Source organism: Coffea arabica, chromosome 5c (genome assembly GCF_036785885.1).
Source record: "Coffea arabica cultivar ET-39 chromosome 5c, Coffea Arabica ET-39 HiFi, whole genome shotgun sequence".
NCBI lineage: Eukaryota > Viridiplantae > Streptophyta > Magnoliopsida > Gentianales > Rubiaceae > Coffea > Coffea arabica.
Genome location: NC_092319.1, coordinates 46,941,967 through 47,011,097, shown reverse-complemented (window position 1 = coordinate 47,011,097; position 69,131 = coordinate 46,941,967). Strand labels below are relative to the sequence as shown.

Below are 69,131 nucleotides of genomic sequence, written 5' to 3'. Positions count from 1 at the left end.
AGAATCTCTAATCGGTTTAAGCATTTTTTTTTGGGGGCGAATAATCAGTCCAAGCATTTGATTTACAGCCAGGATGCTAAAATCTCTGAGTAGAACTGCCAGATAAAATGTCCTATAGTTCAACGTACACAAAGCTTCAACTGTTCATAGAGATACTAACATGAAGGAATGCCCCACTGAATAGGGAAGACTTAATTTGGATAAGCATCAATAGAACTTTTCTTCAATTTCCAACTTTTATCTTCCAGTAAGAACATCAAATGATCTTACATTCTGCTTCATCAAGCAGTACAGTGTAGTAATAAGTACTTTTAAGTGCCCAAATGCATTACCAAGAAAAGTATCAAGCCAAGACATTCCAACCCCTCCATAAAAATAATGCAGCAATAGCAGTGCAGCATAACCAAGAAGATAAACTTAGTGTTATCTAAAAGCACAAACTGTTAGTTTCAAAAATATGTCCAAATTCCAAATTACACGTAATTATTTTACACGAGATTCCAGTCAGAAATTTCTCAGTCATCAGTTAAGCCAGACAGTTACAAGTGCTTGACAAAAACTTCTTTGGCAATTAATGTGCACCAGTTGTGCTACAATAGAGTTATAATTCACTAGTTGCTCCAGATGCTCTCCAAATCTGAAAAACAAAAACCAGAAGTTATTTGTATTCCATGGAAACCTCTGCCCACATCACCATTCGATATTTCTTGGCCCATTATTGGCCAAACCACCTGGGCACCAGGCCCAATGTGAGTTGGATCACTTAGCCACGCTTCATAATTGGAAAAAAGAGCACTGTAGAAATACATGCTGCTCTGCCAAAGAAAGATGATGGAGAGTTGGCCGAAATGGGCACTAAAAACTTTTCAAGAAATCTCCTTAAGAAACTTGCACTTATGAGGTAAAATTTGCTTCCTGACTAGTTACAGATTCCTTCAACAATAAGGGCACTCCTACCAAGATAAAGCTATTAATGTTTCAAGGTCCATCAACATGTGTGTCTAATAAATTTACATTATCTGACACTAGAGGATAAATCTTTATAAGCATATTTTTATGTACTGTAGCCTCCTGTAATATCATATTCTGTATCATAGCGACAAAAAAGTCGACAATCCTTTGGATATAAATGTTGGGCGGCTTCCTTTGATATTTCTTCCTTCACTGTTTACATTCAGGAATAAATGCAGTAAATGAACACTGCATCATGTGTGATGTCTTTTTGAAGATAAAAAAGACGTGAAAGAGAGACCAAAACAAAAGCAAAGGCGTACCTTTGGGCAATGCATTCTCAAGACCTATACTGAACAAAGTTGCAGCTCTTGATTTTGGAGAAATGGTGAGTGGAAAGAAGGCAGAAGTTGGTCTCCTATCACCTTTGCCAATATGAGTAAAGCCATCTTGAAGATCCAGCCAAGCATCATAGACAGTCAATGAAGCTTTCACTTGTGAATGAAGTATCACCTAGGCAAGACATGGACTTAGTCACAACTTTGACAATTGTTCTACATTCAAGTATTAAATCTAGATTTGACTGTACACATAAGTTCCAAGGGCATTGCTGAAGGAGGCTAATCAGTTATAGTTAATCAGGTCAAGTTACTTGTTCTACCCTAGAAACTGAGCCCTGTAGAGAAAATTAATACCAAGCAGAGCTTAATTGTTGGGCTGATTTTGATGTACTGCAGCATCGGAACCTCAAAAAAATCAAAAGCATGATGCTTGACAAGGAAATATATTAATCGAAACAAAACTAATATGACAGTAATCAGAAGAAAGTGAATCCCAAAACTATGCGATTTGTACCTGTAAAAGCAGAGTACCATCATTGCATTTATCTACAACACGTGTACTGACATGGAAAGGCTCTGTAAAGTGGACTGCTAAGGTCCTGCAGAGTGGTGCCAAACTATCCCAAATCAGTTCGAAAGCAGAATATCAGAATAGAGAAAAATCAATGGGAAAATGGAACAGATACTAGTACTTTTCGAATGTCTGGTTACATGATACACCAAATTCAAGTTTCAGAGCTATTGTCCGTAATCCATCCACAACACTCTGCCTCTGTGAAACTGCAGCACCTGATAAATTAAAAGAAAAACCATCAAGCAGCACAGAACGAGAAACTAAAACATAATGCCTGCTCACAGCATATTAAACAACAGCAAAACTAGATTCAACCTGCTTGTGTTCCTCTATTCAATCTCTCGCTGATAGCACGCATTGGAATCCACAATATAGAAGTTATATTGCTTGCCCAATCAGGCAACTCAATCTTTCCATCGTGGAGTGTCAACTGCTTAGCTTCTGCCGAAGCATGAGCCTCATGATCTACAGATAACTCTGAGGGACCAAAGTCAGATGCATCAGGGGATCCATCAGCATACCTCTCAATTTCGATTCCATATGCCTGTTCTATACTCAAACCAGGACCAGTGTCTATGTGCAGTATAGCACCCTTGAGAGGGTAGTTTATTGGCTTGACAACAATGCCAACCAATTGACATTCATTCATCAGCAAAGCGGATGAGACAGCTGCAGCAAGATCAACCAGAGGTCTCGGGTTGAATACCTGATAGTAAGTTCCATTCGAATAATGATATGAATTAGAAAATAAGTATTAAACTGCCTTTCCACCCTCTGTAAGGTTCAAAAGTAAATATGAAAAAATTAATGTTAATGGAGATCAATGAGCTAGTGGATTTATCCTATCCTTAATATCAAACATATATGAAGTTGTTGAGCAAGATTTTGCCAACAATTCACTATCATATGAAAAGCACACTACCTTCAAGATAGGCCTTGTCGGCTTTTCATAACTCATAAAATCATCACTGTCTGCTGGTCCACCTTTGGAAAAGCTATGTGATCTGAATCTCAACTGACCAATCTGCCCAGTGAGAACACCCAGTACATAAGAACCTGGTTTCTGTGGAGGTAGGGCTACTGTGATCGTATTTCTACCAGGCTTCAAGGTTGTAGCATTGGAGCTCTTCAATGCCTGAAATTTGAAAGTAAATATCATGTTTCCATAATAATAATAATAATAATCATCTGTCAAAAGACTGAGACCTAGCATTTAAAGATGAAGAATGGAAACCTTAACGCCCTCATCAGCACTGTTCATGGCCGTCAGAGTGAGACTGAAAGAGTCAAGAACAATATCATCAGGAAATCCACTCCAAACTGTTACTGACAGGGTACCAGGATCCCCATCACATAGCTCCAATGGAGGCCCAGGATTGCCGGAAAATGTTATCAACGAGGATACATCTAGAGGCAAAGGGTGTTTCATCTCACTATGAGCTAGACGAACAACTTCAGACTGGAATGCTTGGCGTTCCTTAGTCAAGAACAATCCTTTATCTAATGACAGCAGTCTGACACAAGAAGACAGGTAGCCAGCTTGATCATTGAGTATCTTCTGACACTCTGCCAAACTGGGGAGAACTTCAGCCAACAAATTCTGCCATCCTTCACCAGCATAAAGAGCACAAACCTTCTCATACAACTTGGCAGCTAGATCAAAATTTCCAACTTTATGGTAAATAGCTGCAATTTCACCATCAAGGACAACTCCATGTCTCTTCCACCAAGAATGATGATAATTTTCAGCAGCACCTTTTGACAGATCCAGGTATTTTTGCTATGCAATAGGGAAAGGATTTGGAACCATGAAAAAGAGAGATTAAACAATCATTGGCCAACTGAACTTGAAACTGGATACCAGGAAAATACAAATGAAAACACGACAGAAAAATCTCCAACTGTATAGTTATTCTTTATCTGTAAGTTGGAAAATAACCAACTTTGGAAGATTGGAACCGCTAACAGAAAAAACCAACAAAAACAGTAAAAGACGAAGAAAGTAAGAGGCTCCTAAAAAACGAAAAAAGAAAGAGTTGACTTGGGCCAGTTGCTTCAGACAAATCAATGTCAAACAAGCATTTAATCTTGGCCAAACTTATAAAGCATTTCCTTGAACCATTAAGTTCAATAAATTGAATTTTAAACCAAAACCAAATCAACCAAAAACATGTAATCAAAATAGGAAAAAGCAAGATCATTATTAACTATTAAGATAGTTCTGTCTGTCAACTATCCCACACATAGCTGTCGATCATATATAAAAGGTTCTATCATAAACTAGCAGAAACAAGTATTTTACATGATGGAAGCACAGATTTTCATTTAAGTAGTGCAGGGCTCCAGAATTTTACTAATCCACACCTTAGCACCTCAGGACACATAATAAATATGCCTAGGATAAATAAACTGTCATATACCTCAAATTCCTCTGTAGAGGATAGTGATTTCCTTAGATCTGCATCAGAAATGGTATTCCATAAAGCATGCTCAGCAGCAACATAAATTTCTGCAAGTCTCATTGGTCGATCAATCATGCTCTCAAAGTTTCCAGGTGAAGAATTTGTTCGTGACATTGATATAGCACGTGCTTTAGGCAATGGAGTGAGTAAAGTTGAGCTGTTATTAAATTAAAATCAATTAGGAAGAACGAATGAAATAATTTAGGACCACAAGAATCAGATAGACAAGATCAGTTAACTAGCTTCCTCAATGGCAGCAGCTTGTTGACCACCACTACCACTGAACAAATCTTAGCAATGTACTCATGTTTCTTAAGTTTTCATTACCCATCGGCAGCATTTGTTCGACCGTCAAACAACTCAAACACATTTCCAGCAGAAAGAGAAGCCCTCCTGCGATTTGCCTCACGTAGAAGTACAGTTGGTTCTAAGGGTAGTGGTTTCCTCTGGATGCCAAAGTGTTTTACCTGTGGAACTTCTTGAAGAATCATCTGCACATAAAAGTTCATACAAAAAGCTTAATTTTGATATGACTAACAATGTTGAGGATGATACATGTTAAAATTACTATAAAAAACTCAGATGCTTCCAGGAAGGGCATGCTATTAACTGAAAATCCTTAATTTATAATGAAATAGTCTCAGTTTCAATGTCAAGTCCACCAAACATCAGTTAACTAGTCATTGCTACTTTCCCGAAGTGAAAGTTCAAATTTTTCACAGAAAGTAGTATCAAGAAAAGTTGATTGGCTCTATAATCTTTGTCATTAGTTTAAGAAGCAGAAAGTAGCTTGTGGTCCCATAATCTCCCTCGATTACTCGAATTATTCCTTGTTTTCCCATGGAATATCATATTTCGTAAAGTCTCACCTAGGCTTATAATCAGGCCAAACCAGTATATTCAATTTGACTTACTATGACAATTGTTTTGCACTGCTCAACTAATTATCTGAAAGAACCTTATTAAAAACTTTCTTACCAAAAGTGTAGTCAAGCATAAACATGACTTGCAATATAGATTCAACTTAACATGAGTAATAAAATAGTATTATTCCACTTTTTTTTTGGTGGGAGGGAGAGTAATACTATTTGATAAAATTGTCTTAACTTCTTGCATCTTTACCAAACCTTTACAGTTGCTTCAGAATAATTGACACCCAATTTCAACCATATAAGGGTTCATTCTTTTAAAAGAAAAAGAAGCTTCTGTCCAGTTACTAGATACCATGTGCAGAAAGGCACCTTTTCTTTCACAAGCACCTCTGACGAAGCATCAGGTGGAAGAGAAGGCCAAACTGCTGGCTTAGGCCATGACAGCATGCTGAGTGAAGCACTGCTTAAGAGAAGAAAATTGTCAGCATACAAGTCGGACAACCCTGGTGCTGTAGAGTAGGAATGTTAAGTGTACTGGCATAGCAGCCTTATGTTTCTTGAAAAAGCAATTTATAGAAAAGAAAAAGGGTTGACTGGAGCAAGGGAAGTTGTCCAGCTACCTGTTCACAGGACTTCTTGGTATAACTGATCCATAACCAATTAAATATGCAAGTCGCATTAACTGCCAAATCCATTCTTTCATCATAAGAAAAGAGCAGAAAATTGCAAGCAGATATCTGGTGATTTTACATGAAGGAAATCACTCAAACAGTGTGTGCAGAACAGTGCAAATTTACTTGAGAGAGATTAACAACCTTAGTACGACTTAAAGAATAAAGATCCCCCTGAACACGATAAAACTCCTGTTCTACATCAGCTGCGACTAGCCCATCTTTGTAATGGGAGGAAGTTGCATTTATTAGAGCCAAGCAAGCATTTATTACCCATGCTTCACGCATGCAGAAGGGTAATACACTCTGAGGAAAGAGTACCACCAAAAATAAATAAACAAATAAGAAAATAATGTACAAGGAGTGAAGATACAAGACAAATAATTTAAATAATGTTAGCAACTACCTCGTGTAGAGCCAACACTTTTGAGAAGCTAATAATGAATGAGTAACCCCTTGATGCAACCTCAAATGGGCGATTTAGCTTGAATAGTAGCTAAAAAATGATGTAACAACACAAAGGTCAATACCAAGTTATGGAGAAGAAAATGCCTATGAGATAATAATACTTATTAGAAACAAAACACTTAAAACATCCATGAAATAGCAATACAGCATAAGCTAAGTCCAAGAAAGCATTATCAACCTCAAAAATTGGTCTTGGAAATTCTTGCAATTGAAATGGAATCAAATAACTCAGCAGGATAGATCCGTATGATAAATCAAGATTTATGGTGACTTCAATCAAAAGCTTTTGTAATATGATATCAAGTTGAAGACCGTCCAACAACCAAACAGCAATAGATAACAAGGGAAATATAAGTCCAAATATGGCCCAAATCTAGATTGTCCAGAATCAAACTTAAGGAAGTGTTTAAATGGAAGAAAAGCTGGTGTATCCTATGCACTACCAACCTAAGCTAGTCATAGTGAGTCTTGCACACCTTTGCTTGACAGGCAAACAGATACTGCCTAAATTCAAACTCCCGAAATGAATCGTCTTGAACCATTTGTGTCAGTGCTTTCTTTCCCAGGTTCAGCACTGCAGCTTGATCATCACCATGGTCCATACCTCCAAATTCCCGTTGTTTCCCACTAATATTAACTACATGACACAGAGAGACATATATTTAATTCCTCAGCTCTTAAAAGAAAGGGATCACAGTACCAATGAAGAAGACCAGGCAGCTTAGCAAATTTATAGAAAAGTGGACCTATGAAAATAGCCGGATCCAGCATATAGGACAACTTTATGAATCATTTTCCCATAGAAACTTCAAAAATTCCAAAACAGGAACAAAGAAAAAAACTCATGACAAAGGGATTAACAACTAAATTACTAAGTATATACTTCTTCAGTTTACCTGACAAAACTGCCTCATTAGTCCTGACAAAATCAGCAATCAGATCATTCACAAAACAGGGAACAGGCATATTTGCTGAACTTAATAGAACTGTCATTAACCAATAATGGTAGCTGAAGAATGTAACTGATGCATTATGTCAAAATTATGTGGACATCCGTCAATGGAGATGGAAAATCAAAATTTTTAATTCAAATCCCAAAATTTTAGCACCATCTCTTAAGTGAAAGTTAAGTGATTTTAGATGAATAATTAACCATAGCGTCATAACGGATCAATTAGGAGTCATAGTAGATTTGGACCCTAAATTAGTAAGCTTCAAAGTGCATGGCTACCATTAACCATCAGTTATTAACAAATTATCCTCAATAAAAACAAACAATACAACAATTTACAGTACCTGTTTCCAGGTAGCAGAGTTCTAGTTCGTCATACTCCCGCAATGAATCCTCATGGAGATGAGCAATCTCAAACATAAAAGCCAAGCTTTCCTGCAAATAGACATGATACAGTTGCAACAGAAAAACCTAGAATGAGAATGCTAGTACTAAACCAGTTGTATATGATAAGCCTATAGTGTGCAAACATGTAAGAACGCTGAAGACTATAAGTCTGGAGACACTAGCCTAATACCACTTACAACAGGGGGGAAAAGAGGAGTGGCAAGACATTCGACATTCAACAAGTCACTACGTTTTACATGATTACTGTTGCAGAATTAAAACAGAACTACTGATTGCTGATAGTAATCTAGCCCTCACCCACAAGCATACTCTTTAACATCATCAACCATCATACCTTAAGAATAAAGAAGTTACAGAAATTCCATATGGGCATAAAGCGCTGTTCACTAAGCTTGCGAATTTCATCCTCATAAAACTGAATCCGCCGATCAAGTGTATTTCTTATGCATTCCGTGACTTTCAACTCTAAGTCTTCCCAAAAATTTGCATCAATTCCATGTATATCCAGCTTGCAACACCTGAATGAAACAATAATCAGCACTTCAGAAAAGTATATAGGGTTGCAGTGATCACATTGCCTTTCTATGACCAAAAACCACAAGCCACAGTTTTCCATATTTTATGTCCTCTTAAGTCGATAACAAGCTTCTGAATTAGCTTGGATATTGTGTTATTCAGTTACTTGATGTTCACTTATGTTGTGGTCAAAATATAGACAGCAAATGATGGAAGAGAGAGGAGAAAGAAGACGACAATATGAATGAATCAACAATTTCAACACAACTTCAATTCAAATTCCAACCAGCTGGTTTTGTAATGACAGGAACTCTACACAATTTAACCACATTCAGACTAGAATATCAAATTGAGTTATCAAAATATGAATGCAACATTAACCAGAAAAACTTAACTATTAAATAAAAACTGTATTATTGCTCGATAAAAGACCTTATTTAAATTTTCAATATTACAGCTTTACCTTTCCCTCTTCTTTGAGCTGAACTCTACTTCAAGTTTGGCGTATACTTTTTTGGCCATCTTGGTGGCCTGATCATTGTGAACTGGTGCTTTAGAGACAAAAACAATAAACCACTCCCGTTCGTCATTTTGAACTATTAGCTTCAGGCGTGGTTTAAGAATAGTTTTAAACTCGTCAAGATCCTAGCAAAGCAAGAAAATTTTCATCAGAGGCAGAAGAAGAAAAACAAAATCAGAATAAGGTAAAAAACAGAAATGCAGAATGAAAAAGATTGTAGAACTACCTACCCCTACCGTATTACTGTGTATCACAGTCACTAACGCACCGCAATAGATCACAATTTAAAATAAATCCATTTAAAGCTTCAACCAACATGAAATAATGCACAGAAGATGGTCCAGGAATAATATTTCCCATCGCTAACTCTAGGAATATAAGAATATCGGTGAAAAGCACTTTGGCATGAGAAAATGTTACTGGCAATTCTACTTTGCCATTCACAAAGATTAACCTTATTTCCTAAGCCCTCTCGTAACTCAGCAAATTTGAAGTTCATGGTCTTTTTTATTCTTTTAATTTTTTTAAGATTAAAAACTCATGTTTTGGATCTAGACTCTATTCCTTAATGTGTCTCAGCATATGGAATTAAACCATGTCAAGGAAATGGACAGTCTCTGTTTTAAGTCAAAAGCTTGGGTTTGGCTAAATTAAACCCCTTTTACTCCAGTATAACTCCGTCTGAATTTATCATGATGAAAATCAATCAATAAAGTGCAATTAGGACATTGCATTGTAAGAACCAATTATAGTGCAACCTAATACGTGGGCTCCCATTGAGTAGCATGTCAGATATGTGATGGTATCACTGCTTATGAAGCAACATTAACAATTCTACCATATACATCATATAAAGACACCAATAGATGATCAGGAAATTGTTTCATGCACCTCACAAGTCACAAGAACCACAGTAGCATATGGTTCTCGGAACCAGAACAGCGATTGCTCTTGGGGAAACCGGCTACGAATTCTTGAATCTGTTGTCAATATATACTCCGCAGGCAGCTCATCCACAAGCACTGAATTACGGGTCTTGTTATTCAGAAATGCTCTTTTGAATGGCAACCTTTCTTCAAACCCCTTCTTGACAAGAGGCCACAAATCACTCACATCTTCAACTGAAAAGTATTCCCGGTTACAAAATGAGTCCAGGATAGCTTTATAAAGATATCGACCAAAATAGGTAGGAAAAAATAGTAACTTGATATTTTTGGTTCACTGCTCCCGTCACTTCAGCTGCTTCTAGTAACTAATGCCCTCTTTGGTGAATCCACAGGGATCAACTTTCGAAAGACTATCATTTTGCAATCTTTCAGATTAATATTCATTAGTGACAAAATTGAAGTAAGCTAAAAATGCAATCTCAAGCCCATGTACGCAAATCACTACAACTCTGCCCTGAAATATTAAAATCCAGAATGCTATCCAGAACCAATACAATACTAGTAAATTAAGCAATCCAGATGTACCATACCAAGAAATTTTGAGCAAAAACTAAAATTTTCTTCTTTCACATAGGAACCCATTTGCCTATAGATGAAGGAGACTAATCAAAGCAGAACAGCATTTTCAAATCCCAATTCGAATTGAATTCAAAACGGGCGAGTGAGCTCCCCCCCCCCCCGGCGGGCGGAGGCACATTGTTTTTCTTTCCATAGGGAATAGTTTCTAGTTCTTACCGGCAATTATGATGCGATCGAATGAGGTTTTGATACTCTGGAACTGAGCTAAGAAGTTGGCCATCAGAGATCGGCGGAAACCATTAGCACCAAGTTGAGAAGTGATCGATAAGGAAATGGTACAAGTAAGTGTTTGGTAAAATGTCCAACAGAGAAGAATGGAATTGAATCGAGTTGAAATTCTTCCTCGCAAGTGCTGAGTGAGATGTGTGTGGGGCTTTGCCGGGTGGCGTGGTAGATTTCCTTGTTCCGTCGATTTTGGGATTTTACCACCTAGTATGGTACATTACACCTGTTAGTTAATTTTACCAAGGTTTCGGGTATCATCACGCCTTATTTTACTTCAGCTTAATTACGTCTTGGCCCTTCAACATTTTTAACTTGGTTTTTTTTTATTTAATTTTCTTTTCTTTAGAATTCTTTTTTGTGTATTGTACTTGGGAAGTTGAGTTTACATGGTCAAGGAAATTTTTGTATATGTACATGTAGAAAAGTAAAAATAGCAATAAATTTATACTTCTATTTTTTTGAATCATTTAAATTTTGATTATTTAATAATATGCACCGCGTAAGATATTCTTTTACTATTATAAACTCAAATTTAATCAAAGATAATCTTATGAAAGGAATAAAAGTTTAAGTTGCGTGCATATAGCAAAATGCTCTCTTCTTTTTGAATCTTAACTCAACTTTTTGATGTCATTTAAGAGGCAAAGACAATTGTTGATTAATGACATAAAAATAGGTAATATTTGAGGAGGGACAAAAAAAAAGAAGGGTTAAAAGTTAAAAGTCTTTATCTCATTTTGGTTGACTATTTCCATATAACAATACTAGAAAGAATTCAAGTGGCAGCTAGAGCAGGAATGATAATCCTTCAATTCATTTGCAAATAAGAGATAACCCCATTAAGTTTTTGTTATTATTGTATTTTAACCTCTCACGATAATGCTTCTCCCTTTCTAGTCTCAAGATTGGTGCAAATGTGATACAAGATTCTGCTCTTTTTTGCTAGTCTCATGTTTCCAAAAGAAGGAAAAAAAGAAAAAGAAAAATGGATTTAAAGAAGAAAAGAAAAAGAAATACACTTGCACAATATAATATACCAAGAACAAGAAAGCATTTTTTTTTATTTTTGAAGAAAGTTTTTGTAAATTAGATCTGTGAGCGTGGTAGGTTGGACATTTCAGCTTTCTTGTGCTGACTTGTTTTGCTGTAGTACCCTGTGAAGAAGGCACAGGTAAAGAGATAGGCTTCGGATGAGGCGCGCCAAAACCTCCACAACTACCCCAACAAACGAACTTCCTTTATGGCTCTACCTCTATGCCTCTCCATCCCCTCTCGAACAAGGTTCTTTTTCGAAATCTCGTCCACTCCATCTTGTCCTAAGCATACTTTTGTAACACCCCATTTCGCATTTCCCTTGGCTCGGTTTAATGGACTAGTTCAATTCCCACAAAGAAGACCATTTCACTCCAAACTCACCTGCATTTTTGCCAAAAAGAACCTTTCTGAGGTTAGTTCAGTCCTAGCTATTTATTGAAGTTCCATATTGCAAACTGCTGATTCTGAATTTCATTATTTAGATAAAAAATAAGTGGATCTTTAAGTGGTAAAGTTCTATCCTTTTCAGAGGTATTTTCCTGGGTGATCCATATGAATTCAAAAGCCAGAACATTTTCGATTAAGTCATGGTGTTTTTTGATTGGGACTGAGTGTGATTGATTGTTTTCATCGATCTCCCAAAATGGTCATAAACATCGATGCTTTATCATTCAGAAACCAAATTTAAAGGAAGAAAGGAAAAAACGGTCAGTTTTAAGTTTTGAAAGTCACTTCTTTGCTTCTTAGTTCTTACCCACCGAAATACGAGTTAAAGAAAGTTTTGCTTATCTTGACTGATAAAGAACTTGGACTTCCATCTCAAAACCAATTGGTAATGAGTGGAGTGGCCCAACACATTATATACATGGCTGGAAATCCTTGGAATATCAATATGGGATATTCAACTAACATTGACATTTTAGTAAATGTGATCAAGCTAACTGCTTGGTTCCCTTTCCTCGTTGTTCATTAGCAGCGGCATTTATGTTGGGGTGGCTGGAATGAGGCACTGATCACAGGTGCTTTTGCTCTTTCTTGTTTCCCGATAACTCTCGGTCTTCTGGTTACTAATTTTTTGGACAGTGTTCTTAAGCCTTATTTCAGTAAAGAGAGGCTATAACTTTGAGACTCTGATCAATATGAAATCTAGGACAATAAATATCATATAATTTTGGTATAACGGATGTAAGATGTACAAGAAGTTTCTGGTGTATTTTTTTTTTTTTTATATGTTCTGCCTTCTGCCTCAAGGTGTTTAAAACACATCCACCTCCTTCCTTAACCATCCTTGCAAATGCTAATGGTACTATAAGTCTTTTATCTCCTCAGATTATTTGCAGGATTTGTAATTTGAGTTTTGAAGTATGCAAAGTAAATCGTACTATTGTCTTGCTCTTCATTGGTTTTTCTGGGTCCTGAAATGACACTTTTAGTAATGCAGGAGTCAAGGAACTGGAGTAATACTCTTGCTTATACTCAGAATTTTTGGGATCAGACGGTAAAGAGATTTGATGGTGCCTTTGCTGGAATCCTCATTTTTCTTCAAGTTTCATGCCCAGTATTTTTAGCTGGTTGGGATTCATGGTCAGTTTCTCCAGCTGAAGCAGTTCTTTATTCCCCAGAAACCAAAATTCCTAGGACAGGTGAACTAGCTCTGCGAAGAGCAATTCCAGCTAACACTGACATGAAAGCTATACAGGTTAGTCACTTAAGTTTATGCTGACTGCTTTCTTCAAATAGGGGGATCTAACTAATACTATTTCCTTTTCTTACAGGAGTCTCTGGAGGATATCTCATACTTGCTAAGGATACCACAGAGAAAACCATATGGAACAATGGAGGGGAACGTGAGGAAAGCTCTTAAGGTACCACTGGTCTTCTTTTTTTGGGTGTTCAGGTATGGGAAAGATGAAGCAATTTACAACTAGTTTCATTACCTTCTAATTGTTCTACTTACTGTCAATTGCAGATTGCAACAGATGAAAAGCAATCAATTTTGTCTAGCATACCACCGGAACTGAGAGAGAATGGCTCAGCATTATATACATCACTAGTAGATGGCAAGGTACTGAAAAATACAGCTGTTGATACTCCATTAAGAAAGAATAGGTTCTTTTAAAGAGCCCTATTCATTTCCCATATTATAGCAAGTCCTCTTTAAACATATTTAGAAACTTGTATATATGATGTCCAGTTGACTTGCATTGATTAGTGATGACCATTGTAACTTTTCTCCCATGTTATGCAAGTTCTGCTTTTTCACTTTTGTACGAGTTAATTTTCAAACACAAGAGTGATGGACTCTTATGTAATTTTGAGATTTTGATTTCTTTTGAATTATTTTCAAAGTGCAAGGGAAAATACCACCATTTTCTCCTTTTTTTTCATGTGATGATTCCTCTTCCTTTTGAATTCTGAAGAATGGATGATTATTGTCCATATAATGCACTCTTCAATTCATTGTTAAATTCCTCTAGGCTGTTACATAATTTAATGGATGAGATATCTAGTTGTGTCTGATGCAGTATACTTAATCAAATTCTGCAACTTATTGGCAAGAGTTTGTGTAGTTCATGGGGTGGTTTCTTGGTGTTATTGAAGTGCAAAGTGGTACTTCTATTTCTGTTCCAGGGTGGTTTGCAAAGCCTTCTGCAGAGTATAGAAGATCAGGATCCAGATAAAGTATCAGTTGGTCTTGCCTCTTCACTGGATACTGTTGCACAACTGGAGTTATTACAGGTGTTACAATTGTCTTTGGGTTCTATCTCATTCTAATAACTGTATTAGTTCTCTGCAAGTGGGAAAATGACTGCCACCTGGTTATTGAAATGCTACTCACAAGGTGGACTTTTGAGTAAAATTACACAATCAATTGTGACTTACACTCCTTGCACATAATTTTCTTTTGTTTACCATATGTCAATTATTTGGTGTGAGCTTTTTGAAAGGAATCTGACATGTACTTGTGGACAGGCTCCAGGATTATCATTCTTGTTGCCTAATGAATACTTAAACTATCCAAGGTAATGTTTCTTGTTTAGTTGTATAATGCAGCTCCTTAGTTCTTTTGGTTGTTTCCTTTGCTTACATTCTTGTGATAAGCAGCCCATAAGAAGGGTAAAAGCAACTACCCGAGGCTAACACATTGAGCAATTTGAAGTTATAGTCATGTGACACAGAACTTGTCAATTTTGTAATGGAGTCATGTGACACAGAACTCGTCAATTTTGGAATGGAGTCTGCACTTGCAACTGTTTGTTGTGAAGAGATAGCTAGATCCATTTGAAATTAGTTGAATATTTGGTAAAGTGATTGTTACTAAAGCTATATGGGTCATTTTGATGGCTGTCTGCATTACACTCTCTTTCTCCGTTACTGCAAAGGTTCTTTGTGGTAGCTCTAGTTAGTGTTTCAACAATTGTCTATACTCTCTACAACTTTCATGGTCTTTTAATTCTTCTTGTTACTGTTTTGATAGGAAAATAGTCTCATAAAGTTTCACCTAAATATTTAGTTGAAATGAGCTGGATTTGGTTATTATGTTATGATACGGCTCTTAGACATCAGAAGGGCATATTGAAGACAAAACTGTGTAGAACAACTTGCATGCTTTCCCAAACGAATTGATTGTTAGTATATTGAATAGGCTCACGGGGAGAGGGGTCGTAGAATTTACCATTGAGAGAGGAGATGGTTCAACATTTTCTCCAGAAGCAGCTGGTGAACCAAGAAGTGTTGCAACATTACGGGTAACTAAATCTCCATCCTAAGTCCCGACTCTCATCCTGTTCGAAGTGTAATACCTTATCGTCGTAAATTGATTTGTGTGGAGATCTGGATAACGGAAGGGAATGTTAAGACTGACAACATTTTCTTTGGTTGTGGAGCTGATAATTCTCTGCCAACAAAAGTGTCTTTCGTAGCTTCCCCTCGTACTCCTTTAACTGCTTATTCACTAATGTTCAGGTTGTCTTAGATGGATATTCAGCTCCATTGACAGCAGGGAACTTTGCAAAGCTGGTAAGGTACTGAAATTCCCTTCATCCCAGTTACATGCCATATGAACGACATAGAAATTGAAAATTCTTGTTGTCGAATTTTTCTCTTTGTTCCTCAGTAAGTTGCTTAACATGACACACTGCTTTAAAAGTATGAACTTCTTAGAGAATAATGACCCAACATGTGATTCTCCATACATGGGAACTGGAGATAAACATTAATGTACTGACATGAAAGCCAATACACATAACTTTTGTTCTATTTCTCATGCTGATTGATCAACTTGTAGAGTCTCGTCGTTTGTTGAACACATTTCTGACATTTGTAGATGTTTCTCTGGCCTTGTGCAATGGGAAAATCATATGGTGACGATCTCAATTATGTATAGGTGATCGATGGGGCGTACGACGGGGCGAAGCTTAACTGTGCCAATCAAGCAATAATTTCAGACGGTGAGCTTGGAAATAGCACCGGCTACAGCGTTCCACTAGAAATAAAGCCATCAGGACAATTTGAGCCTCTTTACAAGACGACTTTAAGCGTGCAGGTTTGTGAACATCTACGTGTATGCAAGTGTCAAGTCTCCGCCGTTTTGTTTCTGACTCTTTTTAAGTAATTGTTCATGTTAATCCTAATTGAAGGACGGGGAATTACCTGTGCTACCACTATCAGTTTATGGTGCTGTTGCTATGGCCCATAGCGATGTCTCAGAGGAATATTCATCACCTAACCAGTTTTTCATATATCTATACAACAAGAGAAATGTAAGTTTGATGACAATTTTTTCACCTCAGTTTAGTCAATCTCTAAAACCATTAATAGATCGTGTATGATCTTGGCAGTCTGGCTTAGGTGGTCTGTCTTTTGACGAGGGTCAATTTTCTGTATTCGGGTAAGTAGTTTATGTGCAAGTGCAGAGAATTCTGGGTATGTTCATACCGTCTGAAGTTGATTAATTTTCTGGTGTAGGTATACGACTCTGGGAAGAGAAACTCTTCCTCAGATTAAGACTGGTGACGTGATTCGTTCTGCAAAACTGATGGAGGGCCAAGATCGCCTTGTATTACCCAAGAATGATAACGGGCTCGAAGAATGATAACGGGCCGAGATCGCCTTGTATACGACTGTCAAATTGCTTGCTGGCTTTGAAAAATTCTTTTTTTTTTTTTTTATACACGAATGCATTCTGCTTCCGACTCTTTACCATCTGTCAATGCAAATCTTTTTGGAACTCAATTGTCCTTTTATAGGCGATTGACTTTGTAAATTCTCTCTTTGTACGCTAAGCAATGGTTTTTAAGCAAATTTATTTGGATCTGGATGCTTCAGGAAATATTTGTCCTGGGATTCTCCATGTTTTTATAAAAAAAAAAAATTCTTTCTTGTCTGTTCGTAATAGACAAAAAAAAAATAAATAAAAAATGCTTGGATAGGAATTATTCCAGATAATATCTGAAATAATCTCACGTCCAAACAAAGAATCACACCTAAGAAGCTGCCTGCTGGATTATGTATGTATCTGGAGAATTCTGCAGTCTTTGACTAATTTTACTCTCTTTTTTTCAGTTCTTCAACTCATAAACGTTTATCTTATGTGGACTAAAATTGGTCGACTCTACACTTCCAAAAGCTGACAAGAATCGCAGCAGTCTGGACTACAAAGCTGAAGTTCTGGAGGGCAATTACTTCTTCCACCACCACGGGAAGTGTCAAAAATCCTCAACCTCAATAAATACATACGATGCGTATGAATAACAAGCATCTCTGTCTGTCACCCACACATTACTGTGAAATTATTACAAGGGCCCTTGCTCGTACAACATGTGGACTACCTGCTCCAACATTCGGGAGTAGATTCTAGTGGATCCCACATTATATGTTCTGTTTGCAATTCTCCTCAGTCTGGTTTTCTTGTATCTTGTCTCCTCAAATATATATATACAGTATATAATAAAATTCCTGAGGCCCAAAATCGTGCAGTTTTTAGTGTCGATCGACCCACTGGCTCACAATATTGATCATAGAAGCTGAATAAGACAAAGAAGGGATGGATCAAAGGGATCAATAAAAAATTAAAAAAAAAACTGAACCGTCGTCAAACTAAATTCAATTGAAAATTCAAAGGAAATGGGTGCCTTTACACATGCCAACGAAGCATGTAGACTTCCTTCCACCTACACCCAAAAGAGCCTAGTTATTGGTTCCTTCTCAATTCTCATCCATCCGATTGTACACATTTCCATGACAAGGATCCGAGTCATCCGGGCCCTACCAAGAAAGAGTGCAGAGCCATAGACCCTATCACACCAGATCACCCAAAATCAGCTACCTCTCGTATAATGAGCTCGCACGCCCTCTTCATTCCTTCACCGGTTTGATGAGAGAGAGAGAGAGAGAGACTCACCCCCATTTTCCCCCAGACGCCAAACATGGCCTCCATCAACAGCCTCACCACTCCTCAGACTTTCCTCTCTCTCCCCAAACCCAAGTCCTCCCTATGTTTTCAACCAATGCCCACCTCCAAAATCCAATCTTTTCCCCACCCCTTCAATCTCTTATTGTCAAAGCATCATAAAGACTCCAGCTTTATAGTAGGTTCGGTGTCCAATGAGCCAGACATCATCCCAGTACAGAGCAGTGACTACACTGATCAACAAGATGGGGTTCTTGGGGGGATTGTAGAGATAGAAACAGAAGGGCTTAGTGGAGAAGATATTTTAAATCAAGTAGTGAATGGGTTTAGTAACAAAGGGAGATTGTCTTTTGAGGCTGCAACATCATCTTCTGGATATTGTGGTGGTGGTGGAACAGGGTCCAGTGTGGAAGGTGAAAAGGGGGAGCAGGAAATGGAGAGGCTAATGGATAGTGCTATTAATGCTTCCATTGTTCTGGCTGCTGGGACATTTGCTGTTACTAAGTTGCTCACGATCGACAGCGATTATTGGCATGTGAGTAATTTCATACTTCTTCTTTGTACCAAGTAATGTGACTGGAGTTCATCAGCCGTTGGGGAAATCGTAAAATTTCTTAGATTTTGGGATTGTTTCTGTGTATTTTTTGGATTTGAAGCTTGATTGCTATTCGTGGTAGGGGATTGCTTGATGCATAAAAACGCTATACTCTAATTAGTTTATTTTTCTTTTGGTCTAAGTAGCTTATTCCTTTTGTGCTTGTACCCCATATATTTTTATTTTTGGGTATCATCATCATAATAAGGTTCGTGTTGTTGTACTTCTTTCATGGTTCCAGTGAAGCTATGTTTTGTGTGGTGCATGATGTTTGTGTTCGTCTTTAAGACTGGAAGCCTTCATTCGTTTACAAAAAATTGTTTTTTGCAGTACAAGTTCGGCTGTCCAATTCTTTCACTAAAAGCTCTAAAAAGTGGGCTAAATTACTTCCCAAAAGCATTGCTAACCTAGTGACAAGATGCTTGCTCATTGTCACAAATAGGTGCTTCTTTGACTCAAGAAGGCAATCTAACATGAAAATTTTTGAGATAAATTTGACTCTATAATCTGACTCATGCAATTAGATATGTCAAAGTTTTATGCTGTCTATCAGAATTTAAGGGATGAAAATGAAGCTATGCAATCACTGCCTTCTAGGGAAAACGAGAATGGGGTTGAGAGAGTTGATACGCCATTATAGCTAATTTCCTTTTCTACTTGTTAAGCTGTTGCAAGTAATTATTATTGTGAAACGTTAATAGCTTATTATGCATTCAAATGGCATTATTAACCATGGAACAAAAAAAGGTACCAGCATATGTTTTGCATTTCAGGCAAGGGACTTGACAACCTGTTAATGTTTTGTACATGTGTAATAATGACTACTAAGAAGAAGTTACTTCTCTTTCTTCTGTTAGGGATGGACACTTTATGAGATTTTGAGATATGTACCGCAACACAACTGGAGTGCGTATGAAGAAGCTCTTAAAACAAATCCAGTTTTTGCCAAAATGATGATAAGTGGGGTCGTTTATTCTGTTGGTGATTGGATTGCACAGGTTAGTCCACCCTTTTGCAAGGCTTCAGCATTATTCTTTTTCAAGTTGTCTCAAAGCACACCCTGATTGTTAATCCTTATCCTTTAAACTGCACAGTGTTATGAAGGTAAACCTCTTCTTGAGTTTGATAGAGCACGCATGTTCAGATCAGGTCTTGTTGGCTTTACCCTACACGGATCACTTTCTCATTATTACTATCACTTCTGTGAGGTATATGTTTTGTCATGATATCTTCATTTTGTCTACCTTAATACACAGTTTTTGTTCTCCAGTAATTGATAAAGCATTGTCATTTCAGGCTCTTTTTCCCTCTGATGATTGGTGGGTCGTTCCTGCAAAAGTAGTGTTCGACCAGACCTTTTGGTCTGCAGTTTGGAACAGTATCTATTATGCGGTTGTGGGAGCTTTGCGTCTTGAATCCCCTGCCAGTATTTTTGGTGAATTGAAGGCAACATTCTGGCCCATGTTAACTGTAAGATGACATTTCTTTCTTTTTTGCTGAGATACTTCCTAATGTAATTGTTAATGTCAGTCTGGTATTGGAGTTTTCTTTCCCTGATTTAGTTGAGTGGTTTTGGTGGGATATTTTGCAAAGGGAACCAATCATTTTATGATAGTTGTCTCCACCTTTGATACATGTTCGCATTGGTAGACTATAATCTTTTAATCTTTTTAGTTCAACCATACCTAAAGAATGGCATATGACGGACTTTCTTATTCCTTTTTCCTGTAATGATACATGTGAGGGTTGTTGGTAGTCTCGTCTTTGCTTCTGGGGGAAGCACTAATGAGAGTGAGCTGCTTTAGGTTGTGTTCACAATATTTTGGTGGAGTTTAAAGTAAGAAATGGATGGAAAAACTAGATCATTAGCTTCTCTAATTGTACCAATCAAAGATTTTTATTGAACTTGTTATTCTGCAATTGGTATGCCCCTCTTAACTCCATCCTTCGCTGTGGTTCAAATCTTCAGGCAGGTTGGAAGCTGTGGCCATTTGCTCACCTTATAACCTATGGTGTGATCCCAATTGAACAAAGACTTCTTTGGGTTGATTGTGTGGAGCTTATTTGGGTGACAATACTCTCAACGTAAGTCTTCTCACAATTCAGTTCTAGCAATTTTCTCACATGCATTTGGTTTTTTTTTTTTTTTTTTTTGTCCTTTTTCCCCTTGGGGAGTGGAATTCTGTATTGTCATGTGGAGCATGAGTCTACGAGGTAGTGCTATACAAGGAATTATATTAGGACTTGGATGACTAGCTTTTTGGATGACTTATTTTCTGCTTCCCTTGAAATATCTTCTTTCTAGTTATTCAAATGAGAAATCAGAATCTAGAATATCTGAGCAAGCAGCAGAAGAAAATGTCAATCCTGCATCAATAAGCACTCCGAAGGTATGCCCGTGATAGCTTTATGAGATAAATGTGTAGGCTTTCTGCGATGTTATTGTTAATCTCTTTCGTACTTGATCCACACAGGACTAAATGAACGGAGGACCAGAGGCCAGAAGAAGGGACAAGGAAGAGTTGTCCCATTCCTCTAGTAAATTGAACGATGAAATTTTGACATCAAGGGTTATGGCTGGGGAAATATGCGTCCATTGAATTACCATAGCAGGGGAAGATGACATTAGTATAAACTTCAATTTCCATTGTAAACAACATCGTGTATGTATAGCCCTTCTTGTAATTCCCCATCGAAATATGTAATCAGTCACTTGGCCAGGGTTATATATCGGACTCCTACATTGGTACATATATAACATGTTGTTGTTCGTGTTAAAAACAAGTAATAAAAATCTACTTGTGATTTGTTACATAACACTCAGTAAATGCTTTTTGCTATTTGACGTTTGTGTACTGAATTTTTGTTTTTCCCTATTTTGGGTTTATGAAAAGATAATTATAATTAGTCCCGGAAAGCAATAATTACACGGATCAATCATAGCTCAAGAATATGTACAGACGCCCCAAGAAATATAGCGACACAGAAACTAGTTAGTGCTCCGTCTGCAATCGAGATTTGACAACAAAAAGCGTTCAAACGCCTCTCCTGAAGCAGAGACTTGAGATTATTGCAACCAAATCTTTGATCATTCCATGGACATATTACGAAGACGGCTGGGTGTTGGCCTGAAATCCAACCACCTTAAGGTCGGCCGGCGAACCGGGGGCGTCAAAGCTCTCCTCAGAATCTCCTTCTTGGCTTGTTTTCTCCTAAATTTATCATAATATCTAGGCGCTAGGGACGCCATCTCTGGATACAAACCTCGTGCTAACCTTGAAGCCTGCATAATACGGGATCTCTGAGTTGCTACTTTTGGACCGTGCCAAGACTCGTCTGCCACAACTGGAAGCCTCTCTACTGTGATAGTCACCTCCATCAGAGGGATTGGATCGCTCTCCATTTTGTGAACTTGAGCAAGCGAACTTACTAGTCCTATGATTGTTGTACTCTTGGATTGCTGTTGAGGTTTTCTCGGTTTTTTGGTTTTATAGGTCGATGGTGGTATTGACTTTTCTCTGGTATTGCTTTTTTTTTTTTTTTTTTTTCCTATGGTGTGCTTTACTCGGCATGGATGGGGTTACACTTGCGGGGAATGTTCGTTTTTATGGTTTTTGAATGTTTGATCAGAGTTTTGACTTGGATCCGATCATCATAAATCTTGAATAGGAAAGACAGATGGAACTTCCCAGACACGCTGCTGTACTTGACCAGGTCACTATTACTGACTGGTCAAACTTCGACAGATGCCTTGATCATGCCTCGTGTTGATGCTTTCGTCCGTTCCCAGTCAAATACTCCATAGGCTATATTAGAATTAGCATTTTGATCCAGTGCTATGCACGTATTTATATTTCATTTCAAAATAATACTTACTTGTTATAGTATAGGATAAAGTATATGAAAAAATAAAAATATTTTAAAAAAAAAACGTATGCTTAACATGTTAAAAAAAAGTTTATTTTGTAAGTACAAAATAGATTTTCTTAATTTTAATATTTTAAATAAGTTGAAACCAAATTTTGTTAATCTATTGTCTGTCAATGTATATGATAACAATTTGAATACAATAATTTAGTTTATAACAATTTAGATGATAGAGCAATTGTAAACTTATTTATCAATATATCATGTTATACCCATATATCAAAATTTTTAACATTAAAAATATAAAGTATAACTAATTCATTTTCCTCAATTTTATAAAATTTTTCTCTCATCTTGTAATCCTAAAATTGTTGAGTGCTTATAGAATAATGTTCTTCATAAATTTTAATATAGATTTAAAATAATCTTTGCAATATGTGTTTTTAAAATTTTTAAAATTATTAAAAATTATCACCCTTTCCACTCTCTTTTACCTGTTAATTGATTATCCGCTGTTTTCTATGACTTTCAGACCTCTTACCACGGTGTCATCCTTCCTGTCATATCCTTACAATTCCATTTTTTCTTTTCTCCTTTCTTCATTCAATCTTGTAGTAGTTTACCTTTTTTTTGGCAAATTTTTTTTCACCACTCTTTAAACTCCTTGTTGTTCTCTTTCTCTCGCCTATAACTAGCCTTTAACTTTCTATTTTTGCCACCCAATTTCCTATTCTTTTTACTTCACCATTCTCCCAAACCCTTTAAATTTATAATTTGTTTTTTTAGGCTAGTAGTACTTTGTTTTCTATTTAGTGATTTCATAATCTAGCATTCACAAATGGTACCATTATTGATATTTTAAATTCATAACCAATGAATATTATTTTCTTTTTATTTTCTATATAATTTGCCCTTTTAGTTAGGATTACTAAATTGAAGAGTAAAATATTGTTATTTACTTATTTACTTTTAGTAGAGTTAGTGATTTTCCTTTTTATTTACCATTACATGAATAGATTTCAAATCAAATTCCTATATAAGTGGGCCACTTCCTACTTTTAAATTCAAAAAACATGAAATGATATATAATAATTAAAAAAATTAAAATTCTATAAAAAAAGAATAAGGAATTATAAGTATTTTGATTTAACCATCCTAAAAACTCTTCCTGCAATATATATAGATATAGATGCTAGTGGAGTACAAAAATGGATGGAATTTGTAATGACGGCATACTCGAGGGAAGTTAAAATAGTACGATTTGGATTCAAAATCTCTCATTTATCCAAAAAAAGTAATATGATTTATAATTGTCCTTCTAATTCTCTTCTCTCTATTTTTTTGAATAGACAGTATTTTAAACTCAATACTATAAAAATAAATATTCCGTATAGGATGTTGTTTGAGTAATTTTTGCACACAGATGCGTGTGATGTACCTTTTATTAAAATTTAATTTTTGTAAACTTGGCATCTATGTCAATCAACTAGTTTAAAGAATTTATAAACAGATGGTCTTGCAAAGATTAATCTACAAAAATAGGATAGATATTTTGATTTGATGGCCGGAAAAATTGCTATAGAGTGGTTTTTTTTTTAATTATAGCTAAAAAAGCATAAAGTATTTAGAAGAAGTAGTGGTCCAGTTCTAACTAATTTTGTGTATAAATCAAAGTTAATTAATGTCACAAAAAAAAATCTGGATTGAAGGGCTTGGCAATTGGCATAATTCAGAGGTAGGCAATCTGTTATTTTGTCGGGTTGTTGATGTCCGGAGAGCCCAGCAATAAAACCGAGAAAATGTGGCCCATTAATGTTGCCCATTTATGGGCATATTTTACTTGATTCATACATTTTGAGAGGTGGGGGAATATTTTGTTCCAACAGATTTTATTCAAACGGTGTCAAGAAGAAAAACAACTTTCAAGAAGATTTTATTTGATTCATTTGCCGTCTAGAGAGAATAATATCTTCTGGTTTCAATTCCTTTGTATTTTTCTCCTTTTTTTTTGGATTATTATCACTTTAACCCCTTAAATTGCTTGAAATATATTATACGGTCCATTCTTTCTTTTTTTTTTTGGGAGGAGGGGGGGGAGGGGATGTGATTTGATATTATTAGTTCCATCATCTTGAGATTTCTAGTGGATTAGCACTTAGATCTTTTCTTCAAGATTTATCTATAAATGAAAGAGCAATGAGGCGGTGGCGGGCAGCCGGAAAAGTGGTGGTGGTCCTTCCTTGAGGTGGTAGGATGGTGTACTTTTTGAATGCCAAACGACTGTCAACGTCAGAGTTGAACTCTGTTACTGTAAACTTTGTAGAAGCCTTGAATTCAGCAGTCTAATCAGTGATTCGGCTGTGAGCCAAATATCTATCAGGATAGGATTAGTTATGATTAAAGCCTTTTGCTGCAATGTAGCTATAAAAAAAGAGGATACAGGCACAGGGCTTTGAAGTTTGATCATAATCCCAACTTGGAGTTGTACTCTACCATATTGTGTGGGCCAGGATTTAAGACCGTCATCTCTAATTTTTTTTTTTAATTTAATTCAATTATGTGCCTACATTTGGGAAAGATTCTTGGTTGGTTAGACGTAATTATAATTAAAGTCACTAATCAAGAAGACGACTATTCGGGGTTTTCTGGCATCAATGAGGTTAATTATCTTCCAGCCCGTGGGATAAGCAAATATGTAGTCAATTAATGAACTGTCCCATTTATAAAAGAAATACAAGATTCACAACACTTGATCATCAATCTTTAACTTCCCCCGGCATTCATCATCAACATATATATATATATATATATATATATATATATATATATATATATATATATATCCTTATCCTTATATTATATAAGAATGAGTTTAGGGTAAAGATGTTCTTTGGATTTCAACCGTAAGGGTAGGACTATTTTGGGAATGTAAGAGTTTGAAGTGCAATTGGAGTATTGAATACAAGTCATTATAGCTAATTTCGTTTTGTTGTAATTACTTAGATGTCCTTTTAGACATTTAAAGTTAGGGGTGGCAGATATCTGATTGAATATTGGGTATAACTAAATTCAACTTGTGTTTTAGTGAAATAACATAAAAGCCCTTCTAATCATTTAATTGTATTAACATCCAAGTCTCTTAATTTCCCAAAGCATTTCTTATCAGTTATCTGCAAACTTATAATATATAGATATTAAGACACAATTAATGCCAATTAGTAGAGAAGTTTGCTTTCTTGGGCGTTACCCCATCTGTTCATATTCATTTCATTTACTTACAACTTTCTTTCACTACAATCATGTAGCCTATTAAATTTGGATATTGCTATATTAGCTACTCCTCTTCCTCATTTTGCAACACCTTTCTCAATAAGTATATTTTCTTTAGCCAATCTACTGTTTGCTTGTAAGAAATCTCAATAGGTATGTTTTCTTTAATCAATCTACTTTTTGATTGTAAGAAATCTGTAATCTTGAAGGTTGCTTGTGTGATAATTTTTTAGTATTTTAATTCAATTGTCCATATTAGATAGGCATGATAGGAAGGAGATTACATTTGTTAATTATTATTTGTGGTTTAAAGTAAGTTTATCATTATAAATTTTCCCATATGAAGATTGCATCTACTTTTGTTGTTTTAACTATTAGTTATGATAATTTTCAAATTGTTTGTTATCTTATTGATGATTCCATTTAGGCAAAATTTTCACTTAATTTGATTTGCTAATAGATTTAACTATCTACTTAAAACTATTTGGCTGCAAATCTAAAGTATGTACTGCATTACTTTTAATTGTTTTCTTGAATTGAGTGGTCTAAGATGTTTTAGTACTTTATTTGACGTGGTTATTCCTCTAAATTAGCATTTTAGTTGTTGTATATCTTTGCAACTAGATCAAAAACTAATGTTTAGTGATTGTAATCCCTATTCAGAAGGAGATGCTTTACTATATGTTTTAAATCATACAATAAATCATAATTGATGGATTGGTGAATGCGAAGATTTCATGATGATATGTCCTTGGAATCAATATAAATTCAAGAATTTGGCTTGCAAGAACTGAAATTCCACTTGCAACGATTTTCTTCAAATATGCTAATTGTTCAAATGTCACTTATATGACAAGATAATGTGGTGGATTGCCCTTATATTAAGATCAAATTCAAACTAAACAATAAATTTTAATATCCATAAAGTGCATGAGCAGATATAAATAGGTCTTGACTGATAAAGGAATGTGAAAGGGTTTATCTATAGGTCATCAAGCAAGCTAGCCGAGCTTAAGCGTTGCTTTCAATGCGATAATCTTCCGCTAGTGCATATACATTTGTACGTACATAAATACGTATATACGACAATCGCGGTCTGCTGCGAATACGTGAAATTATACATGCTTAATTCAATTGCGCACAATTCCCCCCAGTATGGCATACAAATAAATGTACCTTGCGTAAGCATTTTTTTTGATCTGGTAACTTTCCCGTTTGGTCTTGCATAATCATTCATGCATGTAGGTGAAAAATATGTGGATGAATTATGTATATACATACAGTCTTTGAGGAAGAAGAAAAAGAAGAAGAAGAAGAAGAAGAAGAGAACAATACTCCACTCCACCTCACTGGACTCGACTCGACTCAGACATGAGTGCTGTGGCTTGTAAATGGTTGTTCCAGGCAGGAGGGAATAAAAATATTAGTGCCCATTATCAAATGCTAAATTAAGCAGCAATAAGACGAAACAAAATTAAAAGTGGTTTTGTACTCTTGCCCAAGAAAGGAATGGGATTAACGATGATAAATTTGTGTGGTTTTAACATAATGATTCCCTTGGGTGACAGCAAGAATGGTCCCATATATGGTCAGCAAAGAGAGAAAGCCATTTGTGAGGTAGCCTCTTGTTGTCAACATGTGAGACCCTATTGCCGATGGAATATACGCCCCCATGTCTCATCGATTCATTGAACAAAGGAGGAGAGATAATGACGCCCCCATTTCGCTAACTCAAATTCTTCATCAACTCATTTTTGAAGATGATCATGGAAGGAGATGATGTGATGCAATACAAAATGCTTTCTTGTACATTATTCATGTGGAACGTTTCCAACGGCTAGCTAAAGTGGGAAAACCATTTACCATGTTCACACTAGTGCGCGCCTTTCATTTTTACTACAAACAAATGATCAAGACATGCAAAGAATTAGGTTAAAAGGAACTAGTATTAGTAGTTGGTTTCCTTTGTACAGAAAGAAAAAAAAAAAAAAAAAAAGTAAGTGCGCGATCTCTCACGCTCCCTTTTTTCTTCTTCTTCTTCTAATTTTCTTTTCTTTTCAGATCGATGATAATCCGTTAATTTTCTTCTTCTTGTGGATGGTGGTACGTACGTCAACTGCGGTGTGCAAATGCAAGTAGCTAGTTCGCATCCTCAAATCTGTCGTTTATCAAAAATGCCCTTTTCAGCAGGATTCCATCTCAAATCAGTCTTGTCACACGAGAAATTAATATCTGCTTGCTGCTTGATTATTTTCCTAGAAACACATTATTATTAATTAATTTGGCATGCTATATAATATTTTTACTCAAAACAAGATAACGGGGACTTCAATTTTACACGGTATAATTTTCCTCCTCCTCAAATTATGTCGTATCGTGATACGTCTTAATCAGAATGCCATATGCCAATAATGATGTTTCAAATCAAATCACACAAAGGTTTATCTTCAACTCTTTTTGCCTGTGACGACTAGAATCTCTGAGTTAGCATACAGATTTCGCGATTTGGGGCAGCAATCCCCGTACTTAAGTTATCTGCTAGCACATTAACCACAACAGGACTTCTTCATTAATTATTCAGTCGCCACAAAGATCAATTGTTCATAAGAGCGTTTTCTTGAACACAACCAAAATTAAGGCTTTTGTCTTCTATAAGCCTATGGCCACTGAGACTTCATAAGAGCTAAATCAAAATTTATCGAATACTTTCCTGTGACGTCAAATTTATCGAAGACAAACAACAACAACAACTTGAAAGCGAAGAAATCAAAATCAAAATATTATTAGCTTCAAATTAGTAAAAGGATTCGGTTGGCAACAATGAATAATTAAACCCAAAGAGAATTCGAGTTCTGGAAAACTTATTGAAGATCGAAGAACTAATGGTTCAAGTGAGCAACACATCTGATCTTGCAACCTCTTTAGGGTTTTTTAAGCCAACCAGAAAGAAAGGCCGTTGTGCAATTTCGAGGTACGTAGCTGCCATATGTAAATGCATGCTCAGACTTACGATCAAAAGGAACCCAAATGATACAAAATTGTGAACTACTTAAATTATAAGCAAGCAGAGTTACTTGTATACTCCCTTATATTTACTATACAATAAAGAGCAATATTGTGCTACATTTTCTTCAAACACCATTAAGTTGCTGCATTCTAGTAGAAGAAGAAGATATAGGTAGGTATTTATCCCCTAGCTAGCTATTTCTCTAAAGAAAGAGTAGAAAATTCTTCTGGAAATCTAAGAATAACCAATCCTATAGAGAAGTATCCATATGAATCCGGCTGTTAAATATGCACGGCCTCACCTACAATTGGCTAAAAGCTCCATCGAGAACCGCGGGCGAAATTTCAACTGAGAAGTCTTGGCATAATATGCTTAGCACGAAATTTCAACCTCCATTCCATAATCGAATCCGGCGATCAATCTTCAGATACTCCTTGGTTTCCGTCATCAGCATATAAAAATTGTCTTGAAAATTTAAACATAAATAATCATGCCTATAATTAAACCATCATGAAACATGCAACCCATCATATCTATGAGTACCAATTCATGCCAGTAACTTGATAAGGCTGTCGAAAAACCCCATCTCCGAGGGATCCCAACATTGCTTGTTGGTGCAATGAAGTTGTTTGAGGAAGCTGACTCAAGAGGGTGGCGATTGAACTGTTCTCATCATTATTAGTCCTCCCAATGTTCCCATCACCGCTATCAGCAAGAAACCTCTTATTCGATGGAGAAATTGGGTTTCCCTCGTCGTTCCAGTACAGAGCTGGGAGTGCTCTCTTTGCAGGGATGACATGATTGGAAGCTGAACCAACCAAAGGCAGCTGTGATTTTGCGGCCCCAGATGAAGTTAACTGAGACATAGAGTTACCTTCACTACTCAGCATCCCCGGTACTTCAAACGCGCTTTGTTCATTTTCGAGCAATGCACCAAAGTTTGAAGCCTTCAGTCCCAGAATCTTCTGTTGCGACGACATAGACATTGAAGGCGGTAAAGATGGAGGGATTGATGGCATCATATCATTAAAATCATCCCTGTCATGATCCATTGGTCTTGGTGTATTGTTCTTCTTGTAGATCCGACATAGCACCCAATCATCGAGCTGGAAAAGCCAAAAAAAAAAAGAAAAGAAAAGGGAAAAAAAATAAAAAAGAAACCTCACAAATAAGTGTAATTGAATTCATCATCCTAGGAAATTAACATCAAAAAAGGTACCAATCTTCCACAAAAATGATAAATTTGAAAAAGAGGAAATGATGGAGACATTTACCCTGAGGGAGCCTTTTTTGTTGCCAATATCACAACCTGGAGGCTTGATACTAGTTTTGTTATCAACCAGCCTATACTCATGCATGATCCAATTAGTTTTGATCCCTTTTGGCGGCTTCCCCCCGTAGAACACCAGAGCTTTCTTCACCCCAACTTTCTGCGTCCCCCCAGAGGTAAGCACAGGCTTGTCAGTCCCCGTAGCCTTCCAGTATCCCGACGTAGCCGCCCGATTCGGCCGTGCCCCGTTGGGATATTTCCTGTCCCTCGGACTGAAAAAGTACCATTCTTGTTCGCCAAAAGTCGCCTTAGCTGCCAAAAAACAAAAGGAACAAAACAAGAAAAACGACGATAACCCGTATTAAAATGCTTTACCCGGTATAGGACTCAAAAGGACCTATGCAAATACATGAACAAAAAGTAAAAGGGTTGATTAACAGTTTCAACATAGGAGTACTGACCTGGGAGCTCCCAAGGATCAAACTTATAGAGATCGACTTCGGCTATGATGGAAACGGGAAGGGGAGCTGAGGCGGCCTTTTTCTTGAGGTAGTGGACTACAAGCTCTTCATCGGTGGGGTGGAAGCGAAAGCCGGGGGGAAGCTGAGGCTGCTGAGAGCCAGTGGATGAATCCGTACTCTCCATTAATTACTACTAGGACTGATGGATCAAAATTTGATCAATCTGAAAAGCTGTCGAATTGGATCAGGAAGAGATACAACTGTTGTTCAGCTTTGGACCCCCAAAAAAGAAAAAAAAAAAGAAAGAAGAAAAGCTATCGGGCAAGAAGAACATTAGCACAACAACAGAAAATACAGAGAATCGACCGAATTGTTGTTTAGAGCTGGCTGGTCCATCTTTTATACGGGTACGGACCACGGGATTACGGTGGTGTCACAATAATAAAATACAATGAAATTCCTCAATTATCTTTAAGCCAAGATGCCACTGGCCAGTCACACTCCTCCACGTCATGCCAAATTGTTACAGCCGGGCACTGAGTGTGAAAATTAAAGGTGATTAACGCCGGATATGCGCATTGAGGGAGTTGAGAACTGAAATTCAGGCCTTTAATTAACCGACACGCGTGATTCCTAAATGAGACAGTTCGCGACACGTGGCAGCTCAGGGGGTGGGGACCACTCCGCAACACACACTCACCCAGCACATCGGCGATAAAAGGTTTGACAGGACGAAAGATAATTTCCCCTGCCCCGGCCCGGGTGATTGGGCTGGGGGGAGGGCCTCCGTTTTTGGGGGCGGGGGGGTGGTCCTACTTTAAAGCTCTGAAACATCACACTTTTTCTAGTTTTCTTGGCAGTGGCCAAAAGAAAATCATCATGAACAGGAAAAAGAAAAATCACAAGAGTTAGCATATACTAGTAATTATCATGCTTTTAACTTTGGGACAAGTTTGCACGGGCTAAGGCTTGAAACTGAAACCTAGGCCAATGAACTCGAAGTCTAATTATTCTTCGCCTTCGTGATTGAACACGAGAAGGAATAAGAGGGCCGGTGAAACTATTGGGGCAGATGATGGTCGTCATTATCTTAACTATGGTCTTAATTATTTCTGGTCTTCAATAAGTTTTGACATAGTACATCATACAGGTCCCAAGAACGACTTGACAGCTGTACTCAATCTACTAACACCCCCGCCCACAAAAAAAAAAAAAAAAAAGACAATTCCTATGCTTATTTGAAAAGAAACCCATTATATAATTATGTTTGTTTGGATCGTGAATTATTAGAGATATTTTTACTATAGTACTTTTTGTGATGTGATGTATGTGAGATAAAAAGGTAATTGAACAGATAAAAAGATGTGTTGAAAATTGTAATGATGATGTAAGCAAATATATTTTGACAAATAAACTACAAACCTGATTAATATACTTTGATCAGTTGAGATAATGATCTACTAGTTAAAATGCTCGTGCCAAGATGTATGCATGTATCTCTAAGAGAGAGAGAGAGAGAGAGAGAGTATATTAATTCTCTTTTGAATTAAATTTATCGTTGGTTGGTTGGTTGGATGATGAATAAGTAATTTTGATCCGTAAATTATAGCAAATTAAATAAATTTAAAAATAGATAGATATCGTTCTTGAGAGATACAAGTTAAAAGAGAATGGATGGTTTCCAAAAGAAACCATAGAATCTTTCTAAAAGGCTATGTGGTGGTGAGTACTGATTAATCCCAATTTGCGTTTCTTAGTAAATTTTGATATATATAGGACGAGCAATAAGTTAAGTAGTCTAATGTTGTGAATGCATATTAGGCGGCGACCATATTATTTGATATTTTTTGATAACGGATTTTATTAGCTAGCCGCTTGACCTGTGTCTTCTCCCATTAGGTAGTCTGATTTTCTTTTTTCCTTATGGTCATTTCAGGTAAATATAGATGGTCGAGAGATATATGCAAACCCTAGCGCTGACAAAATAACGCAAAACGAAAATCCAAATCCAATATTTGACCTTCTTAATTAATACTGGGGTGTTATATGTATGGTAATGGAAGCGAATTTTTAAGGACGAAGACTTCATCAGAAAATTAGACCAAAAAAGAAAGATTAGGTTTAAAAAAAAAAAAAAAAAGACATACAAGTTAGTATTATTTTGAGATTGTTGGCTACAAAATCTTCATGGAAAAGCATGCATGGAGATGAGCGGTGGGTCCTAATTGCTGGTTCACGATCGACCAGTAGGGTCCCGATTGGGTCAATTCTCGGAGTCCATTTCTTATCATCAGAACCAACACGACCCACATCTCTGATTTGTAGCCTATATCTGCATGACCCCACATCCTTGTATTTGTATTCCATTTCTTCCTCTCATTAATTAACCCCTAAACTAATCTCCCCCATTGCAATAAATAGATAACCAGAAATATATACGGTATAAAGAATGAAAGCTGGCCCCGTCCTATCGTCAGTCTCGAATATGTATAATTACTCCGTCAAAACCTTCCATCAATGTCAAATTAGTATCCTCTGTGGGCTGCTGGACAAGATGGTGGATCCCATGCCTTAAAAGATAGGCAGGGGTGTAAACAAGTTAAATATTTTAGTGTTCAAATTTATTTAATTATTTTAAAATTTTATTTATTTATTTGTGAAACTGAATTTGAATAAGTTTTTTTTTTATTGAATTTGAGTGTTATTAGACGTAAAACGTTGTTCAAACTTAAATTGACTAGTTGGAGAATCAAATTTGAACGAGCTCTTATCAAATCGAGTTAGATTCAAGTACCGATTGATTAGACTCATCTTTCAACACTATTTAAAGGCAGTCTGGAAATACTCCATTTTCTTTTTCTGGGATTTGATTTTTTTTGGTCCTTTAGTCATGGATGCGGCCGGTCCACGAGTCCACGTTGACTTGTATGTGCATGCTCGCTTGCTTGTCCATGTATGTATACATACATATATATATATATATATATATATATATATATCATGATTTCTGATGATATATATTAATTAAAATTTGATTACCTGAACCAAGCTTTTTTGGGGGGTGGGGGGGTGGGTGACTGTCAATTCGCAACAACAGAAATCAATTGTCTACTCGTAATTACCGTTAAGCTCGGAAGAATTTTTATACATCTACATAAATTGACAACAAATAATTTGTACAGCTCTATAATATTTTCGAGAATATTATTATGAATAACAGAAGCCTTTTTTTCCTTTCACAAAAAACTTGGACTTCGGGGTGGGGTGCTCTACCCTATGCATGGCGCAGCAGCCGAAGCAATAAGAAGCCAAAATAAACTAGCTAAGCTAGCATCCTCAGAATCTATTACTTCTCCTTCAAACTAATAGATTCCGAGTTACTAATTAATAATATTTAACCACAACGACGCTATCCATAAATCAAAACCCGTCTTCTATCACGTCCTGAGTGCATGAAGAGGAAATTAGAAAGAAAACTTTTCACGAGGGAGCTGCAGAAAGAAGGATAGATAAAAAAAAAAAAAAAATGTCATTTCCATCATTGTCGTCATGGACACCAAAGACAGAGAGAAAAAAGGGCACCTCTTATCTTAACGCAAGAAGAAGTTGTTAATTTATGAGGTCATGGAAATTAATTGACAGTTGAGTTAAAACATAAGCCTAATTAATCACCACCGTCCACGTGGGCTGGCCGTGAGTGAAAAATATGGTACGCATCGGTTTCAGATGATTGGAAATTGGAAAACCTAATTTGCTCTTTACGCTGTTTAACGAGGAAAAGTATAGATTTGCATGTGCCCATTCGACTCGTGACTTTTTGAGATGTTCAATCCGAGTATACTATATCTATATCTATATATATGTATATATATGCAGCCGGTCCTTTGGAGAGCCATCAATTTGTGTACGTAGGCAGGTACTTAATTAATAGCTGGAAAAAACTTTTTGTAGCCTCACAAAAAAAAAAAAGAAAAGGCCATTAATTAAAGTAACCCTTGATCGATGTAGCTAAAATCCAGGGAAGAAGAGTTACAATGGGATTGCTACGTACGCATTCTGAAAATAGACAAATTTGATTGATTGCATGTAATATGATTTTGACAATGGGGTAGGCAAAGTCAGCTTTCCTTTGGCTTTGGCATGCATCAGTTATGATGCCGAACAAGTTTAAAAGACAGGCCCTGGAATTACGCCACAAGAAAGGCAGAATTCCATAACATCTAACAAATTCAGGCAAGTCACAATTGCATGACCCTTTCACATGTGATTCAGGCCTCATCAAATAAATCTCTTCTGTTGCTTGTACATAATTATATATCCTTACGAAATCAACATTGGTTTGGTATGCTACAACAATTTGTTTTCCTTCTTAATTAATACACTAACCACATCATCATCATCATCACATATATATCATCAATGATCTTCATCATATATATATATATATATATATATATATATATGCATGTGTCCATTACATTACTGATGATGCTCAATTTGAATATCTATTGAGTTCCTAAGAGTTTTGACATTGAACTTAATTTTATATAGGAACCGAAACAGAATTGAATTGGAGAAGAATTAAGGGTTCCTAGCTAAAAAGGGCAAATTCTGGAAAAAAAAAAAAAAAAAACTGTTAGTGGACTTGGACTTATCCAATTTGACTGCATGCGTTTTTCAAATCCAAGAAGGTTTCATGGATTTTCTTGTATCAATGGTCAACCATATTCGTTCGTTCATTAACTGGCAGGGAATTGAATGAACCTATGACTACGAGGGAAGTGAAACGGCAAGCAAGTTACCTATTTTACACTGGAACTGAAGCAGCATTTTTGAGTATTGACTGCCCTAAGGAAGCAAAAGAGGCCAACCTATTTGTTGAGTCAACAATATCATTACCTATTTGAATGCTAACTCTTTGCAAAGCATGGGCTTTATAAATACTTTGGAATAGCTAGCTTTTCTCAAATAGGTGGAGAAGGGATTAAAAGCCATAGTGGCAGCGCCACGAACAATCATGGATGCATTCAAGAAGCTAGACTGCAGTTTTCTTTTTCTTTTATTTTTTTGCCATTAAGACGTGAATTTTTGTTAGTTTTTCCCCTAAAACAAGAGAATTGAAATTTTAGTATCTTCTTGTCGCGCACGAAAATGATTTTTAATAATGAAAAAAAAATGACACGATTAACAACAAAAATTGAATCTCGCTCCACAAAAGAATGACAATTTTAATTCCCTGTGAAAGAAAAAGAAATTCCTTGAGGTCCCAAATTCGAAAATTTTCTTAAACCTCCGATCACGCACCCAACTAGCTAGACGAAGATATTTTGTGCAGTAACAAAATTAGATATACGTACAAAAGTAGCAATTTATAACTAGAATATTCAAATTGTGTATAATTGCAGATCGATCTACCGTATAATATACGAAAACAATATGCGGTAATGAATCACATAATAATTATCAAAATCAAGTTCCATGATTTGGCGTAATACGCGGTAGTCTTTCCCTAACACGAATACGAATTCGTTGCACCTAAACTAGGATTTTGCTAATGGATTTCATTATCTAAAACAATGACAAGCATGGCCACAATTTAGAAGAGCTAAGAATTGCGATTGAAGAGGGTTCTAGGTGTCTGAGTTTTGCTTTTCCAAATATGGAATATAAAGATAGTCTAACTTAAAAGTTGCAATCACAACTAGCTATTGATAATACTAATCCATGCTGTACATGGTGCTGCTGGGCACAATCACTTTCCAAATTTGTATACAAAGACACATACTTGATCATTTATCTTGATCCAAGTAATTAGCAGCTAAAGAAATATTACTGTCACACAGCTAATAGTTCCTCTCAACAAAAGATAAAGATATGCACTGCCACCCTTGGACATATGTGTAATATCTTTGAAACGTGTCACAAGATTCATTTAACCTCCTTAATTTATGGGTTACTTTTTCATTTTTCTTGGGGAGAAGTTCGGTGGGGTTATAACAATGATGATAAGGGCTGCTTTTGTTTGTGAAGTTATAGGAGTGATTTGTTTGCAGCTTCATGCTCATTGATCTCATTGCCTATCCATCTATAGTAAAAATGAATGTCAACTATTTTTCGTATCCATTCACTAATATTTTGACAAAATCCGGAAAGGTAATCTCTATATGAAAAGGATTGTATGTACATCAATTAGCCTGTTCACTATTGCAAGTGGGACTGACATCAGCAGCAGAAGTACACCCAAAGGGAACTCATGAATTTTTATTTTTATTTTTGTTGCTGCCCCCTTTTAACTTGTAAGCATCTGGGCACAAGAATATTGCAACTATGTAATGTCCGATTGATGTTAATAGTTAAAACCTTGTACAGTTGTATTGTAGATTTCATGAATGATTTTAACATTGTGAAGCTTTTAACATGCAAAGTCGCTGTTTCCTCGATATTTTTTCATAGCTGTAGGGGTGCATTTGAATCGAGTCGAATCGAATTCAAGTAGCGCACTAGTAAAGTTCGACTCGAGGTAAAAAAATTAATTGAGTTCGAATTTGAATTCGACTTCAATTTATCTCACTCGCGTCTAATTAAATCTAATCGATTCTAATCAAACTCAATCGAGCCTATTGTCATTTCACAATAATAAATATACAAAATTATATATATATATATATTATAAAAATACTCGATTAGGCTCATCGAGCTTCGAGTACAATAATTTGGAACTTGAGCTGGACTCACGAGTTTAAACAAGTAGCTCGAACTCAATCTCGAACTCTGTCAAAATGAGTTTGAGTCGAGTTGTTGGTCAAATAGCTTGCGAGTTCGAGTCGAACTATTTGGTTCAATATCACCCCTAATCGGGTCATTGATCATGTAGGCATAGGCGACTTCATTCTCTCAAAAATCTGGATAAGTAAGAGCAGGATTAAGTTTTTTTCCTTTTTTAAAGGATGAACTAAAGGATGTATAAATACTTCTAGTTGTAACGTAAAAATATGTTAAATGCAATAATAACTTTCTGTTCTCCGCGGTGCAAAATGCTTTAGGAAATGGACAAAACGAATGATTCGTGGAGGTTCAGTGGCACTTCGTGCTTTTGCGGGATTCTCGTAAACGCATATTTGCTCCCACCGCAAACCAGCAGCTCCCTCGCTGCAAATGAAAAGACTAAGGTAAGTTGTTCAACAACCAAGTAGTTGGCCACCGGAACCAACTCCCAATAGAGGAGCTGGCCACCACTGTATACAGTGGGGTGGGAGGTTAAGGATTCAAACCTTACCTCCCATCAATGTACCTCAATATGAGCAGTATTCTAAATCCATGCGGGTAGCGTTCAACTCCTTTTGGGTTCCTCATTGAATTTAACCATCCCTTCAGTGTAAGGTAGAAATTGGTCCAAAATAGAATTTATTGTGTCTAGGAAAAAAAAGGTTGTTCAACATACAAAATCCAAATAAATCTCTCCCTCGCTATTCATCCATGAATTAATCTTATATATATATATATACATTGATGGTATATATATTGTTGAATTTGGATACATATCACATGTGTAAATTTTGAATTTTAAAATTAAATTAAAATTAATTATCATGCACCAAAGCTTGATATGTATGTGCTAGAAGATTTATGCTTTATTGATAAGTTATTAAAAATTGGGGAAGAAGAGAGAGAGAGAGAGAATAAAAGTTTGTGCTGGTTGAGTCTTATGCATGAGGCTATGAATCATATGTCATGAGCCAATAAGATCACAAATCATGGAAGGCTTAAATAGGTAGTCAAAAGAGGCCCAAAATCAACCACAGCCTCAAATACTATTTAAGTCCAATAAGATGGGCCCAATGTGTCGTTACTGGATAGTGGCGCTTTACTGCTTAGGAAATCCTTTTATGAAACGTCAAATGTATAGCTATGGAAGCCTTCGGGGGACTATGTAGTGATCCAAATTAAGCCATTTTATGATTTTTCAGGGAGGTCCAAGTTCAAGATTTTTTTTTTGTTTTTTTTTTTTGAAATCCGAGAAGAAACAAACAATCAAGTGGTAATTAGACGAGGGAGGATTGCGTCGAGTGATAAGTGGAAGTAATTGTGAGTAGGAGTTTCTGGATTCAAACCCTCCTACTTATCAAAAAAGAAAAAAGTGGGTATTATATATGTTCACTTCTAGCTTCATAAAATGGAATTTTCTTTTTCAGCAACTTATATTACAGCAGAGGAAGAGAACATGTATAAAAAGCCAATCAATAGAATATTGTCATTCTTTAACCTTCCCAAGAACAACTCAACGTTGATGTCCACAAATATTTTAGTTTCAGAAGATAATGGAAACATCTTTATCTTTCACAAGAGTCCGATAAAATAAGTCGGTCAATTTTTCTTTTGCAAGCAAGCTCATCATTTAATTAACATATGCAAGTTGCATACTTTTCAAAGGTCCTCTCCAAAATGGGCTGTCTTCCTGCCGGCTAATCTTTCTTTATTGGTACGATGGCACATGCAAAGGTTTCTCCGTGGAAAAAATGAACGGTTTAGGACGCTCCTTTGAGACATGTACATTTTATCTAATTTATCACACACACACACACACATTAATAATTATTATTTTCTTTTACATTTTTAAAAATCGAATACCTGAAATACATTTTAACGGGTGTTCAAAGGGCACCAGCACCCGTTAGACACAGACCGGAAAAAGAAATGTTAGAAGAAACAAATGAAAGTAAGAAAAGAAAAAGAAAATCTTCGAAAAGCTTTTGAATTCCCAACTTTTTTTTATTTATTTTGGCAGAGAATTCCAACTTCCTTCGTTGGAGTTTAACCGCCGCCGCCGCCGCCAATGTAGCTTAGGGCCTGTCATTCAGCTGGCGCCGCAATGGTGAAACTACAGGATACCTTCCTCGGAAAAAAAAGAAAAGAAAAGAAAAAGGATACCGCCGTTAGGCCTAATCTTGGCGGTTGTTCTAAAATCACGTGCTTATTTCTGGTCAAACAACTTGACCGGTCAAATACAATGTTTCATCATGTCATGGGCGGGCATGCGATCCTCGATTCAAGGATCAAGAATGGAATTTGACTTCGGCATCTTCGCGTCATTCCAATGTAAGGGTTCATACCATGTATCGGATTGCATTTTTATTTTTAAAAGTTTGATTTTAGAGAGAACAATTATGCAGGTACTTTTTACAATATGACGCATATAAAATTTTTTTTTTTTGAAAAAAAAGATAAAAAATGTGTCTGGTTCGGATTTTTCAAAAATACTAATTTAGATGGAGCCGATACTAATTCAACGTCCAATGAGCAACATTTCGTTAACATTAACTCTTTGCTATTTTTTGGGGGGGAAAAAAAAGGAACATAAAATCTTGAGCATGCCTTGTTTACATGTATCTATTTCAAGTTTTAAATTTTTTGAATGATAAACTTAATTAAAAAAATGTAAAAATACAAAAGATAAGTTTAAGCTGCGTGATGGGGTGCCATTGATAAGTTTAAGGGATATATCACAAAATTTTGCTGAAAAGAAATAAATAATGCTGAATATACTACAATAATAATTACCTTTGAATTCCCCAGTTACACTAATAAGATCTTGATGTACATTAATAGCTCGCTCAGCTTTTGAGCAGAGAGTACGTACATTCTCATCATGGTCATGGACATTTCAGGTAAATAGCATTCTCCTAGAAAAAATTACTACAAAAAAAAAAAAAAAAAAAAACGAATGGGGTAACCATAAGGCATATCTATCAAGACACCCAACCCCACCAATAATAAAATCCTTGAAAGTCTCCCCGAGCTCCTCTTCTTTGTCTTCTCTTGGAATTAAAGTCAAATTGTCGGCCCAAAGAATCCATATACTTACAAATTCACCCCAAACCAGAATCTTCAGTTTTTACACCCATGATTTTATCTCCTAAATCTACTCTTCATGGCCTAAAACCCATAATCCCGGTTTGGGTCGGCGGGTACCGGATCCCGAATGGGTCCACCGAGTTGTGAAAGCTGTGCGTGTGAGGCACAAGGGGGCTGGCGTTATGCTGAAAGAAACTCGAATTCTCAACCCGGTGACTCCTCAGCCCGCTCTGTACTTCCTCGTCCACGTGGCCGGCTTGCGGAAACGATGGGACGTACATGTCATTCTGGGCATTCACATTATTATTCCTATCGTTGTTATTGCAGCTGGCCACGTTGCTGTTCACATGTCCATGTGCAGCTGCTGCCGGAATAGCTTGAGCTTGGCTTCCGGGACCGAGTTCCGGCAACGAATTCAGTCCGGCGAGGGTCGCCCAATCAAAGCTCCCTGAACCCAAGTTCTGAATATTGATTTTCTGATCATCTTGGTGGAGATTCTTGAGAGAGTTCATTCTTGGTAAGGCGAAAAACCGGTCACTAATCTCCGGTAACGACTCGAGAACATCGTCGAACTGAGATGAGGATGACGTAGATGAGCCATGACTGTGCTCTCTGCTCTGAAGCCCAGAAACCGGCTTTGCACCTGCACTTGAATTTTTCTTGTAAATTCGACATAGCACCCAATCATCCAACTGCATGTACAAAAAAAAAAAACTCCGATTAATCTTGGAAAACCACAGAAATTTTTTTAATAAAAAAATCCAAGGAATCGATGGATTTGATAAAGATAAAAATGTAAACTAATCGTACGATGCTTACCCTGGCGCTACCATTTTTTCTTTGAGGCTCGGAGAGTCTGTATTCATGCATGATCCAATTGGTCTTGGTGCCTTTAGGTGCTTTGCCCACATAAAAAACGAGGGCTTTCTTGATCCCAACTTTACGTCCTTCGGTGGTGATGACCTTGTCGGTTCCAGTGGCTTTCCAGTAGCCGGAGCCAGCAACTCTATTGGGTCTCGATCCATTCGGGTACTTCCTGTCCCTGGGGCTAAAAAAGTACCATTCTTTCTCCCCAAATATCGCCTTACCTGCACAAAATCAATAAATAACACAAAACAATCAGAAACAACTTTTTTTTTTTTTTTTTCAAATGATCGTCACAACAAATCATTAGGAAAAAAGAAAAAGAGAAATTCTTACTCGGAAGATCCCATGGGTCAAACTTGTAAAGATCAATCTCTCCTATAATTTGAAGATTAAAATCATGGCCTGCAACTTTTCTGCAGAGGTACTGCACCAACAGCTCCTCGTCTGTAGGATAGAATCTAAACCCAGGTGGCAAGCTCAGTTGTGAAAGCGGGTCAGTTTCTCGAACACCCATTTTTTTTTTTTTTCCTTTTGCTTTCAGGAAGAAAATAGTTAAAAAATAACTTTGACTAGAGCGCAGGGCCAAAAAAGGGGCGGGAGGTGGCGTTGGACGGTTGGAGAAGTCGAACTCTGGAAACGCTCTCCCAGAATTCTTTTTTCAATTTTTTGGGTAGTGGGGGATTCGACGGTATTTATATTGGTGCGGACTGAAGGGTAACGGAGAGATAAGTACGGTCGTCTTTTTCTCAAAAGTCCAGAAATGGGTCCCATCCCGAGTTCATCACCGTTCATAGGGCGACACGTACTAAGAAATTCGGCATTATCAAGCGGCCGACCTTATCCAGTGGTAAAGCCTCCCTCCAGGTGCATGAACCCTCCCAGAACAGAAAATGCATTAATTCCCTCGACCAAAAACAATTTTCTTTTCTGAAAAATTTAAAAAAATAAAAATTGAAAGATCTCCTGGCCACGTGCCTCTCGCTCACGTAATCTCTAGAAGACCTGTGTTACTTCTCTCTCTGGCGGTTCTCGCATCTCTCCGAGAGATCCCAAAAAAAAAAAAAAAAAAAAAAAAAAAAAAAAAAGGAGAGGTAGAGAATGGCGCACCCTGGGTGGGTTGATTCTATCATTCTGTGGTGTGTGTAGTGTGTGTTAGTGTGTGATTGTGTGAGGCGTTTTTTTCTTCTTTCTTTCTTTCCTTCCTAGCTAGTAAACATGAAAAAAAGTGGAATGCATTTTTCACGCGTTGATTAAGAACACGTCGGCAGGGAAAAGAGATAGAGTGATGGACACGTGCATACACGTGGACTCAAAGCACGAGAGGCGTTTTGGAGTTGGCGGAATTTTTTCAAAAGAAGGATAGTGAAGTCGACAGTAAGGAAAGGGGGTCCTGTACTGGAGTCACATTTTGCTGCCACGTTACCCACATTTTTTTCTTTGTTTTTTTTTTCTCCTTTTTACTCCTCTCCGAATAGGTAGGTGGGGCCCGATTATAGGCGTTTGTATTTTTCTACGGCTTTTTGGGGTTTCTTTCACTCCACAATCTCCTCCCGGCGTAACTCAAATGGATAAATATCAATTTTCAATGCAATAGAGGCTCCCAAAAGTCTACGTGGTAGCCTATGAAGTACGTAGACTAAATAAAGAGTAATCGTCACATTGACATCTAATCCTATTGATTAATCAGTAGGACTAAAAGATAACAACTAACGAAGAGACCAATGAAGCTCATCACCATGACATCGATTGCAGCTCATGTTTCATACCTGAAGACAATAGTGCACGAGAAGTGAACAACAAATGTTGGGTTGAGGAGATTAGATTCTAGTTACGCTACTGCAATTTTATGACACGTTTTTGAAATGTAATGTATATGAAATTTTTTTTTTTTTTAAAAAAAAGTTGATAAATTTATTGTGAAATTATTTCAAAAAAATTCCATTTTGTTTTCTTAGAACCTACGATCAGAGCAAGCTTTGAATATATATATATATATATATATATATATACAGCACGAGGCATTTCAAGTTAAAAGGTGGTGTTTGGATTAATTATTAAATAATAATGTAGTAATTTAATTAGTTGGCATAATTAATCGTTTACTGCAACGTGCGTACGTGTCTATTACAGGGAGGGTATGTTTGTGGGCTTGAACGCGTACGAAGAAAAAGCGTTAGCTAGGTCAAATCTTGAATAGTTGAATAAAAAGGTTTGAAGGAAGGAAAGCGCTGTTAGCTTTTTGATTGTTCTTTGATTGGGGTTGTCATAGTCTGGCGTGCACGTGGTGATCCTTCAATCTAGTGGCAGAATCGAAGTGGGAATGCTCGGTAGGTCAAATGGGCACACGTCGAAGGCTGTTTGAGGGATTTGCCAGAGTGTTTGGAGATATATTATGAGGTCCAGATTTTGACAAGTCCTAAGTTTGTAGAATCTGGCATATAGCTTATATTTATTTTTAAGATATACACTGACCTTTTACCTTTACAACAGGCTACACATCATCGAACTTAAGGTGGGTCACCACATGAGATGCTCAATGATACGACTGACTGGCTTGGCTTGCGAGGTTCTGTTTCATCTCCTGCCTCCTCTTTTTTTTTTTTTTTTTTTTCCCTTCCCTAATAACTTGCTATTTTGTAATACAAAATGTTATACTACTGTATCGATTCGATACATGTGAAGAGAAAAATAATTTTACAAGCAAGATCAGGGGCGACGGAGGAGGAGGAGGTTGAGGGTGTGAGTATGTTATGCATTCCTGGAATAGAAAAAACAGATGGTTGACAAAAGAAAATCCCATTCCCACCTAAATTATAACGTTTGACAAAAGAAATATATAAATATATATATATATTTGGTCTTTGATAACATCATATTGGTAGATGGTTCGCTCCAATTTGTCAACTTTGTGCATATGACAGACATGGTGAGCGGTTTAGGATATTTAAACAGGCAACCAAATGTTCATTTGATGTATACTTGCAGCAGGTGCAGATGGAGCTAGACGTAAAAGTGTTGAAAATATATCCTCTCCTCTTAGCTGTATCTGAGGAAAATTCAAAGGAAATAATGCACATTGGTAAGAAAAACAAATACACATATATATTTTTTATACTAGTAGAAAAGGAAAAGAAGGTGGGGGTTAGGTGATACTACTCGAGTTTTCTTACAAGCATGTGTTTGTATCTTGCGTGTATTCGCTCGCTCTTTTTCGACGAGTACCACGTATGAATAACGTCACTTCTTGTTTCATGGATGATCCATGCAAACGGCGACGACCACTTCAGCAGCAGAGCATATGCTCTTTTGCCTTTTGCCTTTTGGTTTTGGGTACGTACGCAGGAATTGATTTGAACTTTTCTGGACTCACGCTTGAACTAGAATAGTAAATACCACTACTGTTTGAAAACTTTGTAGATTAATTGGACGTTTGTAAGTATAGATATTTAGATAAATATGCGCTGGTGACATGTTTGACGTAACGACAATTTGGTTTTGCTGTCAATCAGTCAGGACTAATCTTCGAAGCACTGTTTTGGCTAGTCTTTGCCCATTCAATGTATATGTTAATTGAACGGACGTCCAAAAATTAAAGACCTAACAAATAATAATATTTTGAATTTAGATGAATAATTAATGAGATTTCTTTCTTTCTTTCTTTCTTTCTTATATATATATATATATATATATATATATATATATAAAATCTTTTCTAATGGGTATAAATTTGTTTCTAATTTGGCATGAGGATTGTTTTCATCGTATGGGATTTTCAATTCATGTGAGGAATTCAATAATCTACATCTACAGGAGATAAGAATATTTAGGCCCTTGGCTTTTATTGATTGGAGCATCCATTCTTCTTTCGTAAAGTACTATTCATGATGCTAATAAAGTTTGAAGCAGATACAATGTATGATGTCGACACACATGACAATGCTTATTTTAATTTTAAGTGTTAATCACATTTTATTCCCTTAAAAAATACCCGGCTGCAATTCATCTTATGATATTTTTCTTGAGAATAAAATGAAAAACTAGAAAGGAAAGAGGAAAATCCAAAATTAAAAGAATTGAAAGACTAAAAAAATTGTATTTTAGAAAAGTGATTTGAATATTTTTTTAATTATTTAAGGAGAAGATAGATCTCTGCAATTCCTTTTTTTTAATTTCAATCATTAAGGTGAAGATTTTTGTGGGAAAGAGGAAGAATTAAATAAAGAAAAAAGAAATAAAAGAAAGGAAAACAAGGTAAATGAAAAGTCAAAATAATACGAGAACAATTTTGTCCTAAAGAGGGTTAAGTAGGCAAAATTAAAAGTTAGAGGGTAAACTGAGAAATGGGGTATTCTTTAAGAGGATAAAATGTGATTAACCCTAATTTTAATTGAGCTTCCTTGCGTGCAATGCTTATTTCATTTATTGTAGGTATAATAAGCGTGTGTGTGTGTGTGTGTGTATATATATATATATATATATGAGACAGATTTTGTTCCCTAAAATAAAAAAATAAAAAAAAAAGATTTGCTGCAGGGTTAACCAAAAGCTACACCATCTGGGGCCGAATTCTGGTTCAAGCATCGTTTAATCTATTTAGCTGAGATCATATGAATTATTGCATTGTTGAACTGAAAACTTCTAACCCGGGATTAGTAAACCACATATATATATATATATATATGTATATATAGCTCGGTGAAGAAACATGTGAAGATTAGTCGTCCTGAGGAAGAAGAATGCAAATATGATGTGTAGTGTAGTTTATTGACTGCTCTTCGCAAGACTCATACAGCTGCTAAAAGAAAAGGTAGTCCAGATTCTGGATTGAACGATACACATTTTTGGTTTATAAAATATCAACATGCATGCCCACAACACATGTTTCATATTCTTTGCAAACTCATAGTTGGACCATTCGTTTAATAATAATACCACCGGTTTAGGTATCCCGGGGAAAAGGAAGTGGATATGGATTCAGACATCTCTGCGTCCGCCAAACACCATATGCCTTAAATGGAGAATTAAATTATTTAGGCTTTGATGTCCATATGCTTTAGACAAGTTGCAGTAGTAAATTATTTCCTCGTAGAATTTGAGATCGCATGCTTAAACTTAAAGTTCAGTTCAAGGGGGGCTGGCTAGCTAATCGGCCACAATTTTATATGCATGAGACCGCCATATTATATCGTATAATGGCTGCAACCAACTCGCAAGCAAACAAGTCAAGTTCTTTTTTGATGTAAGGTTAGAGGCTCTCATCCCATGAACAGGACCGGAGCCACAAAACTATTGAAATTTTTTAATTGCTGCCCTCTCCGTTTCTACTATGGAATCTTGAAACAAATCATAAAACGATTAGTTTTTCCTTTTTAATAAGTCCTGTTTGCTTAATATTGAACTCCACTTATACGTCTAACCATACGAATTACAAGAAAACTAAATATTCATTTGACACTTTGACCAAATATATAGTAATTGGCTGTTTTATATATTAGAATGTACATCTTAGAGTTTTACGCATAATATTAACTATTCTACAATTTTATACAACTAGTCGTCTGACCTGTGCTATGCATAGGTTTTTATTTCAATTCAAAATAATGATATATACTTATATATTGTAGTACATGATAGAGTGTATGAAAAGGATTAAAAATTTCAAAGAAGCGTATGTTTAACACGTTAAAAAATTTTTTTTTTTACTTCATGAGCACAAAATGGACTTTTTTAATTTCAAAATAAGTTGAAACCAAAATTTGTATGCTTATTGTTTGTCAATATATATACGATAAGAATTTGAATAAAATAATTTAATTTATAATGATTTACATGACATAGCGGTTGTAAACCTATTTATCAATAGTTGATGAAAGCTGTTATTTATATCCATGTCTCAAAAATTATAATAAAAAAACATAAATAATAACTAATTCATTTTTCTTGATTTTTCCCTTTTTCTTCTTCCCACCCAATTAGAATCAAGTAATATCACAATTTTTCATTTGATATATAAAAATTTTATATTTTTCTCTTATATACTTATAAGAATTACATACATATATGTATATATAATATGCTCCATGTGTGTTGGGATTTTCTCTTTTTTTTTTTGTAGTAATTACAATCGGCATTTCTCACATCTATTGGTCTGAGAGTCCTGATTTATTTAACTTTTATTCAATGTTACACTATTATAAAGTAAATTTGGCATGTAAATTATAAAAATGAAAATTCAATACAAAAGCATAAAAAACCAAATTTATTTATTTTTCATATTATTTTTTAATTGAATAATTTCAAATTTTCAAAAGAGAAGTTGAATCCATATTCAATCCCCAAATTGAAGATTAAAGTTTGAAGTAAAACAAAATTTTCCATAATTTGCAATTTGGTTTTGCACTTAAATATATGTGTATTTTTACTTTCAAAATAAATTGAAAAGATAAAATTTGAAGAAAAAAAAAATTCATAACCTGCAATTTGGTTTAACATTTTTACAATATAGCATTGGTTTCTAAAAATGCAAAGAAAAATTTGGTAATATCTTATAATATCCCCAACTACTACAAAAAAAATCTATATAAAAAATGGCATAGTAGTTACATATATACGTATGGAGAAAATGATAAGAATACATAAAATAATCAATAATACCCATAGCTATTCTTGGCATTTAGTTTTGTATTCTTATTCAAGTTTAATTAGGGTCGAATTTGGATAAGATATATACAAATTAAAGAGATATATTTTAAGGTCAGATGGTCTATATTTTTCTCTTAGACTGTATTGTTATTTTTTTTTTTTTTATATTTTGGTAGAATTTGTGTTAATTTTATAATTATTTTTCATCAAAAATAAAAATTTCAAATAAAAATTTCCATATCTAAAGGTTAGTAGTACTTTGTTTTTTATTTAGCAATTTCATAATTTAGGTTTCATGAATGCTAACATTCTTGATTTTTTAAATCCATGACCAATGAATACTATTTCTTTTTTATTTGCTATATAATTTGCCCTTTTAGTTGGAATTACTAAGTTGAAGGGTAAAATAGTATTATTTACATTTTTAATTTTAGGAGGTTTGATAATGTTTCCTCTTTATTTGTCCTCACATTAATAGACTTCAAAACAAATTCCTATATAAGTGGAGCCATTTCTTACTTTTTGGATTCATTCACGCAACGGATTAATAGTTATTGGATCTTAAGGAAACAAAAAAGAACTAAAACATGATATTTATGCAGGAGAAATAGCAATATAATAAAAAATGGAACAGAAAGTGGCACAGAGTATGGGACAGAAGATCCGTTGCGATTCACAAGGCATGAAAGGATACATAACCCTTTTAAAAACTTTTTTTAAAGAATGGAAAACTAACAGTGTCTATAGGGTAGACAATGGAAAACTTTTTTTTTTTAAGCCAGGCAAATGCCAAATTACGGTTCCTGGTAGGCAATGGCATCAAAGGGGGACAATTAAATACATAGAATCTTTACTCATTTACAATACATAAAATTTTGATCAGACCAGATCTTTTTTTTTTCTTTTTTTTTTTTTAACGTTGATCGGACCAAAACCTGTCTAGTTTGAATGGCGGCATATATCTATTGCAATTTACCGGATAGAAAACTTGTAACTTTTCAACCTCAAACCTCATTAAAGTTTCAGCAAATTAACCATAAAACAGTATAGAAATGAAGATTTAATGAGTGCACAAAAATGGAAAACCAACAAGAAAACTTTAGCACCACTTAGGCAGAGCAACATTAGACCAAAAAATGATGTGGTAGGTACCTGACCTTGTGGTCGGAGATTTCTAACATCACAGCCCCTTATTAGAGAATGATCATATTTTCACCACATTTCATTGCCCAAGACAGACTCCTAATTTTCCTGATTATGTCTCGTTATTTGTTTTCTTAGGATCCCCTAAATGTCAGGTTCCGTTTATAGACAAAATTACAAGTTGGCGTCCACGAAACCTGTACCTTAGTTGTCAGTCCTTTCTGCATGATAAAAAAAAAAAGAAGTCATTTTGCCAGCTTTAAACTTGTTAGGTATTTGTATTGGGTATCTAAGAACTCACTCATGCATGGCTGGCAAACTAATCATTCAAATTGCTAATTCATGTAGTGTTGTGCCTGTATGGGGTAATAGTAGCATTCTGAGGTTAAAAGCTAAAGTCATCAAGAAGAGCTCAATTTGTCATCGTTTAAAGCCCAAGTTTGAGAAAAGTCTGTTAAGTGTGATTTTCAAAAATTCCTTTTCAAAATATCATATTAGACTTCCAAGTCTTGTAACGTTTAACAACTTCCTTAAACACACCCCCATAAAAAAAAAAAAATTTCATGTAAAACTAAAAGTAACATGTTGGGCTTCAATCCACTAACTCAGTAAAATGCCACCGCAGAGTGCGAGAGGGTGAATTTGGGAGTTGCGAAAATCAGTTCAAGTGGTATTTATTTGCTTAGAGAAGAATATAGTCTAAAACTTCAAGAGGTCGATCGTTGGAAACCAAAAAAAAAAGGAAATGAAATTCAGTCATTCATCATTCTACAATGGAATGAATCCCGCTAATTCAATCTATTTCTTGTAACTCCAATCCTCATTAGTGCAATGTAGGCGACTAGCCTGTATCCCACAAGCATGATAGCCATTGCAACCACTGATGAGAATAGTCCGTGCGGTCCTATAGACTTGATAGAAGGAAAATCTTCAACCAAACAGGTCTTATTTTCAGCACAAGGATAGGTTTCTCCCGGATTATACTGTGACATGATGAAGAGCTTGTATGCGTACTGGCCTATAGAAACATACTTGATCCATGCTATGAAACTGGGCACATGTTGGACATAATACCCACCAGCAAGAATGAAAGACAGCATAATGACTGACCCGAGTATCGTTGCATTCTTCTGATCCAAAACCAAAGCACCAACAGCAAGTCCTAGACCTTGAGCAACTAATACGGCATACAGTAGAACCAACCAACAACCAAGGAAACTTGCCGCTGTGGCTTTCAGCCCTGCCATCCAATAGGTTATGGTAATAAAAACTGAGGGAAGGACCAACTCCATGGGAAGATCACCTATAGTCCTTGCCATGAAGTACGATGAAAGTCTATACATGCCCGACGCCCTTTCCTTCTCGAGCATCAGGCGCTCTTGAGGGAATGTGAAGATTGCATTGAAGAGTGGGAAGAATCCCCAGAATCCAGTGTAGAAGAACAAAAGGCCAATCTGCATATTAATTCATGTAAGATTTTCAATAACTCGAAACAAAGCAGTTTGACATGTATGCGCTAAGCCATTACACAGCTTGATTAATCAGATTTTTAAGTCAGTTTTATCTGCATCCCATTTGATTCTACTTCCCTTTGATTTGGTAAATAAACTACTTAAACCACTACAGGGAAAATGTCAATATGTGCTTGATTACGTACATATAGGTGTTGAAAATGATCGTGAATTTGGCTTAGCTAATATGATTAGAGAGAAAAGCCTTACCTGGTCTTGCAAATGGCTGGGGTCAGATTGCCACCACAATAAGCCACATAGGATCGCAACCACCAAGATTTGAACTATCTTGATGCCTGAGAAGGATTCATGCTTTCTTTCTTTCATACCTCTTCTAATTAACACAGAGAATTGTTGCCACCAAGTTGTTGTCCATCGGTTGAACTGCTTTCCTTCTGATACACTGTGTAGGTTATCAGTAGTCTGTTTCAGTTCTATTTGCAAATTCTCTGCTAACTTGGCCTTGTATGCAGACACCAGAGTCTGCTTAATCAAAGCTTGATCATCTCGTGAATCATCTACCGAGACACCTATAAAATCATAGCAGGCATCTTTGGTAATTAGTGAACTATTCAAGAGAAAGAACATATTATCTGTCAATAATAATGACTCAGGAGTGGCTTGATTAAAAATTGAATGCAGAAAAAGAAAAAGGTGTATTTGAAAATATTCATATGTTAACATCTCGTACCATGGTGAGGTTGCACTCAAAAAAAAAAAGAAGAAGAAATTAATTCACATATGTAGCTAAAACTCTTCAACCAGTATCTTCATCCTGACAACCAGAGTGACAAACCTCAGACTCTACTACATGTTCAGGCACTCTGAAAAGGGTGTGGATGATGTGATCATATCCTCATCAAGTGTAACTAGGGAGCCAGATGGATCTAATCACAAATAATTGCTGTAAGTTACAACTCTGCACTACTAACTTAACTATGACACAAAACGATTTTGGAGTTCCCAATTAAATTATACCACATGAAGGCAGAAATTTTGGCTTTGCGCGTTTGAATTTGCTCACGCTTTGTGAAGGAAAGGAGATGTAACTTTTAAAACTTATTCTTACACCTAGATATAGTTTAAAATTAAATAATCTTCTCATGTAGTTGAGGATAAAAGATGTGAAGATTCAACTTCGACTTGCTTCTATATATACTACTTAAATATTTCTACTACTTTATTTGCATTAGAAATCAAACATGACTAAGTGGTTTCTCCAGAAATGGAAGATCTTTTTGTCACTAAGTTATGATCGAAAAACAACCTAACTATTTAGGTGCAGTAGATGAAGAATTTAGGAATAAAACAGAAACAAAAGCAAGGTAAAAAGTTTAAGAATCACGATGAATAGGATACTTTTTAGGAGGTTTGCCTTTCACCTGGTAAGTGAAAATTAGTTGTTCCTAAGTAGTATCTTGGTTAGCACGAACAAGAATAAAAAAATGTATTGTGCTCCGGAGTATGAAGCACATATTCAACTATAACAGCAGCTTCATACCTCCCTATGGGTGCCACTAGTATTACATCCAAAAATTCGGAGGAAAAACAAAATGACGGAAAAAAAAGATAACGACAGAAGAAGCATAATGATAGTTAAAAATTAGTCCAAACATGCCAAAAAGGAGTAAGCAAGACAAATCCAGAAAAAAAAAAAAAAAAAAGCCTGAGTGATGCAATCATCATGGAACTAGTCTAACAAGTGGATATATCCATCTGCATCTATAATGAGAACATAAGCAGTAAGCATACCATTTGCAAGATCTAGCAAGAAGTCTGCAGGATTCATTGAAAACTTTGGCGTGAATCCAACATCACTGAAGTAATCCATGGCATCCATGCCCTTCCCATAATATATAGGATTACCTTCCGATAATACTAAGACCTTGTGAAACATGTAGAAAAGCCTGCTGGAAGGTTGATGAATTGTCATCACAACTGTCCTCCCTCCATTTGCTAACTCCCCCAATGTCGACACGATCCTTTGAGCAGTTGTGGAATCAAGGCCTGATGTGGGCTCATCCAACAGCAAAAAGCTCGGATTGATAAGCATTTCTTGCCCAATGCTGACTCTTTTTCGCTCACCTCCTGAAACTCCCCTAACAAGACGACTTCCGATTATGCTATTTTTGCACTTTGTTAATCCAAGTTGAGTAATCACAGCCTCAGCACGCATAACCTTCTCCTCTTTAGTAAGAGAATTAGGTAAACGCAGAAGAGCAGTGAAAATTAGAGTTTCATTTACTGTGAGATGAGGATACAAGATATCATCCTGTGTGACAAAGCCAGTGTTTCGCTTCACGACATTGGAGAAAGGCTTGCCATTGTAAGTAATGCTGCCACTGAGAGATCCACCAAGTCGACCACCTAATGCAGTTAAAAGCGTGGTTTTCCCACTGCCCGAAGGACCTAGCATGGCCAACATTTCCCCTGGCAATACCATGCCTGAAATTCCCTTCAATATCGTTTTCTCTTCAGATTCAGTACTTTTCTTGAACCACCCTTCCTTTTTCACTTTAATCTTGTACACCACGTCCTCAAACTGCACCAATATGCACATCAGGCTAATTAATAAATGGAGTTAACGATTATGATTACGATGAACAATTTAATACGAATCCCTGCTCAATTCTCATGATTTAATCTAGGAATTATTTTTGTTAATTTTCCACGTGTGGTTCGAATCTTTACTGTGTCATGTTGCTACTTAGTGTCAGTTACCAAGTCAAAAAAATAAAAATTAATGCCATTTACACGTGTGCAGAAAGGAGTCGGGCGGCGGAAAGAGTCAACGCATCAGATTTCATTGTCAGGTGGAGGAGCATCAACCTTCCTAGATATAAGTGCAGGGGAAGAACAAAAAGGCACATGTCGTTTTGAGATAAAGCCATAATGCCCAGAACGAAGAAAAGGGTTCTATTACGCCCTAACGCCCTTCTTGGAGACAAATCTAAAAAGTTCAATTCCATGACCTCAGACGAAAATAAATTGCAAAGTAAATTCTACTCTTATTATAAAAAGAAAAAACAGTGAAGCATCAAATCAAGAATCTGAATGACTCATCCTGTAGAATATAATACAGAAATTAGTTAGGGTTTAAATGTAGTCGTAGGGACCCGAACAGAGGTGTATTGGAGAGAAAAAAACAAAACCTGACTTTTATATACTTACTTTATTTGGTTTAAAACACAAAAATTTATTGTGCCCTCAAGAGAAATTAATTCAACATGGATCAGAATGATTAATAATAAAAAAAAAATTACCTTCAATGTAACCGGACGATTAGCTTTCTCAAAGATGGCGGCGGCGCAACTCTTTTGTTGGCCTGCACTTCCATTTGGTTGTGGTGCCTCTACGTCCGCCATCTCCTGTTCCATGAGCCCCCCCCCCCTTTTTTTTTTAAACCACACTATTTCAATCTGCCGGCACCGTTCAACTATAAAACTCAATCTGTTCACTCTCTACTCCTTCTCTACTGAGAAAGAGGTGCAAATACAATGAGTGAAGTCAGCAAAACACTGCATAAAACTATAAATATATATGATCTAGAGGATTTAAATAATACTAATGGGAAAATCTACATATCAAAACATCTCTTTGAATTCCCTCCCCTCTCTGCATGAGCGACAACACCCACGTAAGATCAAAAAAAAAAAAAGTAAAAAGAAAAAAAAGAAACCTGTATTGTATTGTTTTCCAACTTTTTTCGTCTTTGATATCAATAATGTTGCTTTGCAGATACAATAAATGATTATAGTGCAAGCTTTGAAGCAGTGTAGCCTTGAAAGAAGAAATAAGTGTAGGCGTAAAAAACTCCTGTGTGTGAGATTTAATGTGTCATGCAAGAAAGATGAGAGGGGGACTTGGGCGGTTTTGGGTAATTGTTTCGTTGATATATGTGAAAGAGTTATAAGGTTATCAAAACTTTGAGCTATTCCCAACTCCTTACTTATTGCCGTGGTTATGGAGACTCCGCGTTCACATCTTTCTTTTTCCAACCCTTTTTTTTTTTGTCATTCATTCGGTTCTTCTCTCTTCTTATAATAGCAGTCTCCGTCTCTCTTGCTAAGTTGCTAGCTGGATTTCATATTCCTTCTGGGACTTGGGAACCCTTTAAATGCTTGTTTGGTTTTGCCGTATTGGAATACAAATGTTGTTGAACTATGACATCTTCTTCTCATATGCTGCACGTGTACGCTGTACCTTTTTGTGGCCAGATGGGAGTTCAACATTTTTAGGACTCATTTTGTTTCTTTTTATTCTACTTTTGGAACGTGTAAACGAAGAATGAGAAAAATAAAAATAAAAATAGAATTATTATGTCAAGACCCCGAAAAAAAAAATCCTAAGCTGCATTGAACTAAATCCAAACTGTTTTGGAAGTTCTAATTTCTTGGTATTCTAATAAGCTCAAATGCATTGCTATCCTGCTATCATATTCATGGGGCCAAGGAACAAGGAAAGATGGAACGAATGATCTTTTTGTTTTTCCCATTTCCTAGGAGAATTTTGAGATAGGGATTTTCCTATGGTCCAAGCCCCTGTCATGTTTGGTCATGAATTTCTTAAGTCTGGTTTGAAGTGATTGTTTGGTTTTTTTTTTCTTAATTTGTTATACAAAAGGAGAAATATGGTAACTGTCTAGGAAAAACAAGAAGAGTTCGAGCCTTTCAAATCCTAAAATTAATGGGAATTAGAGAGTCAAGTAGAATATCTTTTTTTGTTAAAGCTAAATCAGAAATTGAGCAATAAATTTGTAACTAAACATGGCAAAATTTTCTTGCAACAAGAAATATCTTACCTTGTACTCTCCTCAGAGTTTCAGCCTAATTTAAGATGCACTCTGCCATATGTTATTCCACCTTTTATAGTAGTAGTAACATTTAAGAGGTATTCCAAATTGTAAAATATTTGGTAGATGAGCATGTAATGCATGATACCACATGTACGAATGCTGATTTACTTGGCTTTTATGAAGTGTTGACCATATCCTCTTTTATAGGAAATAACTTGATATCAACAAGGACTTCTGTAGCATTATCATTTACTACACATTAGCGATCACCTTATCATGACATGTATACATCACACAATAGTCATATAACATGATCGTTTCTAAGCACCAAAATTAAATAAAGGGTTATTATTACTTTACCCCCTTAATGTTCGGTGTCACTATCAATTTCCCCCTTAACGTTATCTTTTAGTCACTTTACCCCCAAGACTAACGCACAACAATAACGGAGTTTGTTAATTACAGTGAAAAGACAAGTTTAACCCTTAAAGTTATTATCACTTTACCCCCATAAACTATAGCCTCATTATCAGTTTATCCCATAGAGTTATTTTTTGAGAAATTTATCCCACCATTAAACCAACTTAGTAAGTTAAAAAATTTTAGAAGAAATGACTCTCCTCTTTGTATAATAAAAATAATAAAAAATTTTAAGTGGCTCTTTTCCTCTTTAGTATCAAGAAAACAAGTCAGAGTATTAATCTATTTTTTCTTGGCAATCTATTAAAATTTAAAAAAAATAGAAAGATGGGGAGGGGGAGGGTGAGAGAGAGAGAGAGCTCAATTCTTTTTTTAAAAATACAAATAAAAAAGATTTAAATACTTTCATTATTTTAAAATTATTTCACTTTACTGTTATCACCAGATTTTAATTCTAATCCTAACAATCTTAAATTAATATGACAATGTTAGACTTTTTTTTAATATTTTTTCTTCGCAAAATCTAATTTTCTGTTTTTTTCTTTACCGTCTCTTTTTCTTTTCCTAGTATTAATAAGTGTGAAAAAAGAAATTTGAGAAAACCTTTTTATTTTTATATTTTTTGATCTCTTAAAGTAAAAAAAAAGAATAATAATCATTCCAACTTTTTTATTTTTAATTATATATATAAGGGTAAATATATTTAAAAAATTTTGACCATATTAGTTAGATTAACAATGAAGTAAAATGCTTAGAAAATAATGTTAGGAATTAAATCGATTATATCACTATAATTTAAAGAAATAAAGTAATAATAACATGTAGTAATGCTATAGAATAAAAGGATATTTTTGTCCAAAATTTCTTAACATGTTAAGTTGAATTATTTATGGGGGGTAAAGTGACTAAAAAATAATATTATGAGGTAAACTGATAGTAATGATATAGTTTAAGGGGGCAAAGTGATAATAACCCTTAAATAAATAAACAAAAGGAAATTAAGATAGGAGTACATAAAAAAATTGGGGTACGAAAGTACATCAATATTAATAACAAGTATTCTGTCAAATGTTGAGGGGACTTTGAAGGCATTGTCAGCTACCGAGCTAGAAGCTTTTGGAGAAATTATCATCCATTCTTTTCACAACAAATTTAGTTTGGGAAACAAGGATTGAATTTATACCCGGGAGCAGTAAAATCACATTTTAATCGTTAATGAGACACTAAAAAACCTTGATTGTATTGGGGTTTATTTAATGATAATGCTGGTTCCAAAAAAGGATTCACCATGCTAGGAGTGCACCTAAATACTCTCAAATTTAGTTACTCCACTTTTTGAGCAAAAGAATTGGTGAGTTAAAGACTTCGATTCGACAAACGAAGCATGGTTTAGTTGGTAAGATACTCATAACAAAAAATTTATGAGTTCGAGTCATCACAGAAATAAGTGGAGAGTCGCTATTGATTCTCTTAAAAAAAAAGAAAAAGAAAAAAAAAACTTAGCATTCTAGCAAATATTCCAAGTCAAAACAGAAAAGGGAATGGCCAAATAACCCCCAGTCTAACAGTAGTGGCTAGATTTGCATAATTAGAAAAGAGTGAATTTTGTGTATATTGATGAAATCATTATGTATACTAACGAAACAAATAACTGGATAGCAAAGTTAATATATATATATATATATATTATAACCGTTAGATTCATGACATATCCATTAAAAAAAAGTTATCTGGATGTGACATGTATTTCGTGCTATGTACACAATCTAGTGTACAGTTGGGACTACCAAAATAAATCTCATTTTTTCGGCCTGATTGCTCTGCAGGTGAAAAAATGAATCATCTATATTTTTCGGAAGCCCAACAGATTGCTGGCATTTAGCGGCCATGTCAAAACTTATTCTGGCCGACAAAGTCCAAGTCGGCTGGGCAAATTCATGAGGCGCATAGTCAAGCAGGCCTATCGATAGGGCTTACAGGATCAGGCTTTGACAAAGCAAGGCTCATGAGATTTTTGGAGTCAATTTTGTGTGAACATGGTGGATGAGAAGAACCCATTTTGGTATGATGATAACATAAACGGCGTGTTCTAAACTGATTTTTTTTTAAAAATCTTTTAAGCTTCGCTTTCAGAATATTAATTATTTGCTATTGTCAATTATTTCTTCTTCCTGCTTTTAACTTTTTAAAAGTTTTTAAAAAAACTCAGCATAGAAAAATTACAAAAAAAAAAATCATTTTTAAAGCATGATATTTCTTTTTAATCAACTAAGAACAAATCTGGTGCCCTGAGGCCCGTGAATCCCAACTAGCTCACCCACTTTCCACCATGTGATGCTTCTCGGGGTTGTTCACCAAATCTTTGATTCTCTTTCCGATAGACCGAATCCCCACCAACCAAATCACATAAACAAAGGTACTTATTTTAGTTATAGTCTCGCACAATACAATTATTGATCCTTGAATACCTTTTTAAGTTCATCATTACTAGTAGTTTTATTCCTCAACGCTTGATCTCTTACCGGTACTCGTAAACGTGATTGTAGAATTTAGGAAAAATGATATTTTGTTACGGGCTGGAGTTTTTACCGTTTCTGGTTAGGAAGAGGATTGTTGAATTTAGACCCTCATAATAAATAATTAGTGTATTTTCGGGTAGGGGTGTCAACGGGTCGAGTTTGGACTCGGACCCGATTCAAAATCCGATAAAATATTCCGGGTTTGGGTTGAAAATTAATTTTGATATCCGGATCCGATCCTGTACCCATTTATTCCAACAAAAAAGGAGTCAGATACGGAATATAAGATTTCGACTGGGATCTGAACAATGTATTAATGATTATAAAATATAAATATTTTTAAATACATTCTTTTACCAAATTAGCAATTTAGTAATGACTTTGTAGATTGATTTGTAGTTAGTTTTGGATTGACTATTGTGAGTTATTTGTAATTAGCTTTATAATTTGATTTGTTTAAGTTTGGAGATTGGATTTATGATTGGTTTTGGATTTGATTTTAAAATATTTAAGTTTCCATCTTTTCTTTTCGGGTAGAGTCGAATCCGACTTGGGACACGTTGAACCCGATTCCAGAATTCTTAAGATCAAGATCCGTTGAATGTATAGGTCGAGTCCGAATCTACTATATAAAAACGGGTCTGAATTCAAAATTTTCAATTTCGATCCGAAACCGACCTGTTAACACCCTATTTCCAAGGAAGGACTCTATCTATTCACAGTCGTCTGTTGAGCCAAAAAAAAAACAAAAACAAAAAATGCACTTGGCAGTTGGCGCCAACCATTCCCAATATTAATTCTCATTGATATCATCCGCCGATTAAACTGATAACACGACCAATCAGCAACATTGGATACAGGTACCCTCAATGATTAAATTTAACATGTTTGTACCTGTTGACTTTGTTGGTACTTAAGAATAAACAATCCTTAATCTGTATGCTTGACGGCAGCACGCAACACAACAACGTAACCAACCTTCACGTTTACGTTAACTATATGTATGACCTTGACCACCATTTTTGTCCGGAATGGATGCCTCATGCCGGTGGCGTTGTTATATTATTTGGTGCATAATCATAATACGTGAGTAAAATACATCACATATATTCACTACGCTATTATAATAAATAAATTTCTGTAATAACGAGATCGAATAACATGTAACACAATTACATCGGCACTCAATCCTTTAAAATCAACGAACCTTGTTAAGTTTCCGTAATGTTTTCTATAGTTTGTTTAAACCCTTTATCAATTTCTCTAATAGTTGCCTTCAGTAATCAATATCTTTTGAAACAAATCTTCATTCTCATGACAAATAAAAGATAGTGTGTCTGAGTAGGTAACAGGCATTTTCATGGGATGAGGAGTGATCTTCTCAAGTGCCAATTTGACTTCTTGTTACTACTTTTTATACAACGTCCAACACTGAATTTTCAGAACCCACATCGCACTCGAATAATCAACCGATGAAAATTACCACTATCTTGTCATCTTCCTGCTTTTGGCTCTTCGTATTGCTGAATTCTGCAAATCCTTGTGCAACGGTGTTTTACAAAGGAGGCAATGAAAAAACAGAAGAGCTTGAAGACGTCAAAAGATCACATTTCCCGGGTGGCTTTCTCTTTGGTGTCGCCACTTCTTCATATCAAGTATATATATGCGTATTTCTACCCCATTTCTGCATTTGTCTGCATTTTTTGGTAATGTTTCTCCATGCAGTCCTGTTGAAATTTGCTTGTTGTGACACTCTACCAATGGTTTTAGATTGAGGGTGCGATTCTCGAAGATGGAAAGGGCCTCAGTGACTGGGATGTTTTTGTGCACAAAAATGGTAATAGTGACATTTTCAACTGCTTTCTTACAAGTATTTGCTTTTGGAAAGAATTTTGAAATTTCTAGCTTGTTTCAAATATGTTTTAGGTAATGTAGAGAATGGAGACACTGGAGATATAGCCACTGACCATTACCATCATTACATGGTACCAAGTTGCCGACTCTACCACTATGCTTTCTTTTTACTTTATTCATGGACCATAACATTTTTACATGAATGAAACGAAGACGTAATATTAACGTATTTAACTATTCAAACGATATAAAGTTTGTTGTTTTTGAATCATAATAGGAAGATATAGAGATGATTCATTCTCTAGGGGTGGATGCTTACCGGTTCTCCATTTCCTGGCCAAGAATCCTCCCAAGTACGTTGTTTTTCCTTCAAGTTACAACCCCCTCCTCAGGACACTTCCCATTTTTCTCCGTGTGCTAGAGACTCGAGATGATTCTTTGGGTAATTGGGCAGATGGAAAACTCGGTGATGTTAATGCTGCTGGAATCATGTTTTACAATAGCATAATTGATAACCTTCTGGTCAGAGGTACTTAGCAAACATCAGATGTTCATTGCATTCTTAATCTCTCCTTTACTGTTACTGTCTTAGAGGTCCAAGTAATTTGTCCAATACATTGGCAGGAATCCGGCCATTTGTGACGATTCACCATGGTGATCTGCCCCAAGTGCTTCATGACAGATATGGTGGCTGGCTCAGTCCTCTGATTCAGTATGTTGAACTTTTATTCTGATTGTGGATTTTGTGTGAAAGGTAACTGTTGTAAATAATAAGAACTAACTTTGGTGTGTATGTGATGCATTAGGGATGATTTTGTCCATTTTGCTGAAACATGTTTCAAGAATTTTGGCGATCGGGTGAGGTATTGGGTCACCATCAACGAAGCAAATTTGGTTTCAGAATTTGCCTACGAAATGGGAATATTTCCACCAGGCCACTGCTCCCCTCCTTTTGGCAACTGTTCGAAGGGCAATTCAGATACTGAGCCCCTGACTGCAATGCATAACATGTTACTTGCACATGCCAAGGCTTCGAAACTCTACCGTGAGCAGTTTCAGGCAAGTGGTTGGTTGGCGATATCATCTTCCCTCCGCATCCCTTAGTTTTTAGAGGATTATGCAGCTCACTTCTGTTGTTTTGGCTACACGAAATCTGATGCAGCCCAAACAAGGTGGTGTAATCGGCATTGTGGTCAACGCATTTATGTACGAGCCATTAACTGATGATGAGCGCGACAAGGAAGCTGCAAATAGGGCATTGGCTTTTAATGTGGCTTGGTGAGTTCTGAAATCACAATCAGTTGTACCTTTTGCCCTGCCAGCCTCCAATCCATGCAACTTTTTCCTTTCGTTTGATCAAAGCTTCATTGAACCACCCGCCCAAAAATGCCACATTTAAGTGATTTGCTTCGAAAAATCCAGGCAGGTGTGTTGTGCACCTGTTTGGTCCGGTGGTGATTTAGTTCCCTTCGGATTATCCTGGGCCTCCTTAGGTCCGCCTCCTCCCCCTTAGTGTAGAATAGATTAGGTTATACAACTGTTGTCGTTTCTGAAAAAAAAAAAAAAAAAGATCAAAGCTTCACTGGCTCTAATATTTGACATAATGAATCATGCCTATCTGAAATAGATTGAAATTGTTGACTTGTCACGCTTCAATTGTAATTGTATACACACAGGAATCTCGATCCTCCAGTGTTTGGTGATTATCCTCCAGAGATGCGTCGCTATCTCAGGAATGAGTTACCCAAATTCACGTCCGAGGAAAGACTGCTCATCAGGGACAGCATCGACTTCCTCGGATTAAATCACTACGGAACTCTTTATGCTAAGGACTGCACACGATCGAGTTGTGCCTGCTCCGGATCTGCGTGTGTGGCCGGTGGAGACCGTGCCATCCGGGGCTTCGTCTCTACTACAGAAGAGCGTGACGGTGTTTTGATTGGGGAACCAGTAAGAGAATTTTCAATTGATTTGTTGAGTATCAGATTCAATTGATTGTAGCGCTATGAGAATAAGATAGCAGCTTCCTGACGTGTTTGTTATGTTTTTAAACAGACAGGGTTGCCAATATGCTATGTTGTACCAAGAGGCATGGAAGAGCTTGTGGATTATATAAAGAACAGATACCATAACAAGCCTATATTTATTACTGAGAATGGTAAACTTATACTATGAGGAAATATCTAGGATCCAGATGAGTGTTTGGTTGTTTTCAGAAGATTTTGACCCTTGCTTTTATGCTTTTTTCGCCATTTCCAGTTCGAGGGGGGGGTGTTACTGAGATTCCATTTGCAGCTGGAGTGCAAATTGCACGAAGTTTTCTTGAGTTCTATATGCTGTCCCAACAACTACTATTACGGAATCTTACATAATAATAATGATGTTTCATCATCTTCACCATTTGTGGAACAACTTATCTACAGGTTATTCTCCACCGCAGCAAGAAGATCAACTTGATGACCTGCTGGATGATAAGCGGATTGAATATCATAAAGCATACCTTGCATCCTTGGCTCGAGCCATGAGGTGAGACTGAGATTGTTCCTGTGACATCCATTTATCCCGGCATTGAATCTGGACGATTCTAATCCAATTACGACACGATATACAACAGCCTTCTTCTAATCTAGAAATTATCTATCATCTTTGCCTTGGCACTTTGTTTCTTTAAGAAAAGATAAGAAGATAGTACCAAGCTTCCAACTATTCATCTCATGATCCTCAGGCAAGGTGGGTGTACAGAGGCATTTCAACAAATTTACATGACCTCTTGCACAAAAAGGATCCATTCCTCTCGCATTTGCCTTTACAGTTATCATTATTAGTTTTTTTTTTTCTTGATGTTTTCACTTGTACTAGCAGTATATCATCTTCTGATGGAAAATTGATCAAATTATTTACGAATTTTGTTTTGACAGAAGCGGCGCCGACGTGCGGGGATATTTTATTTGGACATTGATGGATGATTTTGAATGGACGCTCGGCTATGGTGTAAAATTTGGACTTTGCTCCGTGGATCGTACGACGTTGAATCGAGAACCTAGATCCTCTGCTGAGTGGTACAGAAATTTCCTCAGGAAATCACCTCGCTCCAATAATAATAATAATAATACGGAGCGGAGACCCACATTTTCATTTATTTAGGAGTAAAAGTTGGTAGAGCAGGTGAGTGACGTGACGGATTTCCGATGTATTCCACACTATTTTCTGCTCTCCATATTTCCGTCCGTCCATCTTTGATCGTTTCTTTGTCTGGACAGTGAATTATTTATCAAAATTTATTTGTTTATATCATCAACTCATTCTTTACTTACTTTATTATTATACATATATTATATCAAAAAAATATTATAATATATTTTTTTTAAAAATTATTTCAAATAATCTACTATTCGAACACACTTGTCTACATGTGCGCGTGTTTATATGTGTTACTTGCTTAAAATCAATAGTGAAGAATTAGCATATAAGTTAAAACTATGCCTCACTCCAATTTCTGAACTCTCGCACTTACATTTCTCGCGAAAGATCGCACTTATCGGCCCAAAATCTCTTTCACCCTCAGTAAAAGTAATTTTTTTGAATATGGTGAGTTTATAAAACAAGGAAAAAGCAAAAGTTGCACATATCAAATTGTGAATTACTCTACAATTCAATCCTTTTTTAACAAATTTCTAACATGAATATATATATATATATACACACAATATATATATATATATATATATTCACATGAATATATAAAATTATTATTTTATCTTTTATTGAATTATTATGCACGGATCAACATACTCGTTTTTGTACCCTTGGCTCGTAGTTGGCGGATATCAAAAGCAACAACATTCAAATTATCTTATCTCGGACTGTCGAACATAAAGTTGTGTTTGGATTGCATTTTCCGTCATTTTTCATGAAAAAATTACTGTAGTGATTTGATATATGTGAGGGAAAAAGATGATAGAAAAATGTGATTTCGGAAAACGACAATATTTTCCGACGGAAACAAGCAATCCAAACAAGGCCAGACATGATGGCGAGCTCGGAATCCGATATAGGACATTACATGTTTTAGGAAAATTTTTCGTACGATTGCTGTTTGATTTCGAACTTAATAAAAGTGACTCTAGAAGGATTTGATCTCTCCAAATACGATGTGTTCGCTAGAAGGATTTGATGAGTCGGGACTGGGCTCAAAAAGCTTTCACTTAAAAATATCCAGATCTGAGATGCTGATGGTTGTCCCGCCCGGGGCATGGTCGCCTGCTCTAATCAATGCTTTTTATCAGCTCTATTCAGAACTTGTGACATTTCCTTTTGGTTCTTTTTTTTTTTTTTGGTCAAACTCCTTTTGGTTCATACTCCCTAAAAGAATTGATTGATTTACTCATAACTCAAAAACATCAATATACATAAAAGTAGTGATTTGCAAAACACAGAAACGAAAAAGTAAATCATGAAAGTCAGCTCTGCGTTGTCCTCTCTCGTCTTTCTGCTACTACTACTACTCACGTCTGTGCTGGATTTTGTTCCAAATATCATTGTTGAAGGAGGGGAAGAGAATGCAGAACAAGCAGAAGATGTCAAAAGGTCACAATTCCCAGATGGGTTTCTCTTTGGTGTTGCCACTTCTTCCTATCAAGTATGCATCCCATGCTACTTTTGCTTCATTTGCTCTGATTTCTTAGTAAAGCATGTTCGTTCTGTTTCTCCCAGAATTAGCTGAATAGAGAGTACTTGTTTGATGCCAATGCTTTAGGTTGAGGGTGCAGTTCATGAAGATGGTAGGAGTCTCAGTAACTGGGATGTTTTTGCCCATACCAAAGGTAAACTGCAAGATAGTACTCTTATTCCGTGTTACTTCTGATTTGCCATTACATTTAACTATTCAGTTTGTACTTTCCTTTAACTTCTTTTAGGCAATATAGAGAACGGAGATAATGCAGATATAGCTGACGACCATTACCATCATTACTTGGTACCAAATTTAGTCTGTTTTCTTGTTTCTCTCTTGTATGGATCCTTAACTACTTGCATTCTTATTATTAACTAGGAAAGAGTAATAGCCTTGAAATAGTGATTTGTGGAAGTTTGTATCCTTTTCTGAACTATTGCAGGAAGACATTGAGATTATGCATTCTCTTGGGGTGGATTCTTACCGTTTCTCAGTTTCATGGGAAAGAATTCTGCCAAGTAGGTATCTTTTCTTTTTAATATATATTTATGTTGGGCATCTGCGTTCCTTGATGAGTATAAACTTTTTGCGGTTGGACAGGAGGGAAATTTGGTGATGTTAACCCTGCTGGAATCTTGTTCTACAACAAAATAATTGACAATCTGTTGCTCAGAGGTAATCTGCAAAAGCTTCGGCACCTTCGCTTGACCCACCCACTTTTATTCTGTCACTTCTGACTTAAAATGTTAAAACGTAGGCATTGAGCCATTCTTGACAATACACCATCATGACCTTCCCCAAGAGCTTATGGACAGATATGGGGGTTGGCTTAGCCCTCTGATCCAGTATGTTGGTTTGTTTCTCTCTGGTTGTTGAATTATTTTCAAAAGTTAATGCCTTCTGTGAGCAAAATTTTGGGTATATGCATTAGGGAAGACTTTGTCCGTCTTGCTGAGGCATGTTTCAAGCATTTCGGTGATCGGGTAAGGTACTGGATCACCATCAATGAACCGAACTTGGTCTCAGAATTTGCCTATGAGAGGGGAAAATATCCTCCAGCTCGTTGCTCGCCTCCTTTCGGCAACTGTTCTGCTGGTAATTCAGATGTTGAGCCGCTGATCGTAATGCACCACATGTTACTGGCACATGCCAAGGCTGTCAAGCTATACCGTGAGCAGTTTCAGGCAAGTAGAGTCAGTTGAGTGCATTGGTAATTGCAGATATACTAGTTTTCCTGTATTGACTACCATAACCTTATTCCTGTTGATGCAGGCCAAACAAGGTGGGACTATAGGGCTTGTTGTAAGCACACATATGTACGAACCATTAACTGATGACGAGCTTGACAGAGAAGCAGCAAGTAGGGGTTTGGCCTTCTATGTGGGTTGGTAAGTGTTGATGGATGATCAGGAATTAATATGAACGGTATGCATGCAAAGTGCTGACCATTAACAGGTCAACCAGACAAGTCTATATGCCTTGCAAGGTGGAGCACTGACAGCTTTAGACTGCACTTGAACATGTCTTATGTGTATTGTATCATCTTTTTCTGTTCCAAAATATCCTGGGATCTATGCAGAAAAGCTTTTAAATTGTTTTTGTGGACTGTATATGTTGTGTGGGAGAAGTATAATACCTCTCATTTTATCTGATGGTTAGTATACAATACATACAACTGGCGGGAGTAAGTGGTTAAATTTTCCAATTGAGAGCATGCAGTTTTACTCTCATTGCCTCCGTCCTGGCCTTTCTAATTTGCAGATGGACCGAGGCCTTGTTAGCATTATTGAGAAGCATGTGTTGTACTCTACATTAAAAGGGGACTAAAAATCACATCACCTTATATTTAATTTTTTGCAAAACAGGAGTTTTGATCCTGTAGTTTTTGGTGATTATCCTCCGGAAATGCGTCGCTACCATGGGAGTGAACTACCAACATTCACATCAGACGAGAGACAACTCATGAGAGATAGTACTGACTTCCTCGGACTAAATCATTATGTAACTCTATATGCTAAGGATTGCATCCATTCTAGTTGTACCTGTTTTGTTCCAAGCTGTTTCCCGGGTGGAGACCGCGCTATTCGAGGCTTTGTGTCTACCACTGGATTCCGGGATGGTGTTGCAATAGGGGAACCGGTATGAACGTGATTCTGCCTGACTTATAATCAATAATATCTGTTGTTTATTTCACTACACCAACAAGTTATTTCTTTTCCAACTTTTAAGGTGTCAAGTTTCTTCTTTCTAGCAGACTGGGAATCCTCGATTTTTTGTTGTTCCAAGAGGAATGGAAGAAGCTGTGGACTACATTAAGGAGAGATACCATAACAAGCCCATGTTTATCACTGAGAACGGTGAATATATTCTTTTAAGATGCTCTTGGATCCAAATTTATGTAGCACGCTCGCTATGTTTTTTGCATCTTCTATTTTTGTTCTTCTGGCAAATAAAACATTTTCCCGTCTGGCCTGAATATGCGGGTAGAGTTGTTCCAGCTAAAATTTGCAGATGGACTGAAGTGGGATTGTTAAACTTTCCTAATATATTTCAGGCTGCCATAAATAAGTTCTGAGTATGGTGTCTCATGAAATAAGTTGTCATGCCACATGAGGCCATAAAGTTAATCGGTGGAACGCTTTTAGGCAAACAAAGAACAAATATATTTATGAAAATCTTAGCAGACAAGAAGTGATAGTTCCAAATTACCTCCAGGTTATTCTTCACCAAAAGGCCAGCAAGAACAAGTTGATGATTTGCAGCACGACATCAAGCGTGTAGCGTATCATAAATCATACCTTTCAGCCTTGGCTCGAGCAATCAGGTGATTCTTCCTCCTCTGATTTATTTGTTCACAGAGTTCTGGTGTAGTTTTTTTGTTGGCAGGCAGAAAATGCAGGAGTTGAGTTTTACTGTTTGATCCTGCATTAATCTAAATATGGTCGATTCCTGTCCCATGATACGACAATAGCTTTGCTTTTCTTTCTTTGGTTCCAATTAGAAGCCATGATATGCATCTTTTCTTGGAACGAGGCAGAATGACATTTCTAAGGCTTCACCTTTATAGCGATCATTAGCAGCCATGCAATTCTCTCACTTGCATTTGGAATGAGAGATGGCTTCTTCTATTGTAGAAATGGAGCTGATGTGCGCGGCTATTTCATATGGAGTTTGATAGACAATTTCGAGTGGACAGATGGTTATGACATAAAATTTGGGCTTTATGCCGTAGATCGCGTCACGATGGATCGAATTCCGAAGTCCTCTGCTAAATGGTATCGAGATTTCCTCCACAACATTAGCTTCAATCATCAGGAGCCAAGAATTGCAATTCCATTTAGTAGTGCCGCCGATGGCTTTCTGCCCAATATAAAGAATGGTACTGCAGAAATGGCATGATTCCATCTTTGGAGTCATCTTCGCCAGTATCCTTTTATCTGATGCTGAGCTTACGGTTGTTCTGAGTTCATGTTCCTTCCTTAATTAAACTGATTTCTATAATCTTAGCATTAAATTTATGTCAAGAAAAAAAAAAAAGGAACGAAACAGGATATAAGCGAATTCTGGACGTATGATACATATATAAAATTTATATTCGAGATTTAAGTTTTGCACGTGCGCGTTGTTAATATATATATATATATATATATATATATACATATAGAGAGAGAGGAAAATTTTAGGGAATGAACAATTATTCCAGATCATCATCTTCGGCAAAGGACAAGCAACTCATCATAAAGATTAACAAACAAAGAAAAAGAGACGCACCTTTTTCTTTCTTTAGCAGCCGCATGCTATTATTACTTGTCGGCAGTGGTGCTGCTGGAAGGTCACTAAGAAAAGGAAACGATGCTTTAAAGATCCGTAGTCCGACATAGCCACATTATCAACAATTCATAGTATTACATTAATAATCTGCCTTGTTATCATCAATTGATGTTTCTTTCCAAAAAAAAAAAAATTTTTTTTTGATGTTACATTATTATTGGTAGCATGCGAAATATCGAGCAATCTGCGGCACAAATGGATCATTGACGAAACTGGTCAACAGAATTTATTGCGGCTAAGACTCTTAAGTAAGAGCTATTACAGGAACCAAATTGCTTGTGAGCTCAATTTGGCTCGACTAATATAAGTTTGAGCTCGCCTATCAATTCAAAGAAAAAGGTATCTGTCTTAGTATATACAGTTAATGGTCCAAATGTGATTGACCTAAATTTTAATTAAAGATATTCGCTGTAAAAAAAAAAAAATAGTCTACAACGAGTGTTAAAATTTGCTTTGTTTTTGGACGTTATTTCCTTAATGTACTTTTATTGTCTTAATATTTCGGGTTAATTATATTTACCTCCCTTCTTCCTTTGTTTCCTTCTTTTGTGGTCAAATCATTTACGTTCTTTCAGATTTTAGCCAATTGCAATTTTTTTAAATTTTTATAAAAAAAATGTAC

General features: G+C 36.2%; 8 protein-coding genes across 11 annotated transcripts in view; 4 read left to right on the top strand and 4 right to left on the bottom strand.

Annotated features, from left to right (window-relative positions):
- Positions 1–10,630, bottom strand: part of LOC113690228 (trafficking protein particle complex II-specific subunit 130 homolog) — an 11,985-nt gene extending 1,355 nt beyond the window's left edge. Inside the window, exons 1-19 of one of the 2 annotated variants that reach the window (XM_072051329.1) lie at positions 10,418–10,630; positions 9,627–9,856; positions 8,679–8,860; positions 8,034–8,217; positions 7,636–7,726; positions 6,816–6,976; positions 6,278–6,367; positions 6,016–6,177; positions 5,821–5,882; positions 5,570–5,660; positions 4,656–4,819; positions 4,287–4,485; positions 3,101–3,646; positions 2,789–3,001; positions 2,182–2,572; positions 1,985–2,081; positions 1,807–1,891; positions 1,275–1,464; positions 928–1,164 (exon numbers count right to left, since the gene is read on the bottom strand). In XM_072051329.1, the coding sequence (XP_071907430.1) occupies positions 1,055–1,164; positions 1,275–1,464; positions 1,807–1,891; positions 1,985–2,081; positions 2,182–2,572; positions 2,789–3,001; positions 3,101–3,646; positions 4,287–4,485; positions 4,656–4,819; positions 5,570–5,660; positions 5,821–5,882; positions 6,016–6,177; positions 6,278–6,367; positions 6,816–6,976; positions 7,636–7,726; positions 8,034–8,217; positions 8,679–8,860; positions 9,627–9,856; positions 10,418–10,481 (3,312 nt within the window). In that variant the 5' untranslated portion in view covers positions 10,482–10,630 and the 3' untranslated portion in view covers positions 928–1,054. Of the gene's footprint in view, positions 1–927; positions 1,165–1,274; positions 1,465–1,806; positions 1,892–1,984; positions 2,082–2,181; positions 2,573–2,788; positions 3,002–3,100; positions 3,647–4,286; positions 4,486–4,655; positions 4,820–5,569; positions 5,661–5,820; positions 5,883–6,015; positions 6,178–6,277; positions 6,368–6,815; positions 6,977–7,635; positions 7,727–8,033; positions 8,218–8,678; positions 8,861–9,626; positions 9,857–10,417 lie in introns of those variants that run through there. The other variant, XM_027208063.2, reaches the window with a different exon arrangement.
- Positions 10,631–11,636: 1,006 nt separating this feature from the next.
- Positions 11,637–17,411, top strand: LOC113689779 (peptidyl-prolyl cis-trans isomerase CYP37, chloroplastic-like). Of its 2 annotated transcripts, XM_027207555.2 has the most exons (13): positions 11,637–11,933; positions 12,963–13,220; positions 13,297–13,386; positions 13,491–13,586; positions 14,153–14,260; positions 14,495–14,544; positions 15,168–15,270; positions 15,488–15,541; positions 15,909–16,067; positions 16,162–16,284; positions 16,363–16,412; positions 16,490–16,636; positions 17,087–17,411. In XM_027207555.2, exons 1-12 carry the CDS (start codon positions 11,727–11,729, stop codon positions 16,614–16,616), a joined length of 1,425 nt encoding a protein of 474 aa, XP_027063356.1. In that variant the 5' UTR covers positions 11,637–11,726; the 3' UTR covers positions 16,617–16,636; positions 17,087–17,411. The 2 variants fall into 2 exon arrangements, with proteins under 2 accessions (XP_027063356.1, XP_027063358.1); XM_027207557.2 differs by lacking the exons at positions 11,637–11,933; positions 17,087–17,411 and adding an exon at positions 12,518–12,540 and having other exon boundaries at positions 16,490–16,853.
- A 437-nt stretch (positions 17,412–17,848) lies between these two features.
- Positions 17,849–21,345, top strand: LOC113690382 (uncharacterized). Its single transcript, XM_027208246.2, has 7 exons — positions 17,849–18,468; positions 19,386–19,526; positions 19,623–19,736; positions 19,825–19,998; positions 20,498–20,613; positions 20,834–20,918; positions 21,003–21,345. The coding sequence occupies exons 1-7, from the start codon at positions 17,950–17,952 to the stop codon at positions 21,006–21,008; spliced, it is 1,155 nt and encodes a 384-aa protein (XP_027064047.2). The 5' UTR covers positions 17,849–17,949; the 3' UTR covers positions 21,009–21,345.
- A 7,348-nt stretch (positions 21,346–28,693) lies between these two features.
- LOC113690017 (NAC transcription factor 56-like) lies at positions 28,694–30,775 on the bottom strand. Its single transcript, XM_027207839.2, has 3 exons — positions 30,404–30,775; positions 29,947–30,254; positions 28,694–29,778 (listed from the first exon to the last, which is right to left on the bottom strand). Exons 1-3 carry the CDS (start codon positions 30,585–30,587, stop codon positions 29,206–29,208), a joined length of 1,065 nt encoding a protein of 354 aa, XP_027063640.1. The 5' UTR covers positions 30,588–30,775; the 3' UTR covers positions 28,694–29,205.
- Positions 30,776–39,943: 9,168 nt separating this feature from the next.
- Positions 39,944–41,784, bottom strand: LOC113689826 (NAC domain-containing protein JA2L). The gene is made up of 3 exons (XM_027207617.2): positions 41,456–41,784; positions 41,075–41,343; positions 39,944–40,947 (listed from the first exon to the last, which is right to left on the bottom strand). The coding sequence occupies exons 1-3, from the start codon at positions 41,634–41,636 to the stop codon at positions 40,330–40,332; spliced, it is 1,068 nt and encodes a 355-aa protein (XP_027063418.1). The 5' UTR covers positions 41,637–41,784; the 3' UTR covers positions 39,944–40,329.
- A 7,772-nt stretch (positions 41,785–49,556) lies between these two features.
- On the bottom strand, positions 49,557–54,429 carry LOC113689611 (ABC transporter G family member 9-like). Its single transcript, XM_027207362.2, has 5 exons — positions 54,098–54,429; positions 53,682–53,893; positions 52,171–52,960; positions 50,629–50,948; positions 49,557–50,361 (listed from the first exon to the last, which is right to left on the bottom strand). Exons 2-5 carry the CDS (start codon positions 53,793–53,795, stop codon positions 49,696–49,698), a joined length of 1,890 nt encoding a protein of 629 aa, XP_027063163.2. The 5' UTR covers positions 53,796–53,893; positions 54,098–54,429; the 3' UTR covers positions 49,557–49,695.
- A 4,964-nt stretch (positions 54,430–59,393) lies between these two features.
- Positions 59,394–63,304, top strand: LOC113690156 (beta-glucosidase 18). Of its 2 annotated transcripts, none has more exons than XR_011815306.1 (12): positions 59,394–59,807; positions 59,923–59,989; positions 60,079–60,137; positions 60,284–60,359; positions 60,461–60,535; positions 60,631–60,718; positions 60,813–61,065; positions 61,169–61,284; positions 61,683–61,956; positions 62,062–62,164; positions 62,266–62,532; positions 62,925–62,971. XR_011815306.1 is itself a non-coding variant. In XM_027207982.2 (12 exons), exons 1-12 carry the CDS (start codon positions 59,625–59,627, stop codon positions 63,148–63,150), a joined length of 1,623 nt encoding a protein of 540 aa, XP_027063783.1. In that variant the 5' UTR covers positions 59,396–59,624; the 3' UTR covers positions 63,151–63,304. The 2 variants fall into 2 exon arrangements, 1 of the variants encoding a protein (XP_027063783.1); XM_027207982.2 differs by having other exon boundaries at positions 59,396–59,807; positions 62,430–62,532; positions 62,925–63,304.
- An 855-nt stretch (positions 63,305–64,159) lies between these two features.
- Positions 64,160–68,288, top strand: LOC113689008 (beta-glucosidase 18-like). Its single transcript, XM_027206836.2, has 12 exons — positions 64,160–64,645; positions 64,763–64,829; positions 64,923–64,981; positions 65,121–65,196; positions 65,279–65,353; positions 65,436–65,523; positions 65,610–65,862; positions 65,951–66,066; positions 66,544–66,817; positions 66,933–67,035; positions 67,394–67,502; positions 67,813–68,288. The coding sequence occupies exons 1-12, from the start codon at positions 64,460–64,462 to the stop codon at positions 68,075–68,077; spliced, it is 1,671 nt and encodes a 556-aa protein (XP_027062637.2). The 5' UTR covers positions 64,160–64,459; the 3' UTR covers positions 68,078–68,288.
- The last annotated feature ends 843 nt before the right edge of the window (positions 68,289–69,131 follow it).

Coding starts and splice junctions, on each gene's coding strand:
- LOC113689779 (XM_027207555.2), top strand. CDS start 11,727: ATGGCTCTACCTCTATGCCTCTCCATCCCCTCTCGAACAAGGTTCTTT. Junction 13,587..14,152: donor CATCACTAGTAGATGGCAAG/GTACTGAAAAAT, acceptor TTTCTGTTCCAG/GGTGGTTTGCAAAGCCTTCT. Junction 16,285..16,362: donor ATCTATACAACAAGAGAAAT/GTAAGTTTGATG, acceptor TGATCTTGGCAG/TCTGGCTTAGGTGGTCTGTC.
- LOC113690382 (XM_027208246.2), top strand. CDS start 17,950: ATGGCCTCCATCAACAGCCTCACCACTCCTCAGACTTTCCTCTCTCTC. Junction 18,469..19,385: donor TCGACAGCGATTATTGGCAT/GTGAGTAATTTC, acceptor TTCTTCTGTTAG/GGATGGACACTTTATGAGAT. Junction 19,737..19,824: donor ATTACTATCACTTCTGTGAG/GTATATGTTTTG, acceptor TTGTCATTTCAG/GCTCTTTTTCCCTCTGATGA.
- LOC113690017 (XM_027207839.2), bottom strand. CDS start 30,587: ATGGAGAGTACGGATTCATCCACTGGCTCTCAGCAGCCTCAGCTTCCC. Junction 30,255..30,403: donor TGATCCTTGGGAGCTCCCAG/GTCAGTACTCCT, acceptor GTTTTTTGGCAG/CTAAGGCGACTTTTGGCGAA. Junction 29,779..29,946: donor ACAAAAAAGGCTCCCTCAGG/GTAAATGTCTCC, acceptor TGGCTTTTCCAG/CTCGATGATTGGGTGCTATG.
- LOC113689826 (XM_027207617.2), bottom strand. CDS start 41,636: ATGGGTGTTCGAGAAACTGACCCGCTTTCACAACTGAGCTTGCCACCT. Junction 41,344..41,455: donor TGACCCATGGGATCTTCCGA/GTAAGAATTTCT, acceptor GATTTTGTGCAG/GTAAGGCGATATTTGGGGAG. Junction 40,948..41,074: donor GAAAAAATGGTAGCGCCAGG/GTAAGCATCGTA, acceptor TTGTACATGCAG/TTGGATGATTGGGTGCTATG.
- LOC113689611 (XM_027207362.2), bottom strand. CDS start 53,795: ATGGAACAGGAGATGGCGGACGTAGAGGCACCACAACCAAATGGAAGT. Junction 50,949..52,170: donor CTTGCTAGATCTTGCAAATG/GTATGCTTACTG, acceptor ATGATTTTATAG/GTGTCTCGGTAGATGATTCA. Junction 50,362..50,628: donor CCAGCCATTTGCAAGACCAG/GTAAGGCTTTTC, acceptor ATTAATATGCAG/ATTGGCCTTTTGTTCTTCTA.
- LOC113690156 (XM_027207982.2), top strand. CDS start 59,625: ATGAAAATTACCACTATCTTGTCATCTTCCTGCTTTTGGCTCTTCGTA. Junction 59,990..60,078: donor TGTTTTTGTGCACAAAAATG/GTAATAGTGACA, acceptor AATATGTTTTAG/GTAATGTAGAGAATGGAGAC. Junction 61,957..62,061: donor GTGTTTTGATTGGGGAACCA/GTAAGAGAATTT, acceptor GTTTTTAAACAG/ACAGGGTTGCCAATATGCTA.
- LOC113689008 (XM_027206836.2), top strand. CDS start 64,460: ATGAAAGTCAGCTCTGCGTTGTCCTCTCTCGTCTTTCTGCTACTACTA. Junction 64,646..64,762: donor TTGCCACTTCTTCCTATCAA/GTATGCATCCCA, acceptor CCAATGCTTTAG/GTTGAGGGTGCAGTTCATGA. Junction 65,524..65,609: donor TGGCTTAGCCCTCTGATCCA/GTATGTTGGTTT, acceptor TATATGCATTAG/GGAAGACTTTGTCCGTCTTG.